The 55,720-nt window shown below is 50.5% G+C and overlaps 10 non-coding genes across 10 annotated transcripts; all 10 read left to right on the top strand.

Annotated features, from left to right (window-relative positions):
* Positions 1 to 2,176: 2,176 nt before the first annotated feature.
* Positions 2,177 to 2,316, top strand: LOC141168328 (U4 spliceosomal RNA). The gene has a single exon (XR_012252069.1). It is a non-coding gene; the product is annotated as a U4 spliceosomal RNA (small nuclear RNA).
* Positions 2,317 to 6,284: 3,968 nt separating this feature from the next.
* LOC141168248 (U4 spliceosomal RNA) lies at positions 6,285 to 6,424 on the top strand. The gene has a single exon (XR_012251992.1). It is a non-coding gene; the product is annotated as a U4 spliceosomal RNA (small nuclear RNA).
* Positions 6,425 to 7,909: 1,485 nt separating this feature from the next.
* Positions 7,910 to 8,049, top strand: LOC141168504 (U4 spliceosomal RNA). The gene has a single exon (XR_012252239.1). It is a non-coding gene; the product is annotated as a U4 spliceosomal RNA (small nuclear RNA).
* A 10,772-nt stretch (positions 8,050 to 18,821) lies between these two features.
* LOC141167932 (U4 spliceosomal RNA) lies at positions 18,822 to 18,961 on the top strand. The gene has a single exon (XR_012251712.1). It is a non-coding gene; the product is annotated as a U4 spliceosomal RNA (small nuclear RNA).
* Positions 18,962 to 21,792: 2,831 nt separating this feature from the next.
* Positions 21,793 to 21,932, top strand: LOC141168094 (U4 spliceosomal RNA). Its single transcript, XR_012251846.1, has one exon. It is a non-coding gene; the product is annotated as a U4 spliceosomal RNA (small nuclear RNA).
* A 1,813-nt stretch (positions 21,933 to 23,745) lies between these two features.
* Positions 23,746 to 23,885, top strand: LOC141168426 (U4 spliceosomal RNA). Its single transcript, XR_012252163.1, has one exon. It is a non-coding gene; the product is annotated as a U4 spliceosomal RNA (small nuclear RNA).
* Positions 23,886 to 28,162: 4,277 nt separating this feature from the next.
* TRNAK-UUU (transfer RNA lysine (anticodon UUU)) lies at positions 28,163 to 28,235 on the top strand. The gene has a single exon. It is a non-coding gene; the product is annotated as a tRNA-Lys (tRNA).
* Positions 28,236 to 30,665: 2,430 nt separating this feature from the next.
* TRNAK-UUU (transfer RNA lysine (anticodon UUU)) lies at positions 30,666 to 30,738 on the top strand. The gene has a single exon. It is a non-coding gene; the product is annotated as a tRNA-Lys (tRNA).
* A 3,603-nt stretch (positions 30,739 to 34,341) lies between these two features.
* LOC141168447 (U4 spliceosomal RNA) lies at positions 34,342 to 34,481 on the top strand. The gene has a single exon (XR_012252184.1). It is a non-coding gene; the product is annotated as a U4 spliceosomal RNA (small nuclear RNA).
* A 9,926-nt stretch (positions 34,482 to 44,407) lies between these two features.
* TRNAK-UUU (transfer RNA lysine (anticodon UUU)) lies at positions 44,408 to 44,480 on the top strand. Its single transcript has one exon. It is a non-coding gene; the product is annotated as a tRNA-Lys (tRNA).
* Positions 44,481 to 55,720: the final 11,240 nt, after the last annotated feature.

Genomic DNA, 55,720 nt, shown 5'->3' with positions numbered 1-55,720 from the left:
TCTGGGTCTCTCTTCTCCTCTGCTCGCTGACTTTCTCTCTGCAACTGACCCTGTTCTTAGTTGGTGCCCACCTTATATACACCCTCTATGTGTGAGCTCAGGTGACCAGCACCCAATGAGCTCCTATCTTTACCCAGGCTGCTCCCCCTATCTGCCCCTACACTACTTGGGATGTACCACCCCCCTCCCACTCCAGCCAGGAACAGACTCGGTCGTACCTGCACATTTCTAAGTGGGAGTACCGTCGGTCTGCTCCTCGGAAATGGGATGTGTGTAGTGCATGCAGCCTACCGAGCTCAGTTTCACACTCCTTCCTTACCCGGGAGTGGAATATCACACCTCTGGGTTGAGGTGCAATACCCCTGTAGCAGCCGAATCCTCAGGGTGCTACATATGTACCCCCTTGATTCTCCATACAGTAGTATGCGCCGCCATGATCCTCCATACAATATAATGCTCCCCCATTATCCTCCATACAGCAGTATGCACCCCAATGGTCCTCCATACAGTAGAATGCACCCCATGATCCTCCATACAGTATAATGTGCCCCCATGGTCCTCCATACAGCATAATGTACCCCCATGGTACGCCATACAATATAATGCATCCCCATGATCCTACATACAGTAGTATGCGCCATCATGTTACTCCATACGGTACTATGCACCCCCATGATCCTCCATACAGTATAATGCACCCCCATGGTCCTACATACAGTATATTGCACTCCTCATACTGTATTATGGCCACCGGTCACTGATTTAAAAAAAAAATACAGTACTCACCTCTCCTGGTTCCACCTGATGCTCCGATCTCCTCAGCGTGCAGTGGGAAGCGCCGGACATCAAGGAGCAGCGGGCGCCCTGTAATTACGTCATCGTGCCCGCTGTTCTGACACGTCAGACACCAAGCAAGAATGATGGGGGTGGAAATGTCTGCTGACGCTCCCTCCACCATTATCATTGCTTGCACTAGGTCCCCCCTCCGGCCATCAGCAAGTCAGTAGACGCTTCCACCCCCATTATTCTGTGTGGGCGGGCAGTATTGGTGCTAACGGGCAGAGACGGGGCACAGTGCGGTGAGGGCCTGCTGCAGTGATGGGCCGTTGCGGCCCCACGGCTCAAGGGGCCCCATAGCAGTGGTGTGGCCTGCCGCCATTGGCGGTACGCCAGTGCCTAAGGCCAAAAGATTAAGCAAAGAAATATGGAGAATCAATTACAGAATTAATATCTTGTCAGCTGCTCTCTGGAGATTACTCCAAATAGAGTCATGTTATGGTTTTGGGGTGCTATTATATGGTCATGTTATGGCGGTGTTACAGTCACTATTTGCTTTTGTGTGTTCATAGTATTGTGGTATTATTCAGTCACTATTTGGTATTATTGGGTGTTTATAGTACAGTCACTATTTTTTAGTTTTTTTTCATTATAAGCTTCTGGTAACAGCCTCCCCGACCCCCAATTCATCAAAGTCCCTGTTTAGTGTTCTCTTCCACCCCTATTTCATAACATGTCATTGATAGCGTCCTCTCCCACCCCCAGTTCATTATGAGACCCTCTTAGTATCTTTCCCCATATCAGAATTTTCCTAATTTCTGCATAAATTTGACCTAAAACGACATCAGCTTTTCACAAGTGGATGAAGAACCAAATCAAATGAGTCCAAAACATTAAACTTTTACACTTTTTTTTAAAGAAAATAATCCAATCTCACATGTCTGTGAGTGACAAAAGTATGTGAACCTTTAAGGTTAGCAGATAATTTGAAGGTAGGATCGATAGGGAGGGTTAATAAATGGCGGTATTTAATCACTATTTGTTATTATATGGTCACAGCATGACAGTATTGCTTCTCAGCTGCTCTTCTTGCGCCATCATCAGGAAGTCCCTGGTAATGCAATCCTGTAACACATAAGTGAAGGTTCCCCCAGGACGCAGGAGCAGACAGTCTGTATAGCAGGAGGTGGTGACACTATGATCAGATGGAGGATGAACCCTCTCCCCTCCCCCAGCCTGGGGGGCTTTTCTTTCTTCCATTACAGACTTAGGGGAGGGGTGTTATTAGCATATCCACTCCCAGAATCCTTTGCTCCCACAGCCCCCTAATGGCTTTGTCTCTCCTCAGTGTAGACAGAGCCCCAGATCCGGAGGCCGCAGCTCCTCACAGATGGCCTCCAGCTTTGCGCAGTGGCAGTATCATAGCCCATGAGGTTTATTCGAGGCGTGATTATTGCTAGTTGAAAACTTTTCCCAATACCCCGCCATGAGGGCTCGTAATACAGTCAGCATGGCAATTTTTGACAGTCTTCCAGGAGACTGAATAGGTGGTTAATAGTAGAAAAAGAGTTATTCCGGTTTTACTGGAGTAATTCTATATACAGTTGTAATGGACTTTAATGTGTAGGGCTGAGAATTATATGTAAAGTTTTACTTCCATAAGGCTAAGGGTGTACATAGAAATCATGGGGCCCCACAGAAGAAGTTATAATTGCACCCCCCCACCCCCCAAAAAAAGTAATAATTGTCGGGGGTGCAGAAGATCAGATTTCACAACCTTTCAGCCTTTACTTAGTAATTTTCCTCCTGGTGAAGTCCCAGATTCCTCTTCCATTGTCCCCATAAAGTATGATGCCAACAAAAGTGCCCCCCAAACACAGTATGATACCCCCATGGTGAATTCCTCCACATTAGCCTCCACATGCGCAGTAAAATGACCCTACTGTACCCCACTTCAACTCCCAAGGCAACATATGGTGACCCTAACACAGTATGATCCCCCAAGTGTGACCCCCACACAGCCCTACATACAGTATAATGGCCCCACACTTCTCCCCACTGTATAATGGCCCGCACTAGCCCTCCAAACAGTAAGGTGGCCCCCACACAAACCTTCACACTGTATAATTGCTTGCATACAGTATAATGGACCCCCACATAGCCTTCCATATAGTATAATGCGTCCCCCATAACTCTCCATATAGTATAATGCATTCCCCATGATCCTCCATAAAATATAGTGCACTCCCCATGGTCCTCTATACAATATAATGCACCCCCATGGTCCTACATACAAATTAATGCACCCCCATGGTCCTCCATACAGCCATACAGAATAATGTACCCCCATGGTCCTCCATACAGTATAATGATCCCCAGGGCCGGCTCGAAAGCGTCTCAGTGGGCCCCTTTAACACATACCACGATTCATGATGCACAGATAAGGTAGAGGAATGTAGATATAATACAATGCAAATATTTCACTCAATTCTTACATTACATGACTGATATCTATTGTAAATTCTACAATATCTCAGAAACCGACGAATGCTTGCAGCGCACAGTGCAGACCGGACAGTATAGTCCTCCATACAGTATTATGGGCCCTATATAGTCCTCCATACAATATTATGGGCCCCACATAGTCCTCCATACAGTATATGAGCCCCATATAGTCCTCGATACAGTATTATGAGACCTATATAATGCTCCATACAGTATTATGAGCCCCATATAATGCTCCATGCAGAAAAATGGCCCAATATGATGCTCCATGCAGAATACTGGGCCCCATATAATGCGCCATGCAGAATGGGCCCCATATAATCATCCATGCAGGCTGGGCCCCATCTAATGCTCCATGCAGGCTGGGCCCCACATAATGCTCCATGCCGGCTGGGCCCCCTTACAATGCTCCATGCCCCTATTAAATGAAAAAAATAAAATACTCACCTCACCTCATCTCTCCTGCTGCTGCTGCCGCTACTCTACTCCGGACTCCTCAGGGTTGCCTTCTTCCTGCTCTCTGCGCTGTGACTGCTCAGGAGAGGGCGCGCGGGAAAGACGTCATCGCGCCATCTGACCTGAGACATCACAGTCAGGAGAAGCGAAAGATACAGGATCTGTAGAGGAATGGGGAGAAGTAAGTATTGTGCCGGGGCCCTGAGCAAGCTTGTGGGGGGAGGGCAGTTGCAGGCACTGGCATCAGACTCCCCTGCCCACAGGCCTCATAGCGCGCAGGGGTGCCTGATGGCGAGTGGCCCCCGCACTTGCCCGAGTGCGCCACGTGCTGACGCCAGGCCTGATGCACCCCTATGGTCCTCCATACAGTACAATGCACCCCCATGGTCCTTCCCACAATATAATGCGCCCCACATGGTCCTCCATGCAGTAGTATGCACCCCCATGGTTCTCCATACAGTAGTATGCACCCCCATGATCCTCCATACAGTAGTATGCACCCCCATGGTTCTCCATACAGTAGTATATACCCCCATGATCCTCCATACAGTAGTATGCACCCCCATGATGCTCCATACAGTAGTATGCACCCCCATGATCCTCCATACAGTAGTATGCACCCCCATGGTTCTCCATACAATAGTATGCACCCCCATGATCCTCCATACAGTAGTATGCACTCCCATGGTCCTCCATACAGTAGTATGCACCCCCATGATCCTCCATACAGTAAAATGCACCCTCATGATCCTCCATACAGTATTATGTGCCCCATTGATTCTCCATACAGTAGTATGCACCGCCATGATCCTCCATACATTATAATGCACCCCCATTATCCTCCATACAGCAGTATGCACCCCAATGGTCCTCCATACAGTAGAATGAACCCCATGATCCTCCTTACAGTATAATGTGCCCCCATGGTCCTCCATACAGCATAATGTACCCCCATGGTACGCCATACAATATAATGCACCCCCATGATCCTACATACAGTAGTATGCGCCATCATATTACTCCATACGGTACTATGCACCCCCATGATCCTCCATACAGTATAATGCACCCCCATGGTCCTACATACAGCATAATGCACTCCTCATACTGTATTATGGCCACCGGTCACTGATTTAAAAAAAAAATACAGTACTCACATCTCCTGGTTCCACCTGATGCTCCGATCTCCTCAGCGTGCGGTGTGAAGCGCCGGACATCTCGGAGCAGCGGGCACCCTGTAATGACGTCATCGCGCCCGCTGCTCTGACACGTCAGACACCGAGCAAGAATGATGGGGGTGGGAATGTCTGCTGACGCTCCCTCCACCATCATCATTGCTCGCACTAGGTCCCTCCTCCGGCCATCAGCAAGTCAGTAGATGCTTCCACCCCCATTATTTTGTGTGGGCGGGCAGTACTGGTGCTAACGGGCAGAGACGGGGCACAGTGCGGTGAGGGCCTGCTGCAGTGATGGGCCGTTGCGGCCCCACGGCTCAAGGGGCCCCATAGCAGTGGTGTGGCCTGCCGCCATTGGCGGTACGCCAGTGCCTAAGGCCAAAAGATTAAGCAAAGAAATATGGAGAATCAATTACAGAATTAATATCTTGTCAGCTGCTCTCTGGAGATTACTCCAAATAGAGTCATGTTATGGTTTTGGGGTGCTATTATATGGTCATGTTATGGCGGTGTTACAGTCACTATTTGCTTTTGTGTGTTCATAGTATTGTGGTATTATTCAGTCAATATTTGGTATTATTGGGTGTTTATGGTACAGTCACTATTTTTTAGGTTTTTTTCATTATAAGCTTCTGGTAACAGCCTCCCCGACCCCCAATTCATCAAAGTCCCTGTTTAGTGTTCTCTTCCACCCCTATTTCATAACATGTCATTGATAGCGTCCTCTCCCACCCCCAGTTCATTATGAGACCCTCTTAGTATCTTTCCCCACATCAGAATTTTCCTAATTTCTGCATAAATTTGACCTAAAACGACATCAGCTTTTCACAAGTGGATGAAGAACCAAATCAAATGAGTCCAAAACATTAAACTTTTACACTTTTTTTTAAAGAAAATAATCCAATCTCACATGTCTGTGAGTGACAAAAGTATGTGAACCTTTAAGGTTAGCAGATAATTTGAAGGTAGGATCGATAGGGAGGGTTAATATATGGCGGTATTTAATCACTATTTGTTATTATATGGTCACAGCATGACAGTATTGCTTCTCAGCTGCTCTTCTTGCGCCATCATCAGGAAGTTCCTGGTAATGCAATCCTGTAACACATAAGTGAAGGTTCCCCCAGGACACAGGAGCAGACAGTCTGTATAGCAGGAGGTGGTGACACTATGATCAGATGGAGGATAAACCCTCTCCCCTCCCCCAGCCTGGGGGGCTTTTCTTTCTTCCATTACAGACTAAGGGGAGGGGCGTTATTAGCATATCCACTCCCAGAATCCTTTGCTCCCACAGCCCCTAATGACTTTGTCTCTCCTCAGTGTAGACAGAGCCCCAGATCCGGAGGCCGCAGCTCCTCACAGGTGGCCTCCAGCTTTGCGCAGTGGCAGTATCATAGCCCATGAGGTTTATCCGAGGCGTGATTATTGCTAGTTGAAAACTTTTCCCAATACCCCGCCATGAGGGCTCGTAATACAGTCAGCATGGCAATTTTTGACAGTCTCCCAGGAAACTGAGGATGTTCTTTGGGTTTTAATTTCACGGCATTTAGATTGCAGTAAGTACAACCTAATATCGTTGTTCCTCTGCTCAGTGCGGTGATAGCGATATCGCATTTATATACGGGGATTTATTTTTTACTAGTTACAAAAAATCTTGTCTTTGTCTCTGTATTCTGAGCCAGAACTTATTATTTTCCGGTTGATGGAGACGTACGAGGACTTGTTTTTTCGGGGCGAGGTCTAGCTTTCATCAGTACTATTTTGGGGTTTATATGACTTTCTTATCTCTTATTATTCCATCGTATTTTGGGAGGTGACCAAAAAAATCCCAGAAAATTTGCCATTTACACTTTCTTCTCATACCAAATGTGTTAAGTTTTTATCTGTTTTTGGAAAAGGGGGAGATATTATCTATATATAAATATATGTATATGTGTGTGTGTGTGTATAAAGATCAAATACAATATATATATGTAAAATATACAAGTGCTTCTCACTAAATTAGAATATCATCAAAAAGTTAATTTATTTCAGTTCTTCAATACAAAAAGTGAAACTCCTATATTATATAGAGTCATTACACACAGAGTGATCTATTTCAAGTGTTTATTTCTGTTTTGGCGTTCCATTATGTTGGCCTTTTTGCATATAGTACAGGCTCTTTTTGCACATAGTACAGGCTCTTTTTGCATATAGTACAGGCTCTTTTTGCACATAGTACAGGCTCTTTTTGCACATAATACAGGCTCTTGTTGCACATAGTACAGGCTCTTGTTGCTCTCATGTTATGTGTATGGTCCAAGCAGAAGTGACGGGGAACTGTGCAGAGATGGGGCGCGGCCTTGTTGCTCCAGACGGGATTACGGTGTGACTGCATAGGTGACCCTGTGAACATCGGATGTTTCCCCCCGTTCAGGGTCAGTCGTAGGGGGCACACAAAGCAGGCGGGAGCTGTGCACATCAGTAGTTATGGTGTGCAGCCTTAGGTCACTTACAGAGGGAAGATAACCTCTGTGACTGACCCTGGCAGGTCCAAGGAGGCATTCATCCTGTGGGCTTCAGTGAGCGTGCATGTAATATATGGTATCAGTATAGATCCCTTCATACTTCCCAGGTGCAAGAAATAATGTATTTATATAATACAAGGTGTTGAACAGTGGTTGATTTCAGACTAAAATCTAACCACTCCCTTGTGTGGTGCAGAGGCCAGATAGCTCAGTCGGTAGCATCAGACTTTTAATCCCTGTTCAAGTCCCTGTTCGGAAGCTTTTAATCAAAAATGTTGAAACGTCTCTTGTTTCTTCCATGACAGACTTAGGGGAGGGGTTTATTAGCATATCGTATGCTCCCAGAATCCTATGCTCCCAGAATCCTATGCTCCCAGAATCCTTTGCTCCCAGAATCCTTTGCTCCCACAGCCCCCTAATGACTTTGTCTCTCCTCAGTGTAGACAGAGCCCCAGATCCGGAGGCCGCAGCTCCTCACAGATGGCCTCCAGCTTTGCGCAGTGGCAGTATCATAGCCCATGAGGTTTATCTGAGGCGTGATTATTGCTAGTTGAAAACTTTTCCCAATACCCCGCCATGAGGCCTCGTAATACAGTCAGCATGGCAATTTTTGATAGTCTCCCAGGAAACTGAATAGGTGGTTAATAGTAGAAGAGGTGTTATTGCTGTTTAGCTAGAGTAATTCTATATACAGTTGTATTGGAGCTCTGTGTTATTGTGGGGCTGAGAATTATATGTAAAGTTTTATTTCCCTCAGGCCAGGGGCGTACATAGAAATCATGGGGCCCCCAAGAAAAAAATAATAATAGTCAGATCACAGAAGAGCAGATCTCACAACCTTCCAGCCTTTACATAGCAATTTTCCTCCTGCTGAAGTCATAGATTCCTCTTTCATTGGCCCCATAAAATATCTAAACAAATGTGCCCCCCAAACACAGTATGATACCCCCATGATGAATTCCTCTACACACATTATAATGACCCTACTGTACCCCACTTTAACTCCACAGGCAAAGTATGGTGATCCCCCAAACTGTGACCCCCACACAGCCCTCCATGCACTATAATGGGCCTACATACAGTATAATAGCCCGCACTAGCCCTCCAAACAGTATAATTGCTTGCATACAGTATAATAGACCCCCACATATTATAATGGCCCCACATAGCCTTCCATATAGTATAATGCGTCCCCCATAACTATCCATATAGTATAATGCACTCTCCATGGTCCTCCATAAAATATAGTGCACTCCCCATGGTCCTCCATACAATATAATGCACCCCCATGGTACTCCATACAGTAGTATGAACCCCCATGGTCCTCCATACAGAATAATGTGCTCCCATGGTCCTCCATACAGAATAATGCACCCCATGGTCCTCCATACAGTATAATGCACCCCCATGATCCTCCATACAGTATAATGCACCCCATGATCCTCCACACAATATAATGCGCCCACCATGACCCTCCAGACAGTATAATGCACCTGCATGGTCCTTCCCACAATATAATACACCCCACATGGTCCTCCATACAGTATAATGCACCCCCATGGTCCTCCATACAGTAGTATGCATTACCATGGTCCTCCATACAGTAGTATGCACCCCCATGATCCTCCATACAGTATAATGCACCCCCATAATCCTCCATACAATATAATGCACTTTCGTGATCCTCCTTTCAGTAGTATGCACCCCCATCACCCTCCATACAATATAATGCACCCCCATGATCTTCCATACAGTAGTATGCACCCTTAATGGTCCTCCATACAGTAGTATGCACCCCTCTGTTCCTCCATACAGTATAATGCACCCCCATGGTCCTCCATACAGCATAATGTATCCCCATGGTCCTCGATACAGCATAATGTACCCCCATAGTACACCATACAATATAATGCAACCCCATGATCCTCCATACAGTTGTATACACCCTCATGATCCTCCATACAGTTTAATGTGCCCCCATGGTCTTCCATACAATATAATGCACCCCCTTGATCCTTCATACAGTATTATGCACCTCCATGATCCTCCATACAATATAATGCACCCCCATACTTTATTATGGCCACCAGTCACTGATTAAAAAAAAATACAGTACTCATCTGTCCTTTTTGCGCCCAATGCTCCAGTCTCCTCAGCGTGTGGTGTGAAGCGCTGGACACCTCGTCTGATGTGTCAGAGCAGCGGGCGCGATGACGTCATTACAGGGCGCCCGCTGCTCTGACACGTCAGACGCCGAGGAAGAATGATGCTGATGCTCCCTCCTCCATCATCATTGCTCACACTGGTCCCCCCTCCGGCCATCAGCGAGAGCAATGAAGATAGAGGAAGGAGCGTCAGTAGACACTTCCACCCCCATCATTCTGTGTGGGCGGCTGGGCAGCGCTGGTGCTAACAGGCAGAGGCGGGGCTCAGTGCGGTGCCTGCTGCGGTGAGGGGCCCCATAGCAGTGGTGTGGCCTGCCGCCATTAGCGTTACGCCAGTGCCTAAGGCCAAAAGAATAAGCAAAGAAATGTGGAGAATCAATTACAGAATTAATATCTTGTCAGCTGCTCTCTGGAGATTACTCCAAATAGAGTCATGTTATTGTTTTGGGGTGCTATTATATGGTCATGTTATGGCGGTGTTACAGTCACTATTTGCTTTTGTGTGTTCATAGTATTGTGGTATTATTCAGTCACTATTTGGTATTGTTGTGTGTTTATGGTACAGTCACTATTTTTTTAGTTTTTTTTCATTAGAAGCTTCTGGTAACAGCCTCCCCGACCCCCAATTCATCATAAGTCCCTGTTTAGTGTTCTCTTCCACCCCTATTTCATAACATGTCATTGATAGCGTCCTCTCCCACCCCCAGTTCATTATGAGACCCTCTTAGTATTTTTCCCCACATCAGAATTTTCCTAATTTCTGTATAAATTTGACCTAAAACGACATCAGCTTTTCACAAGTGGATGAAGAACCAAATCAAATGAGTCCAAAACATTAAACTTTACACTTTTTTTAAAGAAAATAATCCAATCTCACATGTCTGTGAGTGACAAAAGTATGTGAACCTTTAAGGTTAGCAGATAATTTGAAGGTAGGATCGATAGGGAGGGTTAACATATGGCGGTATTTAATCACTATTTGTTATTATATGGTCACAGCATGACAGTATTGCTTCTCAGCTGCTCTTCTTGCGCCATCATCAGGAAGTCCCTGGTAATGCAATCCTCTAACACATAAGTGAAGGTTCCCCCAGGACGCAGGAGCAGACAGTCTGTATAGCAGGAGGTGGTGACACTATGGTCAGATGGAGGATGAACCCTCTCCCCTCCCCCAGCCTGGGGGGCATTTGTTTCTTCCATTACAGATTTAGGGGAGGGGCATTATTAGCATATCTGTGGCACCCCAGGGGTCTGGTTTCCACAGTAATAGCAATATTATGTCTGAGAGCAGGTGGGAGGTCTCTTGGTCAGGAATCCTATGCATGCCACACCTCCTGCCCAGTCCTGGGAGGGGAAGAACTTCCCCTATATAAAACTGGGGCTGAGGCAGGGTTAGAGAGAAAAAAGAGTAGAGAGAGAAGAGGAGAAGCAGCTATAGGAAAGAGAGATCAGGAGCTCTGGGGAAGTCGTGCTAAAAGGAATCAGGGGCTGGCAGCTGTAGAGCTCGCCCTGATTGAAGAGTTACCACCGGACCCGGAGTCCGAGGCTGTGGGGACTAATCCTTACCCAGCAGCAGAAACCGACCGGCAGGGGATTTCAGGTCCTCTGGCCAAGAAACCCGAAGGCACGGTCACACGCTTGGGACCAGCACCGCCGTCGTGGAGCGGAAGCCACTAGAAGGCCCCGAGTCACCGGCCATACGGGTGAGCACCACACGGTACACTCAGGGACGTGGGCTACTTTTACCCGCCTCTAGCAAGGTAGCCAGAAGAGTACAATTAGTTGGGGAGGCCTACAACTCCGCCTGGCCAGGGGAAATCCCATCTGCTCAAAGACTGACCAGGCCCCGATCGCTAGCCAGTACTCCGGGAGGGTCTATCTTTATCACCAGTAAAGACCCTGAACTACACCGCATCGTCTCTGAGTGGTTCCTGCTACCCCCATCATCCACGTCGGTTGCCCCGAGGCCATACCCCTCCCGTTGGGGGTTATACCATCTACGCTGCACAATCGTACAACCGGCCTCAGCGGTCTGCCCTGCAGCGGCAGCTCCATAGCTGCATTCAACGGGTGGCGTAGTCGTCCAACATCTACTGCTAATACTCAGCCACACAGTTTGACTCCCTGGGCACGGACCGGGTCACCGCCACGAGACTACTACCCCCAACAGGCCCGGCTCCGGGTAGTCCCCGCGTGCGCAACGCTACACCAAGTAGGCCCAGGGGCGCGTCATCTTTTGGCGTAGTCGGCAGGATTTCGTGCCCGCAACCACCGGGTACTGCGTGCCTGAAAAAGACTGTTCAAACTTACCAGTGGTGAAGATTCCCGCCATCCGGCTCCATCTTCTACCTTCTTCCCGCCATCCGCGAAGTTTTCCCGCCATCCGGCGCCATCTTCTGCCTTCTTCCCGCCATCCGTGGAGTTTTCCCGCCGTTGGACGCCATCTTGAAGACGCCGCGCGGGAACAAGAGGGGCGTGGACTCTGAAAGCGCGCGAGAACTGAAGCCCCGCCTCACGTCAGGACGTTGCGTAAGGTCCTGGAAGGAGCCCAGCAGACGCCGACGTCACAGGAGCGCGACGGAAGGTCCTCAACCCTGACGATCCACTGTGGAGCCGCGGCCTACGGAAGAGGATCATCGCAAGGTAGGCCACGGTCCACTAGGGGGGGGAGAAAGATGTCGGATACGGAGGAGAGCTTCACTGCCTCAACCCCCGCCAGCGCCACCGCTGCTGCAGTCATGCCATTCACCATGCCCTATATCCCGGGAGCAGCCTGGCTACCCCAGTACTCAGGGGAGTCACATACCCTGAATGACTTTAAAGAAAAGCTGGATAGCCTCTTCCAGGTGTACCCCCTCACAGAAGAGCAAAAAGTGAGCATCCTGGTGGCCCAACTAACCGGGGCAGCCCAAAGGGAGGTAAAGTCCTGGCCACCTGGGAGGAGGACTGTCGCAGGGATACTAACCCGGCTGAGGGACACCTTTGATACCCGCACCTCAGCCGAGATTAAGCTTAGATTCTATGGGTGCAAGCAGCGAGCACATGAGAGTATAAGGGACTATGCACTAAACCTACAAGAGGCCCTGAGAGACATTAAGCAGACCGACCCTGACAGCGTGGGAAACGAGGACAGGCTGTTGACCGAGCAATTTATAGAGGGACTATGTTGCAATGTCCACCGAACCCAGTTGCGGGCCATAGCCTTACAGGATCCTCATCTGGACTTTGCACAGTTCAAGGACAGAGCCATCCGGGTGCTCCGAGAACCGACACCGGGTGGCGTTGTGACCCACAGGCGCCCAGCTATCACTTACCACCAGGAGGCGGCGCCCTTGTCGGCAGGGCCTGTGGGGGCTGATGCGCAGGCTTTGAACAATGACCCGGCTCCGGACCTGCACCATCAGGTCCAAGAGCTAGCTAAAAGCGTTGCTGCGCTAATCCGAACTGTGCAGTCTTTACAGGTTTCCACTCCAGGGAAGATCCAGCTGGCATCCGGACCGGAGGACATCCCGTGGCGTCGACCAAGGAGGACCCCACCGGCCAGAGGAAGACCCAGCGACCGGTACAACGAGGACGGACAACCTATCTGCCGCCGCTGCAATCAACCCGGACATATGGCAAGGTACTGTCCTTTAAACTGGCACAACCTGGGGTAGAGGGCCAACCCCCAGGAAAAAGATCACCAGGCCCATCGAACTGGCGCGACAAATATGTGGGAGGACGTCCAGTCTTGCCTGTGGTACTGGATGGCATCCCTATGAGTGCCCTACTGGACACCGGGTCACAGGTCACCACCATCCCGTACGTGCTCTTCAAGCAGTACTGGAATAACTCGGATATGACCCGCTATCCAGACGACGACTTGAGTATCATCGCCAGTAATGGTCAGCCCGTGCCACAGATCGGATTTAAAGAAATGACCATTAAAATCGGTAGAGTCGAACTGGCAGCACAGGGACTGATCATTGTAGACATTGACAAGCGCGAGAGTCACCCAAAGATAACTCTAGGAACTAATGTGATTGAAAATTGTCTTGCAGAGGTGATTTTCATTTTACAGCAGGTTGCCAAGAACGCCAGCTCCGGCCAGCAGCGAGTGCTCCAGAAAGAGATCCGGGCACTGATGCGACGGCAACAGGTGGAACTCTCCGGTGGTGAGATTGGTAGCGTAAGAATGTGTGACCCTTTCCCTATTGCCATGCCCCCGAAAAGTGAAATGATGATTTGGTGCCGGGCAGCTATTGGTCTGAGAGGTAGAGATTACCAGGCCATGGTAGAACCAGTCTACTCAGACAGTAGGCCCACCATTTTGACAGCACGGGGGGTAGTTGATGTACGCCATGGGAGGGTGCCTGTTCGTATAATAAATATCGGGAAAAGGGAAGTATACCTGCCCCGGTATGCTACGCTAGCCAAATTATATACTATCAACCAAAATTCTATACAGTCTGTGGAACCCTTGCCTCCATCTCACCCGGAGGAAGGTAACGGCTCTACGAAAATAATGGAGGATTGGTGTCAGCAACTACATTTGGGTACTGACTCCACTCCCTCCCACCAGAAACAGGGAGTCTACCGGGTGGTTCGAGAGTACGAGAGAGTGTTTAGTAAACACCCGTTAGACTTCGGGCGAGTCAAGGGGGTAGAACACCACATCCCCACGGGAGACCATCCTCCCATAAAAGAGAGGTATCGACCCGTACCCCCTGCACACTACCAACACGCCAAGGGGATGCTTAGAGACATGAAGGAGGCTGGGGTAATCAGGGACAGCTGTAGCCCCTGGGCAGCTCCACTAGTCTTGGTCAAAAAGAAAGACAACACCATGAGAATGTGTGTAGATTACAGGAAAATTAACCGTATCACACACAAAGATGCGTACCCCTTACCAAGAATAGAGGAGTCTTTGGCTGCTTTAAAATCTGCTAACTTCTTCTCCACCTTGGATCTCACTAGCGGGTACTGGCAGGTTCCTGTAGCAGAGGCGGACCGGGAGAAGACCGCATTCACCACCCCGATGGGACTTAGCGAGTTTACCTGCATGCCGTTCGGACTCTGCAACGCACCAGGAACCTTCCAGCGATTAATGGAGTGCTGTCTGGGACACCGAAACTTTGAGACGGTCCTGTTATACCTGGACGATGTCATCGTCTATTCCAAGACCTACGAGGACCACCTGAAACACCTGGCGGAAGTGTTCGAAGCTCTGGCAAGTTACGGCCTAAAGGTGAAACCCTCCAAGTGTCACCTCCTGAAGCCAAAGGTGCAGTACCTGGGACACGTGGTGAGTGCTGACGGAGTGGCTCCCGACCCTGATAAGATCACCGCAATTAAGGAATGGTAAAGCTCCTCCAGCGTAAAGGAAGTGAGGCAGTTCCTCGGGTTGGTAGGCTACTACCGAAGGTTCATTCCCGGTTTCACCAAAAAGGCAGCTCCTATGCAGGACCTCCTGATAGGCCAGTCCAGGAAGGCCAAGAACCAGAAGCCACCCTTCAGATGGGAGAAGCTGGAAGAAGAGTCCTTCCGCCAGCTGAAGATGGCCCTCACGGGGGATGAAATCCTGGCGTACCCTGATTATAGCCAGCCCTTTATCCTCTACACCGACGCCAGTAACATCGGGCTAGGAGCCGTACTGTCCCAGATCCAGCAGGGGAAGGAACGGGTAATTGCTTACGCCAGCCGAAAACTGCGACCCACCGAAAGAAACCCTGAGAATTACAGCTCATTTAAGCTAGAGTTCCTGGCAGTGGTGTGGGCAGTCACCGAACGTTTTAAGCACTACCTCGCTGCTTCCCGGTTCACCGTGTACACGGATAACAACCCGTTGACACACCTGGACACTGCAAGACTCGGTGCCCTAGAGCAGAGATGGATGGCCCGCTTGTCCAACTATGAGTTTACAATCAAATACCGGGCAGGACGCTCCAATACCAACGCGGACGCCCTGTCCAGGATGCCGAACCTACCGGACGTAGGGGAAGATTCAGAGGAACTGGAAGAAGTTGAACTCCCCGCGTTCCACCGTCATGGGACTATCCAGTATTCCCACCGTGTAAGGAGTAAGCAATCCGCTACGTTCAACCCATTACCTCATTACAACTGGGCGGAGACGCAAGACAGTGACCCTGCCGTCCGACTGGTAAAGGAGATGCTGACTCGGCCAGATGCACGCCTTGACCCAGACGCTCCGGAGGAAGCCAAGCAACTGTGGGCTGAGAAGAGTCGACTGTTGCTTTACAAGGGGAAGTTGTGCCGCAGAATGGTTAACTCCCGGACGCATGAACTAATCTGGCAAGTAGTGGTGCCAAGAAGAGACGCAGCTATGGTGATGGAGGCATACCACGACGGAGCTGGGCACTTCGGATGGAAGAAGCTGGAGTTCCTGCTGCGCGGGCGGTTCCATTGGGTAGGCATGAGAGGAACCATCGAGAGGTGGTGCAGAGACTGTGGCCCATGCAACCTAAGAAGGAGGGACCGTGCCAGCCAGAAGACTCCCCTGCAGTCCATCATCACCAGACAGCCGTTGGAACTGGTAGCCTTGGATCATGTAAAACTGACCCCAAGCAGAAGTGGCTACGTCTACGCGTTAACCATCGTGGATCACTACTCCCGGTTCTTGGTTGTCGTCCCCGTCAAGGACTTAACGGCTCAAACAGCAGCTAGAGCCTTCCAGCAGCACTTCTGCCGTCCGCACGGATACCCGGAGCAGGTGCTGACGGACCAGGGGCCTGCCTTTGAAGCGGAAGTCTTCCAGGAGTTCTGCACCCTGTATGGCTGCCGGAAGATAAGAACAACACCCTATCACCCGCAAACTAATGGACTTTGTGAGAAAATGAACCAGGTGGTGATAGATCTTCTGAAAACATTGCCCCTGGAAGAACGTAGTCTGTGGCCTGAAAAGCTGCCCGACCTGGTGGACCTATACAACCACATCCCTGTAGGTTCCACCAACTGTACCCCGGCTTACCTAATGAGGGCAAGACCTGGTAAGCTTCCTGTTGATCTGGAGATGGGAGTCCTGACACCCGAGGACACTTCACCAGAAGCAGACTGGGACACAGAGAGGCAGCAGCAGTACCGGAAAGTACAGGAGAGCGTGGAGCGAAGTCTCTGTCAAGCTAGGGAAAGACAAGAGAAAACTTACAACCAGTATGCTCCCGCTGTTCCCCTGGTGCCCGGAGAGCAGGTCTTGAAGAGGAAAAGACGGCTCCACAAGTTGGACGACCAGTGGGAGAAGGACCCGTACACCGTACTGCCCTCAAGCCACGATAACCCAAAGATCTGTACAATCAGTAAAGACGGAGGGGAAACCACAGCCATTGTATCCCGGGATCACCTGAAGAAGTGTCCTGAACAGCTACGGAACCCTGAAGAGGAACAAGAAGACCCTCGACCTGTAGAGGAAAGGGAAGATATGGTTAGTACTGTGCTCGGAGACTTCCCTCGGTCTTGGACTCAAGTCAATGGTGCTGTTGTGGTACCCGTCCTCACGTTCCTCCAACCAGCATCCCAAGTGCCTACGGAGACACAGGTAGAGCTGGAAGAACAGCCGGTCCAGGAGGCAGAAGACCCCACACAAGCAGACCAGGAGAATCAACCCTCTGCTTATAGTGAGCCTGCCATACCCCTAGTGAGCCAAAGAGTCCGTAGACGGCTGCCCAGTTTACCCTTGACAGCTCCTATACCCTGTAGCTCAGGACCAGTCAGCCAGCTCCGTAGGTCCACTAGGGTCACTAGAGGCCAGTTGCCCATACGGTGGAGGATCTAAATGTTCAAGCTATTCTATTAATGTTTACCTGTTTATTGTTGCTTGTGTATAATTATGTGTTTCTAGTTATTTGTAGGAGTCTTTGGTGGATTTACCGGGAATCCTTTGTGCATATAGTTGGAGCGTAACCCAGGATGGACTAAAAGACCGATAAGGACTCGGGGCAGGACAGACCCCTACCTGGTTACGTCTTCCTGTTTTGGTGAAATGGACACCTTTGTTTTCCTCAAAAGTTACACCCGGTTGCGGACACGCCGTGACCACCTTATGTGTTGTCTCTACCAGAACGTTATTGTTTATACCTTGTTATGTTTACAAAAGTATGTTTAGTCCCGGAGTACTAAATTTCACTAGGGGGGAATGTGGCACCCCAGGGGTCTGGTTTCCACAGTAATAGCAATATTATGTCTGAGAGCAGGTGGGAGGTCTCTTGGTCAGGAATCCTATGCATGCCACACCTCCTGCCCAGTCCTGGGAGGGGAAGAACTTCCCCTATATAAAACTGGGGCTGAGGCAGGGTTAGAGAGAAAAAAGAGTAGAGAGAGAAGAGGAGAAGCAGCTATAGGAAAGAGAGATCAGGAGCTCTGGGGAAGTCGTGCTAAAAGGAATCAGGGGCTGGCAGCTGTAGAGCTCGCCCTGATTGAAGAGTTACCACCGGACCCGGAGTCCGAGGCTGTGGGGACTAATCCTTACCCAGCAGCAGAAACCGACCGGCAGGGGATTTCAGGTCCTCTGGCCAAGAAACCCGAAGGCACGGTCACACGCGTGGGACCAGCACCGCCGTCGTGGAACGGAAGCTACTAGAAGGCCCCGAGTCACCGGCCATACGGGTGAGCACCACACGGTACACTCAGGGACGTGGGCTACTTTTACCCGCCTCTAGCAAGGTAGCCAGAAGAGTACAATTAGTTGGGGAGGCCTACAACTCCGCCTGGCCAGGGGAAATCCCATCTGCTCAAAGACTGACCAGGCCCCGATCGCTAGCCAGTACTCCGGGAGGGTCTATCTTTATCACCAGTAAAGACCCTGAACTACACCGCATCGTCTCTGAGTGGTTCCTGCTACCCCCATCATCCACGTCGGCTGCCCCGAGGCCATACCCCTCCCGTTGGGGGTTATACCATCTACGCTGCACAATCGTACCACCGGCCTCAGCGGTCTGCCCTGCAGCGGCAGCTCCATAGCTGCATTCAACGGGTGGCGTAGTCGTCCAACATCTACTGCTAATACTCAGCCACACAGTTTGACTCCCTGGGCACGGACCGGGTCACCGCCACGAGACTACTACCCCCAACAGGCCCGGCTCTGGGTAGTCCCCGCGTGCGCAACGCTACACCAAGTAGGCCCAGGGGCGCGTCATATCCACTCCCAGAATCCTTTGCTCCCACAGGCCCCTAATGACTTTGTCTCTCCTCAGTGTAGACAGAGCCCCAGATCCGGAGGCCGCAGCTCCTCACAGATGGCCTCCAGCTTTGCGCAGTGGCAGTATCATAGCCCATGAGGTTTATCCGAGGCGTGATTATTGCTAGTTGAAAACTTTTCCCAATACCCCGCCATGAGGGCTCGTAATACAGTCAGCATGGCAATTTTTGACAGTCTCCCAGGAGACTCAGTAGGTGGTTAATAGTAGAAAAACTGTTATTCCTGTTTAGCTAGAGTAATTCTATATACAGTTGTATTGGAGCTCTGTGTTATATGTGGGGCTGAGAATTATATGTAAAGTTTAATTTCTCTCAGGCCAGGGGCGTACATAGAAATCATGGGGGCCCCCAAGAAAAAAATAATAATAGTCAGATCACAGAAGAGCTGATCTCACAACCTTCCAGCCTTTACATAGCGATTTTCCTCCTGCTGAAGTCATAGATTCCTCTTTCATTGCCCCCATAAAATATGTAAACAAATGTGCCCCCCAAACACAGTATGATACCCCCATGATGAATTCCTCTACACACATTATAATGACCCTACTGTACCCCACTTCAACTCCACAGGCAAAGTATGGTGATCCCCCAAACTGTGACCCCCACACAGCCCTCCATGCACTATAATGGGCCTACATATAGTATAATAGCCCGCACTAGCCCTCCAAACAGTATAATTGCTTGCATACAGTATAATAGACCCCCACATATTATAATGGCCCCACATAGCCTTCCATATAGTATAATGCGTCCCCCATAACTCTCCATATAGTATAATGCACTCTCCATGGTCCTCCATACAATATAATGCACCCCCTATGGTACTCCATACAGTAGTATGAACCCCCATGGTCCTCCATACAGAATAATGTGCTCCCATGGTCCTCCATACAGAATAATGCACCCCATGGTCCTCCATACAGTATAATGCACCCCCATGATCCTCCATGCAGTATAATGCACCCCATGGTCCTCCACACAATATAATGCGCCCACCATGACCCTCCAGACAGTATAATGCACCTGCATGGTCCTTCCCACAATATAATACACCCCACATGGTGCTCCATACAGTATAATGCACCCCCATGGTCCTCCATACAGTAGTATGCATTACCATGGTCCTCCATACAGTAGTATGCACCCCCATGATCCTCCATACAGTATAATGCACCCCCATAATCCTCCATACAATATAATGCTCTTCCGTGATCCTCCTTTCAGTAGTATGCACCTCCATACAATATAATTCACCCCCATGATCTTCCATACAGTAGTATGCACCATTAATGGTCCTCCATACAGTAGTATGCACCCCCCTGTTCCTCCATACAGTATAATGCGCCCCCATGGTCCTCCATACAGCATAATGTATCCCCATGGTCCTCGATACAGCATAATGTACCCCCATAGTACACCATACAATATAATGCAACCCCATGATCCTCCATACAGTTGTATACACCCTCATGATCCTCCATACAGTTTAATGTGCCCCCATGGTCTTCCATACAATATAATGCACCCCCTTGATCCTTCATACAGTATTATGCACCTCCATGATCCTCCATACAATATAATGCACCCCCATACTGTATTATGGCCACCAGTCACTGATTAAAAAAAAAATACAGTACTCATCTGTCCTTTTTGCGCCCAATGCTCCAGTCTCCTCAGCGTGTGGTGTGAAGCGCTGGACACCTCGTCTGACGTGTCAAAGCAGTGGGCGCGATGACGTCATTACAGGGCGCCCGCTGCTCTGACACGTCAGACGCCGAGGAAGAATGATGCTGATGCTCCCTCCTCCATCATCATTTCTCACACTGGGCCCCCCTCCGGCCATCAGCGAGAGCAATGAAGATAGAGGAAGGAGCGTCAGTAGACACTTCCACCCCCATCATTCTGTGTGGGCGGCTGGGCAGCGCTGGTGCTAACAGGCAGAGGCGGGGCTCAGTGCGGGGAGGGAATGCTGCGGTGAGGGGCCCCATAGCAGTGGTGTGGTCTGCCGCCATTGGCGTTACGCCAGTGCCTAAGGCCAAAAGAATAAGCAAAGAAATGTGGAGAATCAATTACAGAATTAATGTCTAGTCAGCTGCTTCCCTGGAGATTACTCCAAATAGAGTCATGTTATGGTTTTGGGGTGCTATTATATGGTCATGTTATGGCGGTGTTACAGTCACTATTTGCTTTTGTGTGTTCATAGTATTGTGGTATTATTCAGTCACTATTTGGTATTATTGGGTGTTTATGGTACAGTCACTATTTTTTAGTTTTTTTTCATTATAAGCTTCTGGTAACAGCCTCCCCGACCCCCAATTCATCATAAGTCCCTGTTTAGTGTTCTCTTCCACCCCTATTTCATTGATAGCGTCCCCTCCCACCCCCAGTTCATTATGAGACCCTCTTAGTATTTTTCCCCACATCAGAATTTTCCTAATTTCTGCATAAATTTGACCTAAAACGACATCAGCTTTTCACAAGTGGATGAAGAACCAAATCAAATGAGTCCAAAACATTCAACTTTTACACTTTTTTTTAAAGAAAATAATCCAATCTCACATGTCTGTGAGTGACAAAAGTATGTGAACCTTTAAGGTTAGCAGATAATTTGAAGGTAGGATCGATAGGGAGGGTTAATATATGGCGGTATTTAATCACTATTTGTTATTATATGGTCACAGCATGACAGTATTGCCTCTCAGCTGCTCTAGCGCCATCATCAGGAAGTCCCTGGTAATGCAATCCTCTAACACATAAGTGAAGGTTCCCCCAGGACGCAGGAGCAGACAGTCTGTATAGCAGGAGGTGGTGACACTATGGTCAGATGGAGGATGAACCCTCTCCCCTCTCCCAGCCTGGGGGGCTTTTCTTTCTTCCATTACAGAGTTAGGGGAGGGGTGTTATTAGCATATCCACTCCCAGAATCCTTTGCTCGCACAGCCCCCTAATGACTTTGTCTCTCCTCAGTGTAGACAGAGCCCCAGATCCGGAGGCCGCAGCTCCTCACAGATGGCCTCCAGCTTTGCGCAGTGGCAGTATCATAGCCCATGAGGTTTATCCGAGGCGTGATTATTGCTAGTTGAAAACTTTTCCCAATACCCCGCCATGAGGGCTCGTAATACAGTCAGCATGGCAATTTTTGATAGTCTCCCGGGAGACTGAGTAGGTGGTTAATAGTAGAAGAAGAGTTATTGCTGTTTAGCTGGAATAAATCTATATACAGTTGTGTTGGAGCCGTATGTTACATGTGTCGGGCTGAGAATCAGCAAAGAAACGTGCGGGATCAATTACAGAATTACTATCTATTCAGTACCTTCCCTGGAGATTTCTCCATATATAGTCATGTTATGGTTGTTTTTTGTTTTTATGTGGTGATGGTATGGCGGTATTACAGTCATTATTTGGTGTTACTATGTGGTGATGGTATGGTGGTATTCAGTCACTATTTGGTGTTATTATGTGGTGATGGTATGGCGGTATTCAGCCACTATTTGGTGTTATTTTGTGGTGATGGTATGGCGGTATTCAGCCACCATTTAGTGTTACTATGTGGCGATGGTATGGCTATATTCAGCCACTATTTGGTGTTATTATGTGGTGATGGTATGGCGGTATTCAGTCACTATCTCGTGTTATTATGTGGTGATGATATGGCGGTATTTAGTCACTATTTGGTGTTAGTATGTGGGGATGGTATGGCGGTATTCAATCACTATTTGCTGTTATTATGTGGTGATGGTATGGCGGTATTCAGTCATTATTTGGTGTTATTACGTGGTGATGGTATGGCGGTATTCAGTCAATATTTGCTGTTATTTTGTATTGATGGTATGGCGCTATTCAGTCACTATTTGGTTATGTGGTGATGGTATGGCGGTATTCAGCCACTATTTGGTGTTATGTGGTGATGGTATGGCTGTATTCAGCCACTATTTGGTGTTATGTGGTGATGGTATGGCGGTATTCAGCCACTATTTGGTGTTATTATGTGGTGATGGTATGGCGGTATTCAGCTCCTATTTGGTGTTATTATGTGGTGATGGTATTGCGGTATTCAGTCACTATTTGCTGTTATGTGGTGATGGTATGGCGATATTCAGTCACTATCTGGTGTTATTATGTGGTGATGGTATGGCGGTATTCAGTCACTATCTGGTGTTATTATGTGGTGATGGTATGGCGATATTCAGTCACTATCTGGTGTTATTATGTGGTGATGGTATGGCGGTATTCAGTCACTATTTGCTGTTATGTGCTGATGGTATGGCGATATTCAGTCACTATCTGGTGTTATTATGTGGTGATGGTATGGCGATATTCAGTCACTATCTGGTGTTATGTGGTGATGGTATGGCGGTATTCAGCCACTATTTGGTGTTATTATGTGGTGATGGTATGGCAGTATTCAGTCACTATTTGCTGTTATGTGCTGATGGTATGGCGATATTCAGTCACTATCTGGTGTTATTATGTGGTGATGGTATGGCGATATTCAGTCACTATCTGGTGTTATGTGGTGATGGTATGGCGGTATTCAGTCACTATTTGCTGTTATGTGGTGATGGTATGGCGGTATTCAGTCACTATTTAGTGTTATTATGTGGTGATGGTATGGCGGTATTCAGTCACTATTTAGTGTTATTATGTGGTGATGGTATGGCGATATTCAGTCACTATCTGGTGTTATTATGTGGTGATGGTATGGCGATATTCAGTCACTATCTGGTGTTATTATGTGGTGATGATATGGCGATATTCAGTTACTGAAGAGCAGTCAGGTGGAGGATGAACCCTCTCCCCTCCCCCAGCCTGTGGGGCTTTTCTTTCTTCCATTACAGACTTAGGGGAGGGGTTTATTAGCATATCCACTCCCAGAATCCTTTGCTCCCACAGCCCCCTAATGACTTTGTCTCTCCTCAGTGTAGACAGAGCCCCAGATCCGGAGGCCGCAGCTCCTCACAGATGGCCTCCAGCTTTGCGCAGTGGCAGTATCATAGTCCATGAGGTTTATCCGAGGCGTGATTATTACTAGTTGAAAACTTTTCCCAATACCCCGCCATGAGGGCTCGTAATGCAGTCAGCATGGCAATTTTTGACTGTCTCCCAGGAGACTGAATAATGGTGTTAGTATTAGAAGAAGTGCTAATGGGAGATAATTATGTGTATACAGTTGTATTGGAGCCGTATGTTACATGTCGGGCTGAGAATTATAAGTAACATTTCACTTCTCTGAGGACAAGAGAATCAGCAAAGAAACGTGCGGGATCAATTACAGGATTACTATCTAGTCAGCTGCTTCCCCGGAGATTTCTCCATATGGAGTCATGTTATATACACTGCTCCAAAAAATTAAGGGAACACTCAGATAACACATCCTAGATCTGAATGAATGAAATATTCTCATTGAATACTTTGTTCTGTAGAAAGTTGAATGTGCTGACAACAAAATCACACAAAAATCATCAATGGAAATCAAATGTATTAACCAATGGAGGCCTGGATTTGGAGTCACCCCCAAAATTAAAGTGGAAAAACACACTACAGGCTGATCCAACTGTGATGTAATGTCCTTAAATCAAGTCAAACTGAGGCTCAGTATTGTGTGTGTGGCCTCCACGTGCCTGTATGACCTCCCTACAACGCCTGGGCATGCTCCTGATGAGGCTCAGTATTGTGTGGCCTCCACGTGCCTGTATGACCTCCCTACAACGCCTGGGCATGCTCCTGATGAGGCGGAGTATTGTGTGTGGCCTCCACGTGCCTGTATGACCTCCCTACAACGCCTGGGCATGCTCCTGATGAGGCTGAGTATTGTGTGTGGCCTCCACGTGCCTGTATGACCTCCCTACAACGCCTGGGCATGCTCCTGATGAGGCTGAGTATTGTGTGTGGCCTCCACGTGCCTGTATGACCTCTCTACAACGCCTGGGCATGCTCCTGATGAGGCTGAATATTGTGTGTGGCCTCCACGTACCTGTGTGACCTCCCTACAACACCTGGACATGCTCCTGATGAGGCTGAGTATTGTGTGTGGCCTCCACGTGCCTGTATGACCTCCCTACAACGCCTGGGCATGCTCCTGATGAGGCGGAGTATTGTGTGTGGCCTCCACGTGCCTGTATGACCTCCCTACAATGCCTGGACATGCTCCTGATGAGGCTGAGTATTGTGTGTGGCCTCCACGTGCCTGTATGACCTCCCTACAATGCCTGGACATGCTCCTGATGAGGCTGAGTATTGTGTGGCCTCCACGTGCCTGTATGACCTCCCTACAACGCCTGGGCATGCTCCTGATGAGGCTCAGTATTGTGTGTGGCCTCCACGTGCCTGTATGACCTCCCTACAACGCCTGGGCATGCTTCTGATGAGGATGAGGTTGTGGATGGTCTTCTGTGGGATCTCCTCCCAGACCTGGACTAAAGCATCCGCCAACTCCTGGACAGTCTGTGGTGCAATGTGACGTTGGTGGATGGAGCGAGACATGATGTCCCAGATGTGCTCAATCGGATTCAGGTCTGGGGAACGGGCGGGCCAGTCCATAGCTTCAATGCCTTCATCTTGCTGAAACTGCTGACACACTCCAGCCACATGATGTCTGACATTGTCCTGCATTAGGGGGAACCCAGGGCCAACCGCATCAGCATATGGTCTCACAAGGGGTCTGAGGATCTCATCTCGGTACCTAATGGCAGTCAGGCTACCTCTGGCGAGCACATGGAGGGCTGTGCGGCCCTCCAAAGAAATGCCACCCCACACCATTACTGACCCACTGCCAAACCGGTCATGCTGAAGGATGTTGCAGGCAGCAGATCGCTCTCCACGGCATCTCCAGACTCTGTCACGTCTGTCACATGTGCTCAGTGTGAACCTGCTTTCATCTGTGAAGAGCACAGGGCACCAGTGGTGACTTTACCAATCCCGGTGTTCTGTGGCAAATGTCAAGCATCCTGCAGTGTTGGGCTGTGAAGACAACCCTCATCTGTGTACGTCGGGCCCTCATATCACCCTCACTGAGTCGGTTTCTAACCGTTTGTGCAGACACATGCACATTTGGGGCCTGATGGAGGTCATTTTGCAGGGCTCTGGCAGTGCTCCTCCTGTTCCTCCTTGCACAAAGGCAGAGGTAGCGGTCCTGCTGCTGGGTTGTTGCCCTCCTACGGCCCCCTCCACGTCTCCTGGTGTACTGGCCTGTCTCCTGTAGCGCCTCCAGCAGCTGGACACTACGCTGACAGACAAAGCAAACCTTCTTGCCACAGCTCGCATTGATGTGCCATCCTGGATGAGCTGCACTACCTGAGCAACTTCTGTGGGTTGTAGAGTCCGTCTCATGCCACCACGAGTGTGAAAGCACAACCAACATTCAAAAGTGACCAAAACATCAGCCAGAAAGCATTGTTGCTGAGATGTGGTCTGTGGTCCCCACCTGCAGAACCACTCCTTTATTGAGGGGGTCTTGATAATTGCAATAATTTCCATCTATTGTCTATTCCATTTGCACAACAGCATGTGACATTGATTGTCAATCAGTGTTGCTTCCTAAGTGGACAGTTTGATTTCACAGAAGTTTGACTTACTTGGAGTTATATTCTGTTGTTTAAGTGTTCCCTTTATTTTTTTGAGCAGTGTATTTTTTGTGTTATCATGTAGTCATGGTATGGCTAGGGTGTCGGCACCATTGAAATTGTTCCAGAAAATGAAGTATTTCTACCAGAGCATTATTACGATTCCCCGTATTTTGTACACGTTTGTGAGTGTTGGAACAAAATATAAAAACAGAGGAAAAAAAAGGCAAATTGGACATAAGTTTACACAAAACCCCAATAATGGGCCAGACAAAATTGTTGGCGCCTTCAACTTAATATTTGGAATGTGGAATAAATATCTGCAATCAGTCGCTTCCTATAACCATCAGCTTCTTACACCTCTCAGCAGGAATCTTGGACTCTTCTTACAATCTGCACCAGGTCTCTCATATGTGAAGGGTGCCTTCTCCAAACAGTAATTTTAAGATCTCTCCACAGGTGATCAACGGGTTTTAGATCCGGACTCATTGCTGCCACTTCAGAACTCTCCAGCAATTTGTTTCCATCCATTTCTTGGTGCTTCTTGAAGTATATTTGGGGTCATTGTCTTGCTGCAAGACCTATGACCTAAAATGCAATCCCAGCTTTCTGACACTGGGCAATACATTGTGGCCCAAAATCCTTTGGTAATCCTCAGATTCCATAATACCTTGCACACAGTAAATCACTCAGTTCCAGAGGCAGCAAAACAGCCCCAAAACATCTTTGAACCTCCACCATATTTGACTCTAGGTGCTGTGTTGTTTTCTTTGTAGGTCTCATTCTGTTTTCGGTAAACAGTAGAATGATGTGCTTTACCAAAAAACTCTATCCTGTTGTCATCTGTCCATAAAACCCTTTCCCAGAAGGATTTTGGCTTACTCACTTACAATTTGGCAAACTTCGGTCTAGCTTTTTTATGTCTTTGTGTCAGCAGGGGGGGTCCTCCTGGATCTCCCACCATAGCGTTTCATTTCATTCAAATGTCGGTGGATAGTTCGTGCTGACACTGATGCACCCTCAGGTTGCAGGACAGCTTGAATTTGGGGCTACTTTTCCTCAGACTATCCTGCGTTGCAACCTTTCAACAATTTTTCTCTGCCGTACACGTCCAGGGAGATTAGCTACAGTGCTATAGGTTGTAAACTACTTGATTATGTTGTGCACCGTGGACAAAGGAACATCAAGATCTCTGAAGATGGACTTGTAACCTTGAAATTGTTGATATTTTTCAACAATTTTGATCCTCAAGTCCTCAGACAGTTCTCGTCTCCTCTTTCTGTTCTCCATGGTTAGTATGGCACACACAGATAAGATTGAGTCAACGTCATCTCTTTTTTTTTTTCATCTGGTTTCAGGTGTGATTTTCATATTGCCCACGCCTTTAACTTGCCACAGGTGACTTTGTCCAGTCCCTGATATCATCCTCTCCCACCGCCCAAGTCATTATAAGTCCCTGATGATGTCCTCTCCCCAATTCAAACGTTATGTCTTATGGGATTATCTCTGCATTGCTGGACAAGTCTGGAATACAGAAGTGATTTTTTTTTTCCAGAACGTGGAAACCAATGGACAGTATGAATAGTTGGAAGTAGTGATAGTGTGTAACCCGAAAAGAGGAGCAGATGGCCGATAATTCAGGAGAAAGTCCTTGTGTCAGAATGTGTGCACAGGTGGTGATACTGTGTAACTGGAAAGAAAAGCAGAAAGCAGATAGTTGTAGGAGAAAGTGTGTGTGTGATACTATGTAACCAGAAAGGAGGAGCAGACAGCCGACAGCCGACAGCTGCAGCAGAAAATCATTGTGTCAGTGAACATGTACAGAAGCCTGGATAGCTCAGTCGGTAGAGCATCAGACTTTTAATCTGAGGGTCCAGGGTTCAAGTCCCTGTTCGGGCGGAAGCTTTTAACAAAGAGGAAAACAATAAATGTTATTTCATGAGGATATAAATGAGACCTAGAGAAGGACAAATGATGGAGACTATTCAGGAAAAAATCATGGTTACCATAATTCTTTTGATTTTGGACAGTCTTGGGTGGTGACCATGTTCTCCTTAGCTGCTCTCTTGTCGCCAACAACAGGCGATCACTGATAATGTAATGTACTAGAACATAAGTGAGGGCTCGTTACATATTCCACGTAGTAGGAACTTGTAGACAGTCAGTATAGAGGGACTATATGAAGGTATTCAGACCCTATTTGGTGTTATTATATGGTCTTGGTATGGAAGTAATCAGTCACTATTTGACAATATAACGTGGTCACCGGATGGCAGTTTTAGGTGAGTATTGGTTTAATCATGTGTTCCTGGTATAACCGTAATCAAAATTAAAAGCAAAACCACAGTAAGAGGAATTAGAATCAATTCATTTTGGGGGAAATTTACAATTATGTGTTTATAGTATGGTGGTTTTCAGTCACTATTTTTAGTTCTTACCACTATAAGTCCCTCCCCATCCCCCAAATCATTATAAGCCTCTGATAGCAGCCTCTCCCACCCACAATTCATTACAGCTCCCTGTATAGTGTCCTCTTCCACCCCTATTTCATAATATATCCCTGATAGTGTCCACTCCCAGACCCCAATCCGTTATAAGTCCGTTTGGGTATCCTCCCCAACGTCAATTCATTATAAGTCCCTGTATAGCATCTTCTCTAACCAACTAATTCATTAAAAGTCCATGATGACGTCCTCCTCCTTTTTCTCCCAATTCAAGATAAGTCCCTGATAGTGACGCGCCCCCTGGGCCATGTGGGGAACCCAGAACTGGGCCTTTTAGTGGATGCTGGGGGTTGTAGTCACCGTGGCGGTGACCCAGTCCCGTGGCTCAGGGTGGTCAAACCAGTGGCAGTGTATTTATGTGTTTTTATGATTATTAAATGTCCGACTACGCCACCTGTGGATTGCAGTTAGGAGGAACCGCCGCTGCTGGGCAGGCCACTGAGGCTGATGAGGTGTGCAGCTAGATGGTGTGACTCCCCACAGGAAGAGTATTGCCTCAGGGCAGCGTGAGTGGATGATGAGAGTTGTGGTGCAAGGGCGCAGCAGAAACTACTCAGAGTCTTTGCAGTGCAGTCCAGGGTCTTTACTCATAGTTGCTAATCCAGATTATTACGGCCGGTCATAATCTCCCGCGTCGTACTGTGTTCGCCAAGTGAGGGGCTCGGCCGACTCCCAGATATCTTTGGAGTACTTATCAGGACCCCCTTCATGTGTCCTTTCTCTGGCTCTTCGTGCTTCACACCTTACACTGCTTCTGTCCAGCTGCCTCGGGTCTTGGCGGGCGACGTGTGTTCCGTTCCCTGGACCCTATGTGGTCCCTTCCTAGCGTGGACTGTGAGGGGCTGTGACACATGCAATGCCACAGCCTCCGGTGACTAGCTGAGCGTGGTTTCTGCCTCCACTAGTTAAGGGAACCGGTTCCCTGTCTTGGCCTGACCCCCCTACCTCCAGGTAGCGGCGGGCGTACGGCCGGCTTGCTGCATGGCCCGTACCCCTGGGGTCCCTTCACTCCTTCTCCTGGAGCCTTTCCTGCTCCCTCTCCTCTCTGCTCTTTCTCTTCTCAGTCTTGGGCCTCTCAGGCTAGGCTCGCCTCCTGGAGCAGAGCTCCACAGAGCCCTTCTCTGTCAGTGCTCCCCTCTGACTGAACACACTTCCTAAGATGGCTCCCCTCTTTATACTCCTACTCAGTGCACCCAGGATCTGCACTCTCCACCCACACACCACTGGGTTCCCCCTTTCCTAGGTGACCCCTTCCCACTCCTGCCAGGGATCAGGGACAATTGTGCTCTCCCGTGGGAGCATTGTCGCCCTGTCCCCCGGAAATGTGGTGTAATGCATGCAGGTGTCAGGGTCCTGAGCCATACTCCATCCTTACCTGAGAGTGAGATATCGCACATCTGGGTGAGATGCAATACCTCTGTAGCGACCGAACCCTCTGGGTGCTACACTAGCGTCCTTCCTCACTCTCCAGTTTATTATAAGTCTCTAATATCATCCTCCCCTACCCCCAAGTCATTACAAGTCCCTGATAGCGTCCGACCTCACTCTCCAGTTTATTATAAGTCCCTGATATCATCCTGTCCCATCCACAAGTCATTACAAGTCCCTGATGACGTCCTCTCCCCAATTCAATCGTTGCCTCTTATGGGATCATCTCTGCATTGCTGGACAGGTCTGGAATACAGAAGAGACGGTTCCCTTCCAGGACGTAGAAACCAATGGACAGAACGTATAGTGGTGAGTGGTGATAGTCTGTAACCAGAAAGGAGGAGCAGATGGCCGATAATACAGGAGAAAGTCATTGTGTCAGTGATCATGTACAGAAGCCCGGATAGCTCAGTCGGTAGAGCATCAGACTTTTAATCTGAGGGTCCAGGGTTCAAGTCCCTGTTTGGGGGGGAAGCTTTTAATAAAGTTTAATTAAAGAATATTCAAACAATATTTCGTGGGACAGATACAGATTTGTGAACACAGGCACAGTATGGAGGATAAGGTCACATGTACTGTTTGTTACATTGTCGCTTTAAGGAATGTATAAATAGCTGAAGAAGCCGACCCTAGAAATTGCTATTATGTGGTGATGGTATGGCGGTATTCAGTCACTATTTGGAGTTATTATGTGGTGATAGTATGGCGGTGTTCAGTCACTATTTGGTGTGATATAGTTATACTATGGCTGTGTGCCCACTATGCATTTTTTAAGCTTTTCCGCAAGCAGCAATTCCGCAGCAGCAATGCTTAAAAACCGCTTGGTAGAAGGTCTGCCATGTTCCCCAATGATAATCCCCATGTGCTGTGCACATGCTGCGGAAATTCAGCTGCGGATTATCATTGCGGAAAAATATGCAGCACTACCAATTATTTTGCGGAATTGTGGCGTTTTCGCCGCCATTGACTTTCATTGGACCGCAAGACATCTGCATCACTGCATCTGTACATGCGGATTCCATGTGGTTCAATGTGCGGATGGTACCCGGGTTTGGAGAAGAGGAGACTCTCATCCAGACCCAGGTACCATAGTATCTGTAAAAAATATAATAAAATAAAAAATATACATTATACTTACCTTCTGATGACGGCCGGAGTCCTTGTCCTGGCATGCCGGCAGCTCACGGTAGACTAAAAGGACCTGCGGTGACGTCATGGCAGGACAAGGACTCCGGGGGCCATCAGTATGTAAGTATATATTTATTTTTACCATTCTTTTACGGTCACACTATATGAATCTACGCCGGCTGCATGGATTTATATAGTGTGACCAAGTTGTCAAGCACTTTCCAAGTGATGCTAAAATCGCTTGGAAATCAGGAAAAAATAAAAAGATTCATCCAGTCTATTCAGCGCTCCCAAACGACAGGCACCAGGTAGAAGTATTATAGATCTTCAGAAATTTACTTAGGATAAAAATCATCACAAAACGATACATAGAACAACGCGTTTCGGCTATATATTTATACAAAATAGCCTTCCTCATGTGAGATATGGCAATATATATGTGTAGAACAGGCAAGAAAGCCTGTAAAAGAACTTCAACATGACGTTTCAAGGATGGAGTGAGACTGCCATCTACTGGCCAGATACAGTCAAGCGGAACCAAAATATGCAAGGGAAGTTGCAGGGAGAGCAGGTTCAGATGCTGGACCCGATCAGGTGACTTCCAGGAAGGAGTTCCGGGAGATAAGAGGCCAGCGCGCCAAACCAGAGGGTTCTTTGGCGCCAAGCAGCAGAAAGGAGCAGACGTGCTCCCTGCATCCTGAGAAACCCCGCGTGACAGGCCAAATCCAGAGGCCTGAGAGGTGCTCCAGCCGGGCACCGGTAAAAGAGCTCTGGATCCCTCACAGTTGTGACCCGAGTGCTGCGCCTGCTGAGGAGACTAGGAACCTGATCGCGGTGCTGAGTGAGTTCGCGGAACCCGACGTCACCCGCCGACAGACGAGGCCTGGACCCCCCTATCCAAGGCTCGAGAGACTGCCTCCAATGGCCAAACAGAGAGGAGTTGAGAGACGGTTGCCCCAGGAAAGTCACGCCAGCGGAGACAGAGGAGCTGCATACGTGAGCAGGGCCGTCACTTCCACTGTTCACCCACGGTACTGGGGACAATTGGGTTTAGGTACTCAGGTTGGGAGAGGAACGGTTGGGGCTAAAGTAGCACAACGTGATTTAATTGAATTTATCCGGAAGAGACTCACGGCCAAGCGGGAATAACCGGTGACCCCCGCTAGAGCCAAATGCACAGTTAAAGAACTTGCGTGGTGTCTCCCATGATTGAGGGCATCACCTTACTTTGAAGAGACTGCGCCTTACTTTAAGAGACTGCGCCTTACTTTGAGAAATTTCGTATTTTTCTGATATTTCAAACCACTGTTCATTACCCTTGTTGCTAATCCCTTGTTTCAGTATACCTGTTGTATAAAACTGGTTACAATCATCTCTGACTGTTCTCGCCTTGGGTCTCTGTGCGTTGCATTCCGGCACCTGCTTTACATATGTATAAATCTATAGCTGAAACGCGTTGTTCTATGTATTGTTTTGTGATGATTTTTATCCTAAGTAAATTTCTGAAGATCTATAATACTTCTACCTGGTGCCTGTCGTTTGGGAGCGCTGAATAGACTGGATGAATCTTTTTATTTTTTCCTGATCTTCATTCCACGGTCTCCTGGCTGAGAGATCCGTTGTCTCCAGACTATAGCTGCACATCAAGGAGACAAGGCATCTCAGTCAGACCTAATAGGTCGATACGCTATACCACAAGCTACATCAAAGGTGAGCAAATCAGCTTCTAAAAAAGAATATATAAAAAAAAAGAGTTGTACTAAATTATCTGCACTTAGATCTGCGCCCGTGTTTTTTGTCTTTCCCCCTCTCCTAGACCCTATAGCCTTGGGGTCATAAACCTCTGACCAAAATCACTTGGAAAGCGCATGACAACCCGCATGCGGAAATGCATGTGAAGAACGCTCCACATCCGCATGTCCCTGGCAGGAAAAACGCATGCACAATCCGCCTGTACAATCCGCATGTACAATCCGCCTGTACAATCCGCCTGTACAATCCGCCTGTACAATCCACATGTACAATCCGCCTGTACAATCCGCCTGTACAATCCGCCTGTACAATCCACCTGTACAATCCACCTGTACAATCAGCATGTACAATCCGCATGTACAATCCGCCTGCACAATCCGCCTGTACAATCCGCATGCACAATCCGCATGCGTTTTTTCTGCCAGGGAGATGCAGAAACGCTCAGGAAAAATCCGGAGCATTCTGCATCATGGGCACATAGCCTTAGGTGGCATTCAGTGTTATTATGTGGTGATGGTATGGCGGTATTCAGTCACTATCTGGTGTTATTATGTGGTGATGGTATGGCGGTATTGAGTCACTATCTGGTGTTATTATGTGGTGATGGTATGGCGGTATTCAGTCACTATATGGTGTTATGTGGTGATGGTATGGCGGTATTCAGCCACTATTCGGTTTTATTATATATGGTGATACTATGGCGGTATTCAGTCACTATTTGGTGTTATTATGTGTTGATGGTATGGCGGAATTCAGTCACTATTTAGTGTTATTATGTGGTGATGATATGGCAGTATTCAGTCACTATTTAGTGTTATTATGTGGTGATGGTATGGCGGTATTCAGTCACTATTTAGTGTTATTATGTGGTGATGGTATGGCGGTATTCAGTCACTTTGTGGTGTTATTATGTGGTGATGGTATGGCGGTATTCAGTCACTATCTGGTGTTACTATGTGGTGATGATATGACGGTATTCAGTTATTGAAGAGCAGTCAGATGGAGGATGAACCCCCTCCCCTCCCCCAGCCTGGGGGGCTTTTCTTTCTTCCATTACAGATTTAGGGGAGGGGTGTTATTAGCATATCCACTCCCAGAATCCTTTGCTCCCACAGCCCCCTAATGACTTTGTCTCTCCTCAGTGTAGACAGAGCCCTAGATCCGGAGGCCGCAGCTCCTCACAGATGGACTCCAGCTTTGCGCAGTGGCAGTATCATAGCCCATGAGGTTTATCCGAGGCGTGATTATTGCTAGTTGAAAACTTTTTCCAATACCCCGCCATGAGGGATCGTAATACAGTCAGCATAGCAATTTTTGACAGTCTCCCAGGAGACTGAATAATGGTGTTAGTATTAAAAGAAGTGCTTATGGGAGATAATTACGTGTATACAGTTGTATTGGAGCCGTATGTTACATGTGTCGGGCTGAGAATTATAAGTAACATTTCACTTCCCTGAGGACAAGAGAATCAGCAAAGAAACGTGCGGGATCAATTACAGGATTACTATCTAGTCAGCTGCTTCCCCGGAGATTTCTCCATATAGTCATGTTATATATTTTTGTGTTATCATGTAGTCATGGTATGGCTAGGGTGTCAGCACCCTTGAAATTGTTCCAGAAGCTGCAGTATTTCTCAGAACATTATTATAATTCCCCGTGTTTTGTTCTACACGTGTTTGTTTCCTTTGTGAGTGTTGGAACAACACAAAAAAAACAGAGAAGAAAAGGCAAATTGGACATAATTTTACACAAAACCCCAATAATGGGTCGGACAAAATTGTTGGCACCCTCAACTTAATATTTGGTTTCACCCTTTGGAATAAATATCAACAGTCGCGTCAGGAAAACTTGCCGGCCGGTGAGTGCAGCTCTCTGGCGCCCCCATGGCTCTCAGGTCAGTCAAGGTACTGCACCTAGAGTAAGTAGTGCCAGGAAGCTGCCACCAGCGGGGGAAGACACTGGGGTGTGTTGTCCCTTACACGTCACCAATCCGTGATGCCACAATACAGGCACAACTCTCTGGCGCCCCCTCGCCTCTCAGGTCAGTCAAGGTACTGCACCTAGAGCGAGTGGTCGCCGGAGAGGCCGTCCTGTAGCCCACTGGGTATTTGAGGCCCTCTGCAGTGAGGGCGGTATATATATATTTCCCTGGCTGCGCCAGTAATATATATCCACACCTCCGACCGTCACTGCCAGCCTTCCTCAAATCCCCCAGATGGTATGCTGCCACCAGTTCTGGTTTGATACAGCCCGGTATTAATGGACTTGTATCGGGTCAGGAACCAACCCGGTAGCGTTTATGGCTTCGGGGAGGAGAACGATTACAGAACAAAAGAAACAGAACTATTAAATTTTATATTTAATCCAAAAGGGAGGCAGTGTTTAGGAAAAATATATACAAGGATGTTACAAAGGGGGCATTAAAATACATAAACAGTTACATAAAATAAACAGGGTAAAGAGTGAAAATTACTTACACTACACGATCGCGGAGACGATTCAATATAGTGGGAGGGGGGGTTCTCCAGATTGCTGTTATTGAACAGGACCCTTTGCGTATAATTCGTATTCCCCCCAGCAATGAGTACTTCTGTCTTCCCCATAGATTACTTTATACCTAAGGAGAGATCTGGCCACACGCCCCTTGCGGTGACATCATGTGGGCCGGTCTTCAGCCTGTAGATTTTTATTAGAAATGCTGACTTTTGCGATAACTCATCACTCGTTAATCGCAGAAGCTCGCAAACTACGCCATATTTTCCCTCATGATTTTATCTTTCTTTTGATATTACACATCACATCGCTGCAGTCTGCTATTCCGGGGTTCTTGCACTACGGCCCCCCGATGTTGGTTACGGCCGTGGAAAAATACCTGCATATTCCAGGGCTGATTTGCTTACTCCACATATGGGTCCCGTAATTGTCGGACCTATAGAACTCATATTATTTCATATCTAATATCGGAGTCATCATGTCTGCAAATTCCCCTTTGAAGCTGGGGAACTGGTCTTCAACAGTTACATGTAAATTAGCGCAAGCCCGCATAGTAGTTACCACCTGCTCTCTCAGAGACAAGAGGCTTGGTTCCCTAACGAAGTTTTCACACTTCTTCCCTGGCCGTGTGTGAATAACTATTTATCAGTCCTGCGTTAATTCGGGCTTTGTGCTGGCAGAAGGAAAATGGGACAGCTCGGTGCTGACAAGTGGTGATAATTTGCATTAGACACTGTATGATTGTCATCTCTGGACAAACACTACAGCAGAGGGCATGGGAGAAGGGCTAATATTCTGTTAAGCTGTCACTGATATCAATATTTTATAATATTCCTGACAAGTCGGTTCCTATAACCATCAGCTTCTTACACCTCTCACCTGGAATCTTGGACTCTTCTTTTGCAAATTGCTCCAGGTCTCTCATATGTGAAGGCGTCTTCTCCCAACAGCAATTGTAAGATCTCTCCACAGGTGATCAATGGGATCTAGATCCGGACTCATTACTGACCACTTCAGAACTCTCCAACGCTTTGTTTCCATCCATTTCTGGGGGCTTCTTGAAGTATGTTTGGGATCATTGTCCTGCTGGAAGACCCATGACCTAGGATGCAATCCCGGCTTTCTGACACCGGGCAATACATTGTGACCCAAAATCCTCAGATTCCATAATACCTTGCACACAATAAATCACCCAGTTCCAGAGGCAGCAAAACAACCCCAAAACATCTTTGAACCTCCACCATATTTGACTCTAAGTACTGTGTTGATTTCTTTGTACGTCTCATTCTGTTTTTGGTAAACAGTAGAATTATGTGCTTTACCAAAAAGCTCTATTATAACGGGTCTGGGAGGCGGAACCTCTGGGCTACTATACAAGGGAGCGGTCCTTGTAAGGGAACGGGTGGCGACCAGGCAGGCAGTCACAGCAGGTGACCGGGACAGTCTCTGGGTGTACGGGCAGGAGGTCACGGCAAGTGATCAGGGCAGTCTCTGGAAGAACGGGCTGGAGGTCAAGGCAAGTGACCGGGGCAGTCTCTGGAAGAACGGGCTGGAGGTCACGGCAAGTGACCGGGGCAGTCTCTAGGTAAAGGGTAGGTACGACCTGTGATGGCTGAACCTCCAGGTAGGCTAGCAAGGCAGATGGAGGATGTGTGCTCCCAGGTGAGCAAGCGAGAGTCTCTGGAAAAGCAGGTGGTCACAGCCTCCAGGTAGGCAAGCAGGCAGGTAGCGGAGAAGCGCTCCCAGGTGAGCGGGCAAGAGTCAGGAATAGCTGGTGGTCATAGCACGTGACAGCGGAGCCTCCGGACTGGCAAGCAGGCAGGTAGCGGAGAAGCGCTCTCAGGTGAGCGGGCAAGAGTCTGGAATAGCTGGTGGTCACAGCACGTGACAGCGGAGCCTCCGGGCAGGCAAGCAGGCAGGTAGCGGAGAAGCGCTCCCAGGTGAGCGGGCAAGCTGGTCCATAGACAGACTGACCGGAGTTGTAAGGCAGACCGTCGGACCTCAGGCAAGCAGGCAGGTAGCTGATGTGCGCTCCCAGGTGAGCGGGCAAGTTGGTCCTTAGACAGACTGACCGGAGTTGTAAGGCAGACCGTCGGACCTCAGGCAGGCAGGCAGGTAACAGGAAATCAGGCAGGATTAGGACAGCAAGCTGGCAGGAATCTGGCAGGTAACTGGCAGGTAACTGGCAAGGGACCTGAGGGCTGAAGCAGAGTAGAACGGTGCAACAACATTGCTCGGGCACCTCCATTTTGGAGGAGGTGCCTTATATATGGTAAAGTCCTCCGGCCATTGGCCGGGGACTCCTTAGGACGGCGCGCGCGGCCCCTTTAAGAAAGAGGGAGGGCGCGCGCGCGCGCCCTAAGCACAGTGGCCGGGAAGGAGCGCGCGCTGCCAGCAGAGCGGGAGAAGGACGCCGGGCACGGAGCAGAGCGGTGAGGGGAACAGCGTCCCTGCCTAGCAGAGGGCAGGGACGCCGGCACTACAGTACCCCCCCCTTTAGGCCCCCCCTTTTTTAGGCCAGATAGAAATTTAGCTAGGATGAGAGGGGCATGGATGTTCTCCCGGGGCTCCCACGTTCTCTCCTCAGGACCAAACCCCTTCCAATCTACCAGAAAAAAGGTCTTTCCTCTTACCCTTTTGGTGGCAAGAATGTTCTCTACCTCAAACTCGTCCTCAGCAGAAACCGGAGCAGGAGGCTTACCTGTAGACTTGGAAAACGAGTTAAGCACCACGGGTTTGAGGAGAGATACATGGAAGGAGTTAGGGATCCGTAAGTTGGCTGGGAGTTTCAATTTATAGGCCACCGGGTTGATCTGACTGATGACCTCCAGAGGACCGATGAACCGAGGTCCTAACTTGTAAGAAGGTATCTTGAGTCGAACATATTTAGATGAGAGCCAGACTTTATCTCCTGGACGAAATTGTGGAGGATCCAGGCGTTTTTTGTCAGCGTGTCTTTTCATACGCTCGGATGACAGAAGGAGTGCGGATCTGGTACTCTCCCATATGGAAGAAAATTTGCTAACGAGAGATTCCGCAGCCGGGTTGTCCACAGAGGTGGAGACAGGAAAAGGAATCCGAGGATGCTGACCAAAGACTACAAAAAACGGGGATTTGGAGGAGGATTCGCTCTCGTGATTATTATAAGAGAACTCGGCCCATGGTAGGAGATCCACCCAGTCAGAATGGTGGGCATTAACGAAGTGCCGGAGGTAACTGGTCAGGTTCTGATTGATCCGCTCCACTTGACCATTGGACTGTGGGTGGTAAGCGGAAGAGAAGTCCAGGGTGACGTCTAGTAGTTTACAAGTGGCTCTCCAGAAGCGTGAGGTGAACTGTACCCCACGATCCGACACGATGTGGAGGGGCAGGCCATGAAGACGGAAGATGTGGCGGATAAAGTCTTTAGCCAGCTCGGGTGCAGACGGAAGGCCTGGCAGGGGAATAAAGTGAGCCATCTTGGAAAAGCGGTCAGCGACCACCCAAATGACCGTACAACCGGCAGAGACGGGGAGATCAGTTATAAAGTCCATTGCTATATGCTGCCAGGGGGCAGCAGGTACAGGAAGCGGAAGGAGGTGTCCGGCTGGCAGATGTCTCGGGACTTTGTTGCGGGCGCAGGACACACAGGCAGAAACAAAGTCTATTATGTCCTTGTGCAGGGTAGGCCACCAATAGTGCCGGGCAATAAGCTGGAGGGTCTTTTTCTGACCGGCGTGGCCAGCTAGTTTAGACGAATGGCCCCAGTGTAGGATCTTCTCCCGATCAGGTACTGAAACAAACGTCTTACCGGGAGGGAGACGATTTAGACTCACGGGAGCCACCTGCATTACTCTGGCGGGATCGATGATATGTTTAGGTTCTTCCTCGAGATCGGACACCAGAAAGGATCGGGACAAGGCGTCTGCTTTGACGTTTTTGTCAGCCGGGCGAAAATGAAGAACAAAATCAAAGCGAGCAAAAAACAAGGACCACCGGGCTTGGCGCGGGTTAAGTCTCTGGGCATGCTGGAGGTAAGCCAAGTTCTTGTGGTCAGTGTAAATTATTACCGGATGAAGAGCCCCCTCGAGTAGGTAACGCCACTCCTCCAACGCCAGCTTGATGGCCAATAACTCTCGGTCTCCTATGGAATAGTTGCGCTCAGAAGAGGAGAAGAGTTTGGAGAAGAAGCCACAAGTTACCATTCTCCCGGAAGATGATTTTGAGTAAGTACCGCTCCGGCTCCAGAGGAGGAGGCGTCAACTTCCAGGAAGAACTGCTTGTTGCCGTCCGGGCGATGCAGCACCGGGGCGGAAGAGAAGGCCTGTTTTAGGGAAAGAAAGGCCTCCTCTGCTTCGGGCGGCCACTCTTTGGGATTAGTACCCTTACGGGTGAGCGCGGAAATTGGGGCAGTCCGGGAAGAGAAGTGCGAGATGAAGAGGCGGTAATAGTTGGCGAAGCCCAGGAACCGTTGAATAGCCTTCAACCCCTCTGGTCGGGGCCATTTCTCGATGGCAGACAGTTTCTCAGGATCCATTTGTAGGCCGGTCTGAGAGATAATGTAGCCCAGAAACGGAAGCGAGGTCTGCTCAAAGAGGCACTTCTCATATTTAGCGTAGAGATGGTTCTGCCTGAGCCTGAGCAGGACCTGACGAACATCCCTCCGGTGAGTCTGGAGATCCGGAGAGAAGACCAAGATGTCGTCCAGGTACACCACTACGCAGGAGTAGAGAAGGTCCCGGAAGATGTCATTGACCAACTCTTGAAAGACGGCAGGAGCGTTACAGAGGCCAAAGGGCATTACCAGATATTCATAGTGGCCGTCCCGGGTGTTGAATGCCGTCTTCCATTCATCCCCCTGACGGATACGAACCAGGTTGTACGCCCCACGGAGGTCCAGTTTGGTGAAGATTCTAGCCCCCCTCAGACGATCAAATAACTCCGGAATGAGCGGAAGGGGGTACTTATTCTTCACTGTGATCTGGTTAAGGCCTCTATAGTCTATACAGGGACGGAGAGAGCCGTCCTTCTTTTTGACGAAAAAGAAGCCTGCTCCCGCCGGGGAGGTAGATTTCCGGATGAATCCCCTGGCCAGATTCTCCTCAATATATTCGGACATCGACCGGGTCTCAGCAGCGGATAATGGATAAATACGCCCACGGGGAGGAGAAGTACCAGGTAACAGGTCGATAGGGCAGTCGTATGGTCTATGAGGGGGTAGTGTCTCTGCCTCCTTTTTATTAAAGACATCAGCATAAGACCAATAAGGAATCGGAAGTCCAGGTAGATTAGCTGGGGTAGGAGAAGGACGGACGGGATGAACGGGAACCAGACAGGTCTTATGGCAGCCCTGTCCCCAGCGAAGGACTTCTCCGGTCTGCCAGTCAAGAATGGGTGCATGTTTCTGGAGCCAAGGTAGGCCTAGCAAGAGGGCGTGAGAGAGTCCAGGCAGAACATGAAAGGAGATACTCTCAGAATGCAGCATTCCCACCTGCAGAGTAATGGATTCGGTGATGAGTTGGATGGGGCGTGGTAAGATCCCCCCATCCACGGCAGCAACAGACAAGGGTACAGCCAGAGGTTTGGTGGGGATGCGGTATTTCTCTACCAGGGACTGTGAAATAAGATTCCCGGCTGCTCCAGAGTCCAGTTGGGCTAGTTCGAAATAACGGTTCTCCCCGTAGACGATTGAAACTGACAACAGCAGGGATGGAGAGGATTTATTCTTGTCTAGGTGGACCTCTCTGAGCGAACCTAGACACAGGCGTTTCCCGACCTCTCCGGGCAGGCACGGATCCGGTGCTCCTTACTGCCACAGTAGAAGCAGGTCCCCTCGGCACGGCGTAAGTCCTGACGGGTCTTGACCATCTTGGTCTGGTCGACCTGCATAGGCTCAGGAGGGTGTACCTGGTTAGAGACAGAAGGAGTGACTGGTTTCTGAAAAGTAGGAGCTAGACGTGGTAACCTCCTCTCACGGGTGACCTCTCTGGCACGCTCCTGGAACCGTAGGTCAATCCGGTTGGCAAGAGTTATTAAGTCATCGAGAGTGGTAGGAATGTCCCGACCGGCAAGTTCATCTTTAATACGGCCGGACAGACCCTCCCAGAAGACGGAAACCAGAGCGTCGTTATCCCAGGCCAGCTCCGAGGCAAGGGTACGGAACCGTATGGCATATTGGCCCACGGTGAGACTTTCCTGACGGAGGCGTAGCAACGATGATGCGGATGAGGTCTTCCGTCCGGGTTCGTCGAAGACTTTCCGGAAAGCCGTGAGAAAAGCAGGCAAGTTGGACACCAGGGGGTCTCCTCTCTCCCATAGAGGATTTAGCCAGGCCAGGGCCTCCCCGGTGAGATGGGACATGATGAATGCAATTTTGGCTCGGTCGGAGTTAAACTGGTGGGACAATAGTTCAAAGTGCAGGGTGCACTGATTTATGAAGCCCCGAGCCTGGGCTGAGTCGCCTCCGAAGCGTGGAGGTGCAGAAAGCCGAGGTCCGGGGTAGGATATCATGGTGTTAGTGGACAGCGGAGCTGCCGGATTGCGAGACATGGCATTGGCGGAGGTTGTTGGTGGAGCAGTCAGAGTGTCCAGGCGAGTATTGACATTCCGCAGGTGACCCAGGATGGACTCCTGTTGGGACCTCTGACGGGACAGTTCATGACACAGGTCCGAGAGCGAGGAAGCTTGGGTGCCACCGGGTTCCATGGCCCGAGCAAACTGTAACGGGTCTGGGAGGCGGAACCTCTGGGCTACTATACAAGGGAGCGGTCCTTGTAAGGGAGCGGGTGGCGACCAGGCAGGCAGTCACAGCAGGTGACCGGGACAGTCTCTGGGTGTACGGGCAGGAGGTCACGGCAAGTGATCAGGGCAGTCTCTGGAAGAACGGGCTGGAGGTCACGGCAAGTGACCGGGGCAGTCTCTGGAAGAACGGGCTGGAGGTTACGGCAAGTGACCGGGGCAGTCTCTAGGTAAAGGGTAGGTACGACCTGTGATGGCTGAACCTCCAGGTAGGCTAGCAAGGCAGATGGAGGATGTGTGCTCCCAGGTGAGCAAGCGAGAGTCTCTGGAAAAGCAGGTGGTCACAGCACGTGACGGCGGAGCCTCCAGGTAGGCAAGCAGGCAGGTAGCGGAGAAGCCCTCCCAGGTGAGCGGGCAAGAGTCTGGAATAGCTGGTGGTCACAGCACGTGACAGCGGAGCCTCCGGGCAGGCAAGCAGGCAGGTAGCGGAGAAGCGCTCCCAGGTGAGCGGGCAAGCTGGTCCATAGACAGACTGACCGGAGTTGTAAGGCAGACCGTCGGACCTCAGGCAAGCAGGCAGGTAGCTGATGTGCGCTCCCAGGTGAGCGGGCAAGTTGGTCCTTAGACAGACTGACCGGAGTTGTAAGGCAGACCGTCGGACCTCAGGCAGGCAGGCAGGTAACAGGAAATCAGGCAGGATTAGGACAGCAAGCTGGCAGGAATCTGGCAGGTAACTGGCAGGTAACTGGCAAGGGACCTGAGGGCTGAAGCAGAGTAGAACGGTGCAACAACATTGCTCGGGCACCTCCATTTTGGAGGAGGTGCCTTATATATGGTAAAGTCCTCCGGCCATTGGCCGGGGACTCCTTAGGACGGCGCGCGCGGCCCCTTTAAGAGAGAGGGAGGGCGCGCGCGCGCGCACTAAGCACAGTGGCCGGGAAGGAGCGCGCGCTGCCAGCAGAGCGGGAGAGGGACGCCGGGCACGGAGCAGAGCGGTGAGGGGAACAGCGTCCCTGCCTAGCAGAGGGCAGGGACGCTGGCACTACATCTATCTTGGTCTCATCCATAAAATGCTTTCCCAGAAGGATTTTGTCTTACTCGCGTACTATTTGGTCTAGCTTTTTTATGTCTCTAGGTCAGCAGGGGAGTCCTCCTGGATCTCCCACCATAGCGGTTCATTTCATTCAAATGTCGGTGGATAGCTCGCGCTGACACTGATACACCCTCAGCTTGCAGGACAGCTTGAATTTCTTTGGAACCTGACTGGGGCTCCTTTTGCCAGGACTATCCTGCGTTGCAACGTTTCAACAATTTTTCTCTGCCGTACACGTCCAGGGAGATTAGCTACAGTGCTATGGGTTGTAAACTTCTTGATTATGTTGTGCACCGTGGACAAAGGAACATCAAGATCTCTGAAGATGGACTTGTAACCGTGAAATTCTTGATATTTTTCAACAATTTTGATCCTCAAGTCCTCAGACAGTTCTCGTCTCCTTTTTCTGTTCTCCATGCTTAGTATGGCACACACAGATACACAATGTAAAGATTGAGTCAACATCGTCTCTTTTTTTTTTTTTATCTGGTTTCAGCTGTGATTTTCATATTGTCCACGCCTTTAACTTGCCACAAGTGACTTTGTCCAGTCCCTGATAACATCCTCTCCCACCGCCCAAGTCATTATAAGTCCCTGATGATGTCCTCTCCCCAATTCAAATGTTATGTCTTATGAGATCATCTCTGCATTGCTGGACATGTCTGGAATACAGAAGTGAATTTTTTTTTCAGCACGTGGAAACCAATGGACAGTATGAATAGTTGGAAGTGGTGATAGTGTGTAACCCGAAAAGAGGAGCAGATGGCCAATAATTCAGAAGAAAGTCATTGTGTCTGAATGTGTGCACAGGTGGTGATACTGTGTAACTGGAAAGAAAAGCAGAAAGCAGATAGTTGTAGGAGAAAGTGTGTGTGTGATACTATGTAACCAGAAAGGAGGAGCAGACGGCCGACAGCTGCAGCAGAAAATCATTGTGTCAGTGATCATGTACAGAAGCCCGGATAGCTCAGTCGGTAGAGCATCAGACTTTTAATCTGAGGGTCCAGGGTTCAAGTCCCTGTTCGGGCAGAAGCCTTTAACAAAGAGGAAAACAATAAATGTCAATTCATAAGGATATAAGAGACCTAGAGAAGGACAAATGATGGAGACTATTCAGGAAAATATTATTGTTAGAAGAATTCTTTTGATTTTGGACAGTCTTAAGTGGTGACCATGTTCTCGTTCACTGCTCTCTTGGCGCCAACAACAGGCAATCACTGGTAATGTAATGTACTAGAACATAAGTGAGGGCTCGTTACATATTCCACGTAGTAGAAACATGTGGACAGTCTGTATAGAGGGACTATATGGCGGTATTCAGACCCTATTTGGTGTTATTATGTGGTCTTGGTATGGAAGTAATCAGTCACTATTTGACAATATATTGTCACGGGATGGCGGTTTTAGGTGAGTATTGGTTTAATTATGTGTTCCTGGTATAACCGTAATCAAAATTAAAAGCAAAGCCACAGTAAGAGGAATTAGAATCCCCCCCCACCAATTTAATTTTGGGGGGAATTTACAATTATGTGTTTATAGTATGGTGGTTTTCAGTCACTATTTTTAGTTCTTACCACTATAAGTCCCTGCCTATCCCCCAAATCATTATAAGCCTCTGATAGTGACGCGCCCCCTGGGCCAGTGTTGTTGGGGATACCCGGAGCCGGATCAGATGGGGGTTGTAGTCTCCGAGTGGCTGTGACCCGGTCCGTGCCCAGGGTGTCAAGCTCAGTGTGTGGCAGTCCTTACTGATGTTACTAAAGTTCTTTATGTCGACTACGCCACCCGTTGAATTGCGGTCACTACGGCCGCCGCTGCAGCAGGGTCCGCTGAGGCTGATGGTGTTTGTGCAGCCCAGGTGGTATAACCCCCAACGGGAGGGGTATAGCCTCAGGGGGTCAGGTGCAGAGGATGGTGGTTGTGGAAGTGCAGGGAAGATGGTAATGAGAGTCAGAGTCGGGTTGTGCAGTTCAGGGTTCTTTACTTACTGCTGTTCTTGTACCGGTCACTCCGGCCTTGAGTGACCACCCGAGCCGCACTGCGTCCACCAGGTCCTGGACTCGGCCAACCCCCAAGTAGTTCTGGAGCGTGGTTCTGAGCTCCCTTTCTGTCCTGTCCTCGTCTCTGGCCTTCCCCACCAGGGATCCACCTAAGTCCGGCTCCCTCGGGCCTCTTGTTGGTGAACCCTTGTCTCTGGGTTCCCTGACCCTATGCGTGGTCTGCCTTCCGGGTGGATATAGTGGGTGGCCGTGGCAGATTCTGCCCACGGCCTCCGGTTCCTGGCTAAGGTGTGCTGTAGCCTCTGCCAGCTTGGGATCCGGTACCCTGTTGCCAACTCTTCACCCTCTGGTCTAATTTGGGCTCTTGGAGTTCCTTCTTTCTCCCCCTCTGGGTCTTTCTTTCTCCTCTCTCACTCTTGGCTCTGGGGCTGCTCTTCTCCTCTGCTTTCCTCCACTGCTCTGCAAAAGACTGACAGACTGACCAGCCTTCTGCAAAAGACTCCTCTGCAAAGACCCTGATCTAAGATGGTGCCCACCTTATATACTCCCTCTATGTGTGAGCTCAGGTGACCAGCACCCAATGAGCTCCTAGCTCTACCCAGACTGCTCCCCCTATCTGCCCCTACACTACTGGGATGTTCCACCCCCCTCCCACTCCAGCCAAGGACAGGCTCGGTCGTACCTGCACATTATTAAGTGGGAGTACCATTGGTCTGTCCTCCGGAAATGGGATGTGTGTAGTGCATGCAGCTAACTGAGCTCAGTTCCATACTCCATCCTTACCCGGGAGTGGAATATCACACCTCTGGGTTGAGGTGCAATACCCCTGTAGCAGCCGAATCCTCAGGGTGCTACATTCCCCCCTGGTAAATCACAGCACGTCCTCGGGCTGTAAGATATAAACAAAAACATCCAAAACATACAATTTTTTTTTTTTTCATAAACAACATAATAAACTATCATATAAAACGTTTCATAAAAACTTTTCATAAAAACATTCTTATCTTCTGGTACCTCCGGTCACGGTGCAACTTGTGACCGGGTAAAGTGCGACAGTCTCTTTTGGAATAAAACAGTTTCCTATAAAACCGGTAGGGGGCGCTTTAGGAAGCGCAACTATATACAAGGGGATATGGCCGCTCTCAGTCCTCGGCCAGGTATTAGGTGTTATGCACACGCCCGGGCTGAGCGGCGTGTGCGTGTGATTGTAGTGATTCCACTGGACCATGAACCGGAGAGTGCCTGGAGGGGCGTGACTAAGTATCTGGCCGATCCGACCAAGATGGCACGACGGCATACGACGCCAGTGCACCAGGGAGAAACCGGGCAGAGGGACCAGGTGCTACTCCAGGTCAAACTCCGGACACGGGGGTTGACCCACACAGGGATTACTGGATCAGGCTGGTTAGGCTGGCGCAGACTGGTGGATATAAGCAAACACGGCAGGTATGCAGATGGGTGGATACAGGCGAGTATGCAGGCAGGGAGGTACTGGCCGAAAGGACGGGCTGGAGCACAGAAAGGTTAAGACCCAGTACAGACTGGGTCACAGAACCGCAGATGCGGTAGACAACCACAGCAGAGAGGGAACGCCCGAAGCGGTGGGCAAGAACAGAGCAGGACGGGGCTGCAGGAGCAGCGAGCACAAGCAGGGCAGGACAGGACTGCCGGAGCAGCGGGCAGAAGCAGGGCAGGACAGGACTGCCGGAGCAGCGGGCAGAAGCAGGGCAGGACAGGACTGCCGGAGCAGCGGGCAGAAGCAGGGCAGGACAGGACTGCCGGAGCAGCGGGCAGAAGCAGGGCAGGACAGGACTGCCGGAGCAGCGGGCAGAAGCAGGGCAGGACAGGACTGCCGGAGCAGCGGGCAGAAGCAGGGCAGGACAGGACTGCCGGAGCAGCGGGCAGAAGCAGGGCAGGACAGGACTGCCGGAGCAGCGGGCAGAAGCAGGGCAGGACAGGACTGCCGGAGCAGCGGGCAGAAGCAGGGCAGGACAGGACTGCTGGAGCAGCGGGCAGAAGCAGGGCAGGACAGGACTGCCGGAGCAGCGGGCAGAAGCAGGGCAGGACAGGACTGCCGGAGCAGCGGGCAGAAGCAGGGCAGGACAGGACTGCCAGAGCAGCGGGCAGAAGCAGGGCAGGACAGGACTGCCGGAGCAGCGGGCAGAAGCAGGGCAGGACAGGACTGCCGGAGCAGCGGGCAGAAGCAGGGCAGGCAAGGCTGAGTAGGGGGGACAGGGCTCTGTTCACACGGAACAGACAGGAAGAGAAAGGCAGAGCCAGATACCCACAGGGTACTTGCAGTGAAGTAACGAGTGGACCACAAACTCACAAACGGGAGTACAGAGACAACAAACAGGAGTTAGGTACAAGTTCAGACTCTGCAGAAAAAGGAAAGGAACGGACATAGAGGCAAAACAGGTAAAGGATAGGAGAGAGTTCAGACTGGAACTGAGCGTACGGAGGAGACCGACACTGCAGCGGGATACAGGAGCGGGTCTGGGAATACGGCCCCCAGAGAGGCGGGACGAACAGGCAAGGAGCGTGTTCAGACAGGACAGACAAGATACAGGAGCGGGTCTAGGTAATCGGCCCCTAGAAGGTGGGAGGAACAGGCTAGGAGCGTGTTCAGACAGGACAGACAAGATACAGGAGCGGGTCTAGGTAATCGGCCCCTAGAAGGCGGGAGGAACAGGCTAGGAGCGTGTTCAGACAGGACAGACAAGATACAGGAGCGGGTCTAGGTAATCAGCCCCTAGAAGGCAGGAGGAACAGGCTAGGAGCGTGTTCAGACAGGCCTGGAAATACAGCCTCCAGGATAGGCAGACAAGAGAACACAGAACGGGACCTGGCACCTTCAGAGTGCAAGCACACACTGAATGAAACACTATGCTCAGGCAGGAATAGATGGGAGCAGCTGAGCTATATACCAGGTGACAGACAGCAATAGGCTGAGGACGCACAAGGGGTGTGACCCACAGCAGGTACAAAAAGCAGGAAGTGATCGGGCGCCGCCCTTAAGCAGCAGAAACAGACACAAACAGACAGCATGGAGGGAAGCCAGAGAGACATTCTGGACAGGAGATCAAGTGCGCGCTCTTGCACAGTGGGAGATGGACCACTATGCAAGGACGCCGCCAGGTATGTTACAGTACCCCCCCCCTTACGCCCCCTCTTCTTCAGGCCTGCCAGAATCTTCCACAGGGAATTCGAGGGCCAATTCTTCACTTCGAAGAGATCACTTCCCCTGTCCACCGGAAAAACTGGTCTCCTCTGGGTAGCTAGGATGCTACCTCCCATCCAGCCACCCTTAGCAACAGACGAAACGGGTGGAGTACCAGGAACAGCACACAAGGAAGTCTCTCTCCACATATTTTCAGGTGGCACCCCAGAGGGTACAGGAGACAACTGGAAGTCCTCCACCGGGTTGGAGGGGGACAGAGACTTGGGGGTAATCTCTGCTTCGAGGTACATCTTGTCAAGCTCACAGGAAGAAATAGACGGGTTATCAGGTACATAATGAGGAAAAGTCACTGTCTCTTTGTTTTCTGGTGGTACCCCGGAGGATTCAGGAAACAACTGGAGGTCCTCCGCCGGGTCAGAAGAGTGCAGAGGCTCAGAGAAAACATCTGCTTCAGAGTACACTAGGTCGGACTCACTGGACGAAGCAGGCGAGGTATCGGGTACCGAGTATAGGAAAGTCTCTGTCCATTCTCCACCAGGTGGCACCCCGAAGGGTTCTGGAGACAACTGGCGGTCCTCCGCCTGGTCAGAGGGGTGTAGAGACTCACGGGTAACCTCTGCTTCAGAGTACACTAGGTCGGACTCACTGGACGAAGCAAGCGAGGTATCAGATCCAGGATATAGGAAAGTCTCTGTCCATTTACCACCAGGTGGCACCCCGAAGGGTTCTGGAGACAACTGGAGGTCCTCCGCCTGGTCAGAGGAGTGTAGAGACTCGGGAGTAACCACTGCTTCAGAGTACACTAGGTTGGACTCACTGGACGAAGCGAGCGAGGTATCAGGTACAGAGTATAGGAGAGTCTCTGTCCTTTCGCTACCAGGTAGCACCCCGAAGGGTTCAGGAGACAACTGGAGGTCCTCCGCCTGGTCGGAGGGGTGTAGAGACTCGGGGGTAACTACCACTTTGGGGTACCCATTGTCAGGCTCACAGGACGAAGCGGACAAAGTATCGAGTACCGGGTGTAGAGAAGTCTCTCTCCATTTGTCATCGAGCGGTATCCCGGAGGATTCAGGAGGCAACAGGGGGTCCTCCACCAGGTAGTAGAGGTGTACAGACTCTGAGGTAACCACAGCTTTGGAGCATCCTTGGACATGCACACCGGTTAAAGTGGGTGAAGCATCTGATGCCGGGTGCAGGAAGTTCTCCTGTGTGGAGTCTGGATGGGCAGAAGTCTCTTCGGGCAGGAGAACTGGTGCACTACCCATGCACATTACCCGTTGGGGCTTCTCCGGGATACAGGGAGATGAAGCTTCAGTAGGGACTTCAAGGTTGGGGTCAGGAGGTCTCAGGGAGGACAGACCCTGGCGTGACGGCTTGCCTCTACGTCTAGCACGTCTGGACTGCCTCTTGAGGTTGGGAGAAGTATTCCGGAAAGCGTAGTCACCCTGTGAGGATTCTGGGTGGGCAGTAGTCTCATTGGGCTGGAGGACTATTGCGCTACCCACACACATTACCCGTCGGGGCTGCTCCGGGATATTGGGAAGTGAAGCTTCAGCAGGGGCTTCAGGGTTAGGGTCCTCGAAGACCATACGAAAGGCCACCAGGAAGGCCTGCAGGTCAAGGACGACAGGATCCCATGCTTCCCATAGGGGGGTGACCCATTTCAAGGCATCACCCGCTAGGTAGTCAATCATAAAGGCCACTTTAGCCCAATCGGAAGGAAAATAGAGAGGGTAGGCCTTAAAGTGTAGCATGCATTGCTCCACAAATGCACGACACTGTCTTGGATCCCCATAGTAACATGGCGGATCCGCAGGAACGAGAGCTGATAGATCCATCTGGACGGTTCGTAATTCGCCTGGAACTCAGCTAAGGAAAAAAAAATAAATTTTATTTATTTATTTTTAATGCATGTATTCGCTGGAAAACTTCTCAGAGAGCGAAGGCCGTGGGGCTCAACGGGAACCATGGCCTGAGCATGCTGTTATGCACACGCCCGGGCTGAGCGGCGTGTGCGTGTGATTGTAGTGATTCCACTGGACCATGAACCGGAGAGTGCCTGGAGGGGCGTGACTAAGTATCTGGCCGATCCGACCAAGATGGCACGACGGCATACGACGCCAGTGCACCAGGGAGAAACCGGGCAGAGGGACCAGGTGCTACTCCAGGTCAAACTCCGGACACGGGGGTTGACCCACACAGGGATTACTGGATCAGGCTGGTTAGGCTGGCGCAGACTGGTGGATATAAGCAAACACGGCAGGTATGCAGATGGGTGGATACAGGCGAGTATGCAGGCAGGGAGGTACTGGCCGAAAGGACGGGCTGGAGCACAGAAAGGTTAAGACCCAGTACAGACTGGGTCACAGAACCGCAGATGCGGTAGACAACCACAGCAGAGAGGGAACGCCCGAAGCGGTGGGCAAGAACAGAGCAGGACGGGGCTGCAGGAGCAGCGAGCACAAGCAGGGCAGGACAGGACTGCCGGAGCAGCGGGCAGAAGCAGGGCAGGACAGGACTGCCGGAGCAGCGGGCAGAAGCAGGGCAGGACAGGACTGCCGGAGCAGCGGGCAGAAGCAGGGCAGGACAGGACTGCCGGAGCAGCGGGCAGAAGCAGGGCAGGACAGGACTGCCGGAGCAGCGGGCAGAAGCAGGGCAGGACAGGACTGCCGGAGCAGCGGGCAGAAGCAGGGCAGGACAGGACTGCCGGAGCAGCGGGCAGAAGCAGGGCAGGACAGGACTGCCGGAGCAGCGGGCAGAAGCAGGGCAGGACAGGACTGCCGGAGCAGCGGGCAGAAGCAGGGCAGGACAGGACTGCCGGAGCAGCGGGCAGAAGCAGGGCAGGACAGGACTGCCAGAGCAGCGGGCAGAAGCAGGGCAGGACAGGACTGCCGGAGCAGCGGGCAGAAGCAGGGCAGGACAGGACTGCCGGAGCAGCGGGCAGAAGCAGGGCAGGCAAGGCTGAGTAGGGGGGACAGGGCTCTGTTCACACGGAACAGACAGGAAGAGAAAGGCAGAGCCAGATACCCACAGGGTACTTGCAGTGAAGTAACGAGTGGACCACAAACTCACAAACGGGAGTACAGAGACAACAAACAGGAGTTAGGTACAAGTTCAGACTCTGCAGAAAAAGGAAAGGAACGGACATAGAGGCAAAACAGGTAAAGGATAGGAGAGAGTTCAGACTGGAACTGAGCGTACGGAGGAGACCGACACTGCAGCGGGATACAGGAGCGGGTCTGGGAATACGGCCCCCAGAGAGGCGGGACGAACAGGCAAGGAGCGTGTTCAGACAGGACAGACAAGATACAGGAGCGGGTCTAGGTAATCGGCCCCTAGAAGGCGGGAGGAACAGGCTAGGAGCGTGTTCAGACAGGACAGACAAGATACAGGAGCGGGTCTAGGTAATCGGCCCCTAGAAGGCGGGAGGAACAGGCTAGGAGCGTGTTCAGACAGGACAGACAAGATACAGGAGCGGGTCTAGGTAATCAGCCCCTAGAAGGCAGGAGGAACAGGCTAGGAGCGTGTTCAGACAGGCCTGGAAATACAGCCTCCAGGATAGGCAGACAAGAGAACACAGAACGGGACCTGGCACCTTCAGAGTGCAAGCACACACTGAATGAAACACTATGCTCAGGCAGGAATAGATGGGAGCAGCTGAGCTATATACCAGGTGACAGACAGCAATAGGCTGAGGACGCACAAGGGGTGTGACCCACAGCAGGTACAAAAAGCAGGAAGTGATCGGGCGCCGCCCTTAAGCAGCAGAAACAGACACAAACAGACAGCATGGAGGGAAGCCAGAGAGACATTCTGGACAGGAGATCAAGTGCGCGCTCTTGCACAGTGGGAGATGGACCACTATGCAAGGACGCCGCCAGGTATGTTACATTAGGGAGGATTGACCGCTCTCAGTCCTCGGTCAGTGGGAATAGGGACACACGGGGTTAACAGTTCAATCTGCTGGTCCCAACGGGGACTATATTTTAACTAGAACAGTTCTTATACCCTGACGGGTAACTATATACAGTCTCTCTCTACCGTACTTCAACGACGGCGTCCTCCTGCTCTTTCTTTGTGGACAGTTTCAGTTTCTGTTTCAGACCCGTCCGGGTCCTCTTGCTGGGCGAACAGGTCCTCACCCAGGTGCGGTACTTTAGGTGTTATGGGCGCCGTGGTGGTAGCGGCGCCCGGGTTAACCAGGCCTTGCGACCAGGCCTGGGGCACCTTGAAAGTAAAGGGCACCGTAAGAACGGCGGCGCCCTGTGTTACTGGGCCCTGCGACCAGGCCGGGGGCTCCGCGGAGGTAGGGGGCGCTGTTGGTATTGCGGCGCCCGGGGGTACTAGGCCTTGCGACCAGGCCGGTGGTATTTCCTGCTTGGCCACGCTCGAGGTCGAGGCGTGTGACGTCACAGGGGTCGCGGCCGCGGTTTCCGGTTGAGGCCTAGTCGGCGGCGGTGACGATGCAGCGACGGGCACGGCAGGGGGAATTTCGGGCTCTGCGACGGGGAGCTGGGGCAGGCACGCGGTTTCCCGGCTCGGGGTAGAGACGTCCCCTTTACCTGCCTCCTTTCATTCGGCTCCCTTCTCGGCGCCGTCTCCGGCCTTCAGTCCTCCTGCGCCATCCTCAGAGGCGGTCTGTCTCCTCGTCTTGGGTGGCGTGCTCCGCTGACGGGTCTCGGTCTGCTGGGCCATCTCACGGCTCCACTCCGCCAACGTCTCTCGTTGCACCCGGGCCATCCTCCGTGCGAGGCCCTCCAGCGCAGTCTGCGCACACTCCCGATCTCGGGGGAGCTGTGCCAAGACCTCCACTAGGCCTAGTGGGGTCGTTGCTTCTAGCAGGCTCCTGACCAACGGGTCGGTGCTGCTCTGCTCTCCTTCTGTTGTCTCCAGCAGGCTCCTGGCCAGCGGGCCGGTGCTGCTCTGCTCTTCTCCCATCTCCGGGTAAGCTTCTTCTGGACTCAGCTCTAGGCTTCTTGTCTCCGGGTGCGCTCTCTCCAGACTGCTCCAAGCGACACCCATCTTTGCTCTCTCCTTTCGTCTCCTCCCCCTTCGAGGGCGGTCCCGGGGCCACTTGGTGATTGTCAGCTCCAGGGGCAGTTCTTTCACGCTGACAGACACCTCTAGCATCACAGTCTCTGTTGGTGGGGGCGGTTTCCACTTTTGGCGCCATTTTCGGTCCTGGCCCACGATGGGAGGCGGCCTCTTGCCATCCTCTGGCACGCCCATAATGGCGTCCGCTCTGACAAGGCGGGAAACCTTTGGAAATGGCGGGAACCGCTTCCCAGTGGCGGGAAACTCTGCAGATGGCGGGAAAAAGCTGTTAATGGCGGACAACCGGCGGAAATCGACCTGTGATGGAGTCCGATGGCGGGGACCCTCCGGAACCGGCAGGAGACTTCTTTTTGAGGTAAACTCGTTCTTTTCTTCAGGCACGCAGTACCCGGGTGTTGCGGGCACGGTATCCTGCCGACTACGCCAAAGTTGACGCGCCCCCTGGGCCAGTGTTGTTGGGGATACCCGGAGCCGGATCAGATGGGGGTTGTAGTCTCCGAGTGGCTGTGACCCGGTCCGTGCCCAGGGTGTCAAGCTCAGTGTGTGGCAGTCCTTACTGATGTTACTAAAGTTCTTTATGTCGACTACGCCACCCGTTGAATTGCGGTCACTACGGCCGCCGCTGCAGCAGGGTCCGCTGAGGCTGATGGTGTTTGTGCAGCCCAGGTGGTATAACCCCCAACGGGAGGGGTATAGCCTCAGGGGGTCAGGTGCAGAGGATGGTGGTTGTGGAAGTGCAGGGAAGATGGTAATGAGAGTCAGAGTCGGGTTGTGCAGTTCAGGGTTCTTTACTTACTGCTGTTCTTGTACCGGTCACTCCGGCCTTGAGTGACCACCCGAGCCGCACTGCGTCCACCAGGTCCTGGACTCGGCCAACCCCCAAGTAGTTCTGGAGCGTGGTTCTGAGCTCCCTTTCTGTCCTGTCCTCGTCTCTGGCCTTCCCCACCAGGGATCCACCTAAGTCCGGCTCCCTCGGGCCTCTTGTTGGTGAACCCTTGTCTCTGGGTTCCCTGACCCTATGCGTGGTCTGCCTTCCGGGTGGATATAGTGGGTGGCCGTGGCAGATTCTGCCCACGGCCTCCGGTTCCTGGCTAAGGTGTGCTGTAGCCTCTGCCAGCTTGGGATCCGGTACCCTGTTGCCAACTCTTCACCCTCTGGTCTAATTTGGGCTCTTGGAGTTCCTTCTTTCTCCCCCTCTGGGTCTTTCTTTCTCCTCTCTCACTCTTGGCTCTGGGGCTGCTCTGCTCCTCTGCTTTCCTCCACTGCTCTGCAAAAGACTGACAGACTGACCAGCCTTCTGCAAAAGACTCCTCTGCAAAGACCCTGATCTAAGATGGTGCCCACCTTATATACTCCCTCTATGTGTGAGCTCAGGTGACCAGCACCCAATGAGCTCCTAGCTCTACCCAGACTGCTCCCCCTATCTGCCCCTACACTACTGGGATGTTCCACCCCCCTCCCACTCCAGCCAAGGACAGACTCGGTCGTACCTGCACATTATTAAGTGGGAGTACCATTGGTCTGTCCTCCGGAAATGGGATGTGTGTAGTGCATGCAGCTAACTGAGCTCAGTTCCATACTCCATCCTTACCCGGGAGTGGAATATCACACCTCTGGGTTGAGGTGCAATACCCCTGTAGCAGCCGAATCCTCAGGGTGCTACAATAGCAGCCTCTCCCACCCACAATTGATTACAGCTCCCTGTATAGTGTCCTCTTCCACCCCTAGTTTATAATATATCCCTGATAGTGTCCACTCCCAGCCCCCAATCCGTTATAAGTCCCTTTGGGTATCCTCCCCAATGTCAATTCATTATAAGTCCCTAATAGTGTGCTCCACTGTCCCACAATTCATTATAAGTCCCTGTATAGCATCTTCTCTAACCAACTAATTCATTAAAAGTCCATGATGACGTCCTCCTCCTTTTTCTCCCAATTCAATATAAGTCCCTGATAGCGTCCGTCCTCACTCTCCAGTTTATTATAAGTCTCTAATATCATCCTGTCCCATCCACAAGTCATTACAAGTCCCTG

The sequence above is a fragment of the Phyllobates terribilis genome, unplaced genomic scaffold, assembly GCF_046119375.1.
Source record: "Phyllobates terribilis strain yellow unplaced genomic scaffold, ASM4611937v1 Scaffold_11__3_contigs__length_659146591, whole genome shotgun sequence".
Lineage (NCBI taxonomy): Eukaryota > Metazoa > Chordata > Amphibia > Anura > Dendrobatidae > Phyllobates > Phyllobates terribilis.
The sequence above is the reverse complement of the archived record's forward strand: the minus strand, read 5'-3'. Positions and strand labels throughout refer to the sequence as shown.